Source organism: Microcebus murinus, chromosome 3 (genome assembly GCF_040939455.1).
Source record: "Microcebus murinus isolate Inina chromosome 3, M.murinus_Inina_mat1.0, whole genome shotgun sequence".
NCBI classification, from domain to species: Eukaryota; Metazoa; Chordata; class Mammalia; order Primates; family Cheirogaleidae; genus Microcebus; species Microcebus murinus.
In genome coordinates this window covers 39,934,271-40,006,359 of record NC_134106.1, presented here as the reverse complement: position 1 = coordinate 40,006,359, position 72,089 = coordinate 39,934,271, and the positions used below count along the sequence as shown (strand labels likewise).

The 72,089-nt window shown below is 41.5% G+C and overlaps 1 protein-coding gene across 1 annotated transcript; it reads left to right on the top strand.

Annotated features, from left to right (window-relative positions):
• The first annotated feature begins 17,971 nt into the window (after positions 1 to 17,971).
• Positions 17,972 to 71,823, top strand: LHCGR (luteinizing hormone/choriogonadotropin receptor). Its single transcript, XM_012755381.3, has 11 exons — positions 17,972 to 18,135; positions 35,279 to 35,350; positions 37,340 to 37,414; positions 40,596 to 40,670; positions 43,245 to 43,319; positions 43,408 to 43,485; positions 52,744 to 52,812; positions 58,199 to 58,273; positions 62,386 to 62,571; positions 65,738 to 65,818; positions 70,671 to 71,823. The coding sequence occupies exons 1-11, from the start codon at positions 17,972 to 17,974 to the stop codon at positions 71,821 to 71,823; spliced, it is 2,103 nt and encodes a 700-aa protein (XP_012610835.1).
• Positions 71,824 to 72,089: the final 266 nt, after the last annotated feature.

Below are 72,089 nucleotides of genomic sequence, written 5' to 3'. Positions count from 1 at the left end.
GTGAAGGAGGGGCCATAATAAAGAGCAGGCGAAACCTGAAAGAGATGCTTCTTAAAGATCCCTGAGCCAATGGAACAAGAGCCCAGGGCAGCCCTGAGGTTCCTCCACCAGCACTCAGCTAGTAGAAGCTGGGGCAACTTGTGGAGCATTCTGTAGAATCAAGTAGACCCTGCCCAAGCTACATTTGAATGAGCCCACATTTGGAATAAATGGGGGGAAAAAAGGACATGGCCATCTGCAAACTTGAGAATTGGTTTGCATACACACATTACTTACTAACACAGACAACCCGCTTCAAGAGTCTGTTGGCTCATTCTTATTCTCTGCAATCCCTGATGCCTCTTCTCCAAAGCTCGGGAGACTCTTTACACCCTTAGGTCAGGTAGATGACTCTTTTATTTTTTAATCACAGCTTTATTGAGACATAATTCACATACCATACAATTGGCTCTTTTAAAGTATATAATTTGATGGGTTTTAGCATATTCAAGAGTTATACAACCTTCACCACTATGTAATTTTAGAAAATTTTCATCACCCAAAACAGAAATCCCATACACATTAGTAGTCACTACCCATTTCTCCCTCCTCCACCCCTGGCAACTACTAACCTACTGTCTATCTCTATGGATTTGCTTATTCTGGACATTGCATGTAAATAGAATAATTGAACATATGACCTTTTGTGACTAGCTTCTCTCACTTAGCATGTTTTCAAGGTTCATCTATGCTATAGCATGTATCAGCACTTCATTCCTTTTTATTGCCAAATGATATTCCATCATATGGATGTACCACATTCTGTTTATCCATCCGTCATTGATCGACATTTGGGTTGTTCACACTTTTTAGCTATTATGAATCATGCTGTTGTGAACATTCATGTACAAGATGGTGCCCCACTCTTTTGGCATTTGAATCTCGCTCCTGGCTGTGCTCCCTGCCAGATGCATGGACCTTAGGCTCCCCTAGCACTGCCTTCCCCACTCTGTACCTTTCCAAGAAGACATGTTCACAGTCTTTGCTAGTCTCCCTACCTCCAAGCTCTTTCCAAGTCTAGTTCTCCACACATTTTGACCCAGGTTTGTTTTTCTTGGAGTTGATCTTCATGGTATCAATTCCATGCCCAAGAGCCTTGGCTAAACTCAGAGCAGGGCATCCTCATCCTGCCCCACCAGCTTCACTTCTGTCCATGTTTCCTCCTGGCATCTGGACAGAAGCCCCTGTATCGTCACTCCACTCATTGCTACCTTCATCTAATGTCTGGTCACCAGGAGTTGCCTTGCACATCTCTTTGCCACTCTGTGCCCACTTCTTAATTCATCCAGCAAACAACATCAAATCCCTCTGAAGTCCCCAGGCACAGTGCTGAGCACTGGAGACATCTAGAGATGAACTAGAAATGATCCCTGGCCTTGAGGAGTTCATATCCTGGATCTGTGTGCAGTAAAGGAGAGGGATGGGAGGAGGTGAATTAGACATGTTAACAGAGAGTAAAGAAGCAATGTAGTATCTGCAGAAATGGACTATTGATCCAGTCCTCCCAGTGACTCATTCAGCCATTTTAGAGTCTTTTTCTTAATCCAGATGAAGTTGTTGATAAAACTTCTTTGGCCCAGGATTTTTATAACTGAAATTTTCAGAACTCTTTTTTTTGTATGGAGATTGCAAAAAAGGGTAAACAAACCCCATTTGCCCCAAGCAGGGGCTGAGGCTGGAGAGTGGGAGGCACTCTCAGATCTCCTTGGACAGCCACATCTGCAGGCTGTCAGGATTATCAAAATTGCCATGACAATGACCCAAGGTCTCTTCCTCAGATAAACCCTACAAACACTCAGCTGATTTCAGCCAGACCCAACTGCATGCCCTTGAGGTTTTCATGCTGTAAAAAAAAGAAGGGGGAGGGAGGCGGTAGAATGTGAAGCAAAGGGGAAGAGGCCAGCTGAAGCTGCACAATCTTGGAATAATACTCAGCTGAAATATGAAGAGAATTCCTTTATATCCTAACTTTATCTTTCTTTAAAAACGGTGAGGTAGAGCCATGAGTGGCTCCAGGCCAAAAGGCAGGTGTCTCAAGGTCTCAGAAATCTTCCTCACCCAGAGGAGGGTGGACCCATGAAAGGGAAAGTATGTATGATATAAAGTTTCATTCCATAAAGATTCTTATTTAGACCCTATTTCTAGGGCTTGGCCTCTGCCAAACTGTAGCATCATTACGTTTCATCTTCAGAGTCCTGTCCTCTGCTTCCTTGACCCTCCCAGTTCCACCTTGGGCCCTGATTCAAATCAAAGATCAGTTCTCCTCATTGTAAAGATGGGAGGCCCAGAAGAACATAAAGAGACTAGATATTACTCATCAATCAGGGATGTTGTACATGAAATGCTTTCATCAAAAGAAGATTGGACTAGATGATTCCTAATTTCATTCCAAGACAAATGCTCTACAATTCTAAGCCTTGCCCATATGAACCCAGCTATTCAGAGGCAAAGCCTGGGCCAGAACCCAGGTTTTCCCACTCCCAGTCTGGAAGCCACTGGAGAATGAACCCCAGTTTATCTTTGGTGATGAGCCCATCGATTTGGATTTTCAGCTCAACTCTTAAACATCTGTTAAGCACAATGTAAACATTATCTTCACGATTTCCTTGGGGAGAAAAGGGAGTGGCTGGAAGAGTGCAAGAGGAATAGAGCAAGAAGACATGTAGGACTTTCTTTTGGCAACTGAAATTTTCCTCAAAAGCTGAAAATCCAATCACATTCTACAAACCAAATTCTGCTGTCAAGGGAAAGTTCAACTGCCCTGAAAATGGATTGTACTGGGACTTCTTATAAAGGGGACGATCTTTTTTAAAGTGAATGACCACTCCTTAATGTATTAATGTAGGATATTTAGATGTTTGTGTTTGGTTTTAATTAAAACTCTGCCTATATTCTTGTGATCATTTGACCATAAAACTAAGACAGTAAAACAAAGTTCCAAAAAGGTGTTATGTGTTGTCCTTACACCCTAAAAATAGCTTCACACTATCATAATCAAATCCCTTCCCTATTCACCCAACCTCACAGGCCGGGTCTCTAAGGCACTTGATCTGATCTCTTCACCTTGCCTACATCAGAGCCAAGAACTCCAAGTCAGGCATAACTTAAAAATGTTTAAAGCAAGGCTTTCAAACAACCTTATGCTGGATATTGGCGTGGAAGCAGAGGCCCATGTCCCTGACACATAAAGCCACTCTGAGTTCCCCTAATCCCAGAGCAATTCCCTGCCCGCTGGGTCTTATTGCTTAAAAGGAACATAAGCTCCTCTGACATTGACCTGGACAAGTGCTTAGTATTTGGGAAGACAGGATGAGCACAAAACATCTTTAAACCACATTATCAGCCTGCCTGATTTCCACAGGCTGCTCCAGTGGCTTGACTCCTTCCTCTGGGGGGGGGGGGGGGAGGCCCTTGAGACCACAGGATGGCAAAGCATGGGCTCCTTGGGAAGTGGTGAGCTGCAGGGATAAATTGCTCCTTTTCTCAGAACAATCAGCTCTACAAACTCACCCTTAGTGGAACAAAAGGCATTAAGTTATTGTTGTTTTTCTTTTTTTTCTCCCATTTCCCTTTAATGTTACAGCAACTGAACTCATTGCTTATTGACCGGGCCATTCATGAACCAATTAGGTACATGTGGTGGCTCTTAAATTGTTGTCAGACTCTGATAATTATCTCCTGTAAGGATCTAACTTCCTCCTAGCTATTAGAGTCTTTTCTCTCCAAGTAAGCTATGTGTTCTTAGAAGACAGGCAAGGCCATGTAAGTCTTTGCTTTACCCACAGAGAGTCTTGCTACTATTTAGAATAGAGTTGACACTCAGTAAACTCATTAATCTATGGATGAGAACTTTTTAAATGCTTATAGCCATTATGAATCTCAATCTATAGACTAAAGCATGTAAAAAATCTACTTTATTTTTTTTAATCAAATTAATTTCCATTTTGAGTTCTCATCCTCCTAGACTTGCTTGAATTTCAATGTCATATGCATTACTGGGGTCTCCTTTCTCCTCAGGGTCTCCCTAGAATCCAGGAGGCTTCCACGGTACTCACAGAGTAAGGGTCAGGGCCTTTATCCTCCTGTCCATCATGGCCATTGCTAGCATCCCCATTGTCCCAGCCCATGATAAACCCTTGAAGTCTGGTGTGTCTCTGCTGGAAAAAAAAAAGAAATTTATGCTATTGGGAGCCCAGGGCCCTAAGGTTAGGCCTCCCTATGTACACCATTCACCCTCTCTCTGAAATCTTGCCACCACGTTAGGCAAGGGGCTCTTACATTGCCAAGCCCAGGTCTTCTCACATCCTCCTCTCCAACCCTGGTGTCTTGTTAGACTTCAAAAAACATCACTCTGCATCTTCTCTGAGTGCTCGTAATGACATTCAACAGAGTCTTTTCAATGAGGTCACCAAGACCAGTTAGGTTAGAGCAGTCTCTTACTCGAACCACAGTTAGAAAGTCAATCTGCTTGCTTAAAGAATAAAGCAGTCCTTTCCACTTTAGGGCAATAGAGCAAAGCATAGAAAAGATTATAGTGGGAAAAAAAGTAAAGAGACTGTGTACATCCATCAGGTCTTTTGGTTGTAGGCAACTGAAACTTATTCTGGAGAAATATAGACAAAATAATAATAATAATAATTTATTGGGAGCACAGAACATTGAGCAATGTCCTAGAACTGAAAGAAAAAAAAAATCTGAACAATCAGTCCTCGAGCAGTTCCAAGAATTTCAGTCAGAGTCTCACAGAAGAAAGACTGACTCATTTCCAGCTACATCTGTCTGCAAGTCAGTCCACGGAAGACTAAAGTCCCAGGACAGAATCTGATGGGCATAACCGGGTTATGTGCTCGTCACCTCTTAGATAGGGGGCTTGAAGATTAAGGAGCATTTAGATGGGTAGGTTAACTAACACATCAAAGAGAGGACACAGAGTCCCCTCACATCAAAAAAGAGCAGAGTGTTCTTGTTCTTCATTGTTACCAAACAAAAGGATACTAGACAGGCAAAAAGACTAATGCCCATCACAGACAGAAGAGAGCCTTTCCTGGTAACAAGCTGCCAGAAGCAGAGCAAAACATCTTCAGCAATATTAATTACAACTGATACTAAAAATGAGCTTGGAGCATCTGCAGATGCAAACACTAAGAGCTAACTGCAGAAAAAGAGCACAAGCATTAATAATATAAGGAAATAACCAATCCCACAGCAGACTGTGTGAGAAGAGAAAAGAATAAGCCATATACCATAGGTTCAGGATAACTGGAGGAGAAAACTATGGAACAGATGAAAAGGAGTACTGTTTTCTTCAGAATAAAGATTTTAGCAGTTATCTCGAAAGGAGCAACTTGAGATTTATTCAAGAATCCCACTCCAAAACCATATGTCATCACTGTACAGAAGTAAGTCTACACTAACTATGTAGTAAAATACATATAATTCTCATAAAAATGTGTGATTTCAATTATATTTTACCAATTTTTTTTATGGGCTTCACAAAGCCCCTGGTTAAGGAATCCATCCCGTTACTAAATAAGGAACAGCTAAGTGAGGCAACCCATTCAGGAATCAAAATCATCAAAAGAGTGTCTAATAGAGAATTAAGAACCTAGAAGTCATAACCTTTTGCTCTTAACCACAAGCTTATCTTTCTTTTTCAAGAATAAGTAGTTGAGCAATGACACAAATAAATCTCACAATAATTATGCTGAGTGAAAGAAGCCCCCCCAAAAATATATGCTGTATGATTCCATTTATATAAATTCTAGACTACGCAGACTGATCTGTAGTGAGAGAAAGCAAATTAGGGGTTGGCTGGGGCTGGGGAGCTGCGATGGGGGGGGGCTGGAGAAGGGCTAGATTACAAAAGGGCAGGAGGAATCATTTTAGAGTGATGGATAGGTTCATTTTCTTGATTGTAGTGATGGTTTCACATGTGGAGATGTCAAAACTCATCAAATTATACACTTTAAATATGTACATGTTATTGTATATCAATTATACCTTTATACCTGATAAAGAGTATATAGTTCTTAAATAAAAGAGTATATAGTTCTTAGAACTTTAATCTATAGCAGTTTCTCAACCATGGCACTACTGACACTTGAGGTCAGATAGTTCTTTACTGTGGGGCTGTCCTGTGTGCATTTTAAGATGTTTGGCAGCATCCCTGCATGCCAGTAGCACACTGCCGGCACCAGTGGAGATAACTGAAGATGACTCCAGACACTCCCAAATGTCCCCTGGTCAGAAGGAAAGGGGGAAGAAACACCCCAGTTGAGAACTATGTGCCTGTAGGGATTTAGCAGGTTACAAAGCAGGTAAGGGAAGAGAGTGAACTGAGTCCATGTAGGCCAGGAAATCCATTCAAACCTAACAATTAGTGCCATGGATTGCACAGAGCTATGAGCTAGATGGCAGAGGGAGGGCACTAGAGGGCTGGGTGGCTCCTGACAGGAAAGTTATCAAGTGCCAAAGCTCATGCTGTAGCGGACAGAGGAGGTTGAAACACTGGCAAAGTGAGACAAGGGGAAAGGGAGAAGCATTTAAATAATACCTTGAATTTGTTTATATTTCCCAGTGTACTTTTAGTCATATTATCTTACTGGGTCCTTACAAGGTCCATGTGAGGAGGACAGGGATGAAGATTGCTCTCCTCATTTTTCAGATTGGAAACCAAGACCTACAAGAAGTTTCCATCAGCCTCTGAGTTCTTAGGTCTCTGAGCACATTGTTAGACTGCTGAGTCTCATCAGTAAAGGAGGTTAGACAATCCCTCGCCAAGTTAGAGCTTCCAGATAAAAATCATGAAGAGTTATGATTAAGAATCCTCAATTTCTTAAGATTAAGAATCTTAATTTCTGTTGGCAATCCAACAAAAAACAGGCTGTAACACTGCAAGTGAAGAATTGAGGAAGTTTAGCTTCAAGAAGCATTTCTGGGGTGAGTCTGGTCAGACAAAGAATGTGTGATTGAGGGATGTTGACAAACATCCTCTTCTGGTGCTTAATAATAGGAGGAACTTATGCCACTGGAATGATTGAAAGTTACTGATGAAGGGCAGGAGGATAAATCAGAAGGCCATACCCAGCCCCTTCCAGCCCTGGGATTCTTTGTGGCAATAAAAGGAAGATAGAGGATGTAGAAGTGAAGCACAGAAGATCATCTGAATTGAGAATTGAGATTCAACCTCAGCACACTTAAGAAGGGGCTAGATTTCAGTGTACCCAGCCTCCCCTTTCTGCACCCTCTGTCCTTCACAGATGTTAAAACCCTTCATTTAGAAAGACATAATCATTCACAGATGGTGTGAAGATCATAATGCCTCTCCTTGAACAAAGGAAAGCACTGCTGCCCAGAAAAAGAATCTCAGGCCTGTGAAGCAGGTAGAGAGTTCCAGCAAAGGGGCCTTCATGAACCATGTAGGTGATATTACCTGGTCCATTCCCTCTCTCAGCCCCAAGCAACCTAACTCAGTCCTCATGGCAGGCTGACCACTCACCAAGCAAATCCACAAGAGACTCCAACATTCTAATTGGAACCTAGTTAGTTATCAGAATTTAATGACTGTGTGTGTGCATGTTTATAATGCAATAATATTTTGATGCATTTTGGTGTTCCTTTCTTTTAGAGGAGCTCAAGGAATGTTCCATATGGGCTTTTAAATTTTATACTTATATATTTTAACAACTTTATAGTGAACAATAAACAGAATCATCAAAAAAGAAAAAAACTCAACCCTCCTCACCATAAAACCTAAACTAGTGCCAAGATACAAAGGTTTTCTTTGCCTTAATATCATACAGATATAAATTTTTCAAAATTTCAATAAATGTACATATATTATTTTAAAATTTTACTTAATGTGACATAGTCTATATTTTTTTAATGTCCCTACCTCATTTACATATTTTTAAAAAGCAGTGTGATATTCAAATTCTTAACATACCAGATCATTTAACGAAATGGCCACAGTTTGATCATTCACATTGTTTTTCACTGAAAGAAAAAAGTCTCAATGAAAGTATTACAGTTATCTCCCACTATTTTGCTCATTCGTTCCTTCATTCATTCATGGAGCATGATGGAACAGAAAGATGGAAGGATCTTGAGTCCTTGGCAGGACCTTATTGCCGTTATATTAATGTTGGATTGCCTAGCTCCTAGACCCTTTAGTTATTTATGCCCCACAGCAGTCAATTTTATGCTTCTTGCAGCTAAAAGCCATCCTAGCCGATACACGACTAAGACATCTTTATGTCTACATCTCTCTCCTTCTTTTGCTCATACCTCTGAAGGAGACACAGCACTCCTCCTTTGTGAACTAGCCTCCATTGTGCATCCTTTTGTTAAAAGTTTTTTAATTATATGGATACATAATAGTTGTATATCTTTATGGGGTACACGTGATGTTTTGATACAGGCGTACAATGTAAATTAATCCAATCAGGGTAATTGGGGTGCCCGTCACCTCACATGGGCATTCTTGATCCCATCCCTTCTCCTACCTTCTCTATGGCCTTGTTCTTATAATTTTGTCCTTTCTTATTTGTATCCTCAATTTTTCCCTCCATTCTGGCTCTTTTTTTATATCCACTAATGAAACTGTCAGGATCTCCCTGTTCTGAAAAAGACCCTTTCCTTAGAAATACTGTTTAAAATACCCAGTGCACTCCTAGGTTAACTCTCTCTTCCTCTTCCTCCCTTCACCACAAGACTCCTTGATAGACTTGTCTACACCTACTCACTCCTCCACATCTACTCAGCCTCTTTCAAGCTGGCTTCCATCCCCACAACAGGAGAGACAGCAGTAAGCTCACCAATGACCTTCTAATTAGCAAGTCACACTGGCTTTCTCTGCCTCCATCCTTCCCTGGCTTTCTGCATATTACCCTTCTGATCACCTTTTCCTTCTCTCTCTCTTTTTTTTTTTTAAGTATAAGCAACTTTGGAAGAAAACTATTTTAAATGACAGAAAAATAAACATTGAACTCCAACCATCTATTTCCTTTGCTTTCCTTCCCTAAAAACCACTAAAATATAGTAAAGATTTTTTTAAAAAGAATATACCCTCCCCCACAAAAAAGGAACACACCTGAAGGGACAGAGGGAATTGGAGAAGAGACAATTTGTGGTGGGCATGACATCACTCAGGCTTCCATCTATGGGAGTGTAACTGCCCAAGGATCCCCACTGTTGGACTCTCAAATCCACCCAAAATCCACAGCTGAGTCTGGGCCCAGGCCATGCTTCTCCAGAACTGCTCCCAACTAAAGACTGAGCATGGCAGGGAAACTAAGGCAAGCCCATTCCCAGGACACACAGGCCTCCTCCAAAAGCAAACTTTGGCTCAAATACTCCTACCAGCCTTATTGAACTTTCCTTAGACTGCCCTGTGGTCTAGCACACTTCCACCCAGCATTCCTTCTTTCTCCTTCATTCTCATCTGGGTCTGATGTCTCCAAGCCTTTTCTGGCTCCCTCCCCATTTTCTCAGACCCAGGCAGTTCCCTAATAAAATCATCACGCATTTAATATCATCTTGGCATCTGCCTCTTAGAGTACCCAAACTAATAAACAACTGTAAATGAAAGATTTTAATAAATATTTGGAAGATAAGCAGATGGAGGAGCAGCGGATGTAATAGCGTCACTCTAAAGCCCTACAAAAGGAATCTGTAGGATCCGATGAGCATTGAGCCCGTTTGACCAGCAGATCCAGAAAGTCTAAGGACTTGGAGATGCAAGTTACTGCAGAAAGTGGGGTACAGTGTGGGGCTACAAACAACCCTATTCATTGGATGTCTGTATACAGAAAGGTTAGGCCCCAGCTCTGCCTATCCTCCACCGGCTAAGCTGTGCCCAAACTCCTGACTCTCAGAAACTGTGCAATAATAAATGTGTGTTGTTTCAGGCTGTTGAGCTTGTAGTAATTTGTTACACAGCAATAGATAATTAAAACAGGTAGCAATAAAAGTATGTTATTGAGAAATGAGGCAAATGCTAGGGGAAACAACTAATATAGTTAGGATAATTGCCACTGGGCTGTCGATACAAGAGGAGTAGGATAAAGTATTATATTTTTCAATATTAGCTTTTTAAAGCCATTTGGCTAGTTTTAGCATAAACATTGAGGCAAATTTTTTCAAAGCAAAAAACTTACACACAAGTTTTTCATTATAAGACTGTTGGAGTGGGTTTTGATAGCTGAGATTGTCTGAAACTGGGAGAGCTGGTCAAAGCAGAGTCTTAGGGCAAGGTGAAAGTCAGGAGTGTGAAAGAACAGATGCTAATGTAATGTACAGAGTCAGAAGCAGCTTCCCACACCAGACAAAGAGACAAGAGTCAGAAGGAAGAGTTGGAAACCAAATCACTAAGGGAGCTGGAAAGGCGGAGAGTTAGGATATTTACAGAGCTATCTTGGCCATCTGAGAACCATACAATTGCCAAGAATACCAAGGCTTGCTTTATAGGTTACCAGGTAGACGGTTTATGTACTTAACTGACTTGAAGGCACAAGATTGAGACAGAAAATTACTTCCAATTTTTTTCTCTTCAAAGAAACATGTATTTACATTATTATATTTACCATATAAATATTGCTTTGTGTTCTAAGTTTTTTAGTGTATACAACTTTTTCTATATCTCTAAATTAGCCAAATTATCATTTTTAATTACTACATACTTCATTAAGTGAATCATAATTTCTTTATATCATTTTAATGTTGCTGAATATTCAGGATATTTCAAATTTGTCATATAGATACTGATATAATGAACATTTGCATTCTCATGGCTTATTTATTCTGTTCAATTATTTTCTTTGGAAAATTCTCAGTGCTGGAATTACTGGATTGAGGGATATACACATATGTCTGGCTCTAGATGCGAACTACCATATTGCTTCCCAAAAGGCTTAAGTCATCTTAAATGCATGAATGTATTTGTTTTACAATTATTTCTCTACCATTTGGTGTTTCCTTTAAATGATTCTTCTCTTGGCTAATTTAGAAGTAAATTCATACATAGTGTTTTCTTTAATTTTCATATCTTTAATTTCAAGGTTGAATAAACTTGTCCTTGTTTTTGCCTATCCTTCATATTGTCTCACGGGTAGATAGTCCATGCTTTCAATGTCACTGCACACCCCACTCTCCTTGCACCTCTCTGATGGCCCCTCTATTCCTCCTGCTTCCCAGTGTAGGTACGTGTATTCCCGTGGTGCTGTCCTTAGCCCACTTCTCTTCTCTAGGGGTTTCATCTACCACTCTGGAGAAATGTTTTTCAGAAGGCAGTTTGGGCCCCTTCTTTCCCCACCTGGGATACTTATAAAATGCACATTTCCCAACCCGATGTCAAATGTACAGAAGCAGAATTTCCCAACATGAGTCTTCCCATCTGGTCTCTTAAGGAACTTCTCAAGAGTGACTCTTAAAATTTGACAACCACTGACGTAGGATTCCCAAATGTGTCTCTCCCATGTCACTGTTTCTCTTGGTCTGCATGAGTATAGTTCAGCTACCTCCTTGATCTCTCCAGGTAGATGTCACCTTGACTCTGGACATCCAAATGGCATTCCTGGTCTTAGTCATTCCAATCTCTCTCAGGCACTCTTAGCACTTCTGCAATCAGCTTTCCCTGAATTCCCTTTTGCTGGAAACAGGAGCACCATTCGTCCAGGCTGTGTTGGCCCCATGTGCACAGTTCAGTACTGCCTGCTATTTATAAACTATTCTTTGAAGGAGATGCCCCTTTTGATAAAGGCCTTACTAGCCCTAGGGTAATGACTGGCCTCTCTGTTTTTTTGCATGCCACATGATGTCCAGAAGGCATAATTCAACAGGACAGATATTATCAGGCAGCAGGCTGACAGTGCATCTCTAATAGAGCTGGCACCTGAGCAAGCAGAGTCTCAGTGTGCCTGAGAGCAGACTCTGCATAGACTTAGAGGAGGAAGACAAAAGAAAAGGGCCACTGCATCCACACAAAGCAACCAGGAGAAAAACAGGTTTTCTTCGCTCTCCCTAATCTCTGGGTTCTGAAGGCATCTGAGAGCAAGTTATACATGGGGTCCACTGCTGACATAGCTCTCAGGCGAGGGAGCTTCCTGGTGGACCCTTCCCTTCCCTCCTATGCTCTGCATATCCAGTGTCCTCACGCCACCCCAGGTCTTAAAAAATTATTCTAATTCAGATGAAGCTACAATTGACTCAAAGTGTTCCCACCCTGTGTAATATTTTCGTGTTCAAAAACAAGCCTTGAAAAGGCAATGCCCTCAAGAAATATATTGATCATGTTGGAATTTCTAGACCTTCAGTATCTATTTCAGGGGATGAAGGAGAGAAGAATCATCTATCACCACTGAGTCTGCTATATGGATGCTAAGGTCAACTCAGACTTCCAGCCCAGTGGAGGGGTTCTTTGCCATAAAATCCAGGTACCTGACAATTTGTGAATTAATCCATTTTCTCAAAGTGTATTCCCCAATCAGTACTCTCAAAGTTTCTCAAAGATACAACAGTCTCCTGCATATATTATGGCCCTCTTGGAGATCCAGAATGCGCATTAAAAGTTCTGGGAAACTCTCTAATAAAGAATCTTAATTTTTGGCCGGGCGCGATGGCTCACGCCTGTAATCCTAGCACTCTGGGAGGCCGAGGCGGGCGGATTGCTCAAGGTCAGGAGTTCGAAATCACCCTGAGCAAGAGCGAGACCCCGTCTCTACTATAAATAGAAAGAAATTAATTGGCCAACTAATATATATACAAAAAATTAGCTGGGCATGGTGGCGCATGCCTGTAGTCCCAGCTACACGGGAGGCTGAGGCAGGAGGATTGCTTGAGCCCAGGAGTTTGAGGTTGCTGTGAGCTAGGCTGACGCCATGGCACTCACTCTAGCCTGGGCAACAAAGCGAGACTCTATCTCAAAAAAAAAAAAAAAAAAAAAAAGAATCTTAATTTTTGACCCATTTTACCCCAAATTTCTTGAGTTTTGATAACTTTCCCCTAAATACTGCCAATTTGCATGGCATAGAATAGTTTAATGCTATATCACTTTTTAAAAAAACAAATCCTGTTTCCCTGTTGACTTGTATCATCATTTCAGAAAGTGTTCTCTCTTTCCTTGTTTTGGCTCTAAGTAATATTTTACCTTAAAGTTTAATTTCTAAACCAAGGTCTCAGTTTACTAAGAGGCCTTTCCCAAAATAAAAAGAATGTTTGGTAAATTATTTAGCAAAATGAGGTTTAACTAAAAAGAGGAATAACACAGTTCTATAACACTACCTCTTTGTGTGCTCATTCCCTCATTCATTCATTTGTTCATTCTTTCACTCATTTGACTTGTTTCTTCCCAGAAGCACTGTGATCAATGCTGCTGGTACAAAGGGGAAAAATTCACCACACATATAATGAGTCCTACGGCAGAGATAAGAATAGAAAAGCCCTAATTCTCTCCTAACTGGGAAGGGGTCAGGGGAGTAGGCAGGTTAAATAAAGTTCACAGCAAGGCTGAAAGTGGAGATGAAGAATTTTGGTTGTGAGAGAGACTCAACTCCAACTAGCTTAAGCAAGAGGGGATGTATTACTAGGGAAATCTAGGTATGGAGCTAGCCTCAGGCATGACCAGTTCCATGGAGTTAGAAGACAATACCAAGACTCCGTTTGTTCCCGTCTGTTTCCCCTCTCTTTTCTCTAGTTGCTGCCAGTGCAGATGGGCTTTTTCCATGAGACAAAGAGAACAGCAGCCCCTAATTCCCTCATAGCCATCTAGCAACATGACCAGAAAGGCAAGGCCTCTTCTCCAGCTCTCTCTTCATCAGTCTCAGAGAAGGATTCTCCTGCTCCAGATCTTCACATTCCAATCCCTGACCCAGCCCCAGGGCCAGGACCCAGGCACCTATCAGCCTGCAGCTTTGAGCTCCTCCTAAAGTCCACCAGAAACCGGGGCAGCAGTAGAGGTAGCACAGCTGATTACACCTCTGATTTCACGTTATGTCAACAGTGAAATGGAGATGAAATTTCCAAATAAGCTTACAGAGAGGTTGCATGAAATTTCAAAGCATAACTTTCAGGGCTTGACTTTTTTGTTCTCCTTGTTTTGTTTTTTTACCCCATGTAACAAGGTGAACAGCTCAGAGGTGTAAGGTGTAATTGTATTTTTCTTTTCTTATGCAATTTTTTATTTTTCTGCCCTCATTCACCTTTTTTCCCCAAGGGAAAAGTAAAACCACTGCTCTTAAGAGGGAAGAAATATCAATTATTGTACTAACAGGGTACATGTTCAAAATCAGAAAATCCTGCTTATTTTACATGAGGTTTTAAAAATTATTTTGATAATTTCTTTCAACTCTAATGTCTTAATGTGATTTCTAGAACTACTGATCTGGTGAAGCATAAAGAAAACAGATTCCATGATTTTGTGACATTGTTCATCATAAATAAAACTAAAATAACTAAATTGATTGCTACTTAAAAGACAAAAACCTCAGCAATTAAATTTAAAACGTTTAAACACACATATACACACTAAATACTATGTATATGCATGTGCTTACATACACCCAGGTTTCTTTTAAAATGCATCAAAATTCTTAGGTTTCATTCAAAGTCCCTTTTTTTTTATTTTAGCATATTATGGGGGTACAAATGTTAAGGTTACTTATATTGCCCATGCCCCCCCCTCCAGTGAGAGCTTCAAGCATGTCCATCCCCCAAACGTTGCACATCTTACTCGTTGTGGTTGTATACACCCATCCCCTCCTCCCCCCTCCCACCTTCCCACCTTCCCGACACCTGATAAATGTTACTCCTATATGTCCACTTAGGTGTTGATCCGTTAATACCAATTTGCTGGTGAGTACATGTGGTGCTTGTTTTTCCATTCTTGAGATACTTCACTTAATAGAATGGGTCATTCAAAGTCCTTAATAAGAATTCTGGAGTTTTGTCTTATGGCAAATTTAATTCTAGAAATTTCATTTAGTATCTCTCAAATTGTGCTGTGGGCACCCCATGCATCAGAATTACATGGATAATAAGCTTGTTAAAATGCAGATTTCTAGGGCCCACTCTACATCTATTGAATCAGAATCTCTTGGAAAGAGTTCCAGGAATCTTTGTTTTTAAAGCTCTGTAAATGATATTTCTGTACCCTAAAATATGAGAAGTTCTGTTCTAAAACTTTGGAGAGTTATTAGGATTTTTGAGTTACAGTATCAAATACTATATTTTTCTACCTCTAAGGTAGGATAAACTTCTTATGAATTCTATGAACTTTATTTTGACAATAAAATGTAATTAGCAATCCTTGTGGGTCATGCTGTTTTGGAGTTCTGTAACAAAGTAGCTATAAACATAGTTGCAAGAAACAAAGTCCTTTAGTTTTAAAAATACTCTAAGTAGGTCACACACTAATGAGTAGGATAGGTAATTCCATTGTAACAAACTTGTGATTATAACAAACAAATCGATATGATTTTATTATAATGGGTACATTGCAAGAACTGACTGGTGATAATTACGATCCAAATGAAATTAATTTATACAGTAAAATTTTATAAAAACTCATTATAGGTATGAGCTTTCTCTCAAATGAACTCCCCACTTCATAAACAGGATTTTATTTCTAATCAAAGACAAACTATAAGTCAATATATATAATCCAATTCCTCCCACCAGCAGTACTGCAGGAGCTGCTTACAAAGTCCTTGCCTTATAGAGCTAGAAGAGCCTTAGGGATTGTGAACCCCAACTTTTCCCCCTACAAAAGAAGAAACTGAAGACCAAGTCCCACAGTTGATCATAGAACCAAAAGGAAAATCCAAGTCTCTTGATTGCTAAGTCCTCCTACTGGAGTACAGAATTAAATGATTTTTCCTGGAATATCCATTGTTCTTGAAGATTCAGGGGTGGGTGGGAGCAACCATTCTTTTTATATAACAGATACGTTATGAAATAAAAAAATTTTTAAAAAGCCACATAAAACATGAGACTTGAAATAAATGCCAATCGGCCACCTTGCGTTATTCATTCCTTCTCTCCTGCAAATCAGGCTATGTGGTAGAAACATTTGAAAAGCCTAGTGCTACCTTAACTTTCTTACCAAGATCTGACAAAACTAAAAGAGGAGAGAAAACATGACCCCAAACTAGTCACAGATAATTACTTGACACTTATCCAGACAGATCCAGTGTGGTTGAGAATAAACCAAGCAAGGCTGTTTAGCTCTTCTCAGATAATTTACTGGCCTGGGTTTCATTTATTCAACAGATATATATGGAGCACCTACTGGGAGGTAGAAGTTATAACATACCCTTGTGAAACTAAGATGAATGTTAATTAATTAAACCCATAATTAATGTGTATCATATTACAGGCTATAGAATCAGGTGCTGAGGCCACAACTACTCAACTAGGTTAAGTCTGAGAAGGCTCAAAGTAGAAATGACAGTGGGCTGAGTCTTGAAGGACAACTGGGAGTTTACCTAATGGAATAAATAAAAAAAAAAAAAAGAAGAGAAAATTATTCCAAATAATAAGAACAGCATATGCAGAGGTATTAAAGGGTGAGGAGTCATCAGATAAGCAATGGGAGTCAAGGATCCAGAGAAGACAATATTATAGACATAAGCATTGTTTTTTGTGCCCGTTAGCCCAATGTGGGCAAAGCCAAATGAGTTTTTTAAATAATAATAATCTGCCCTCCTTGAGCAAGAGACTACAGACTGGTGACTAAGAGAGCCTGCCCTTGAGAGGTGGCTTCAGAATGAACAAAATTTGTTCTTAGGCTTCCTGTCTTTAGAGCCTCAGACGCCTTCCCAGCTCTCAAAGTCCACTGCTTCCAGCATGACTGCTAGTCTAAACAGAGTCCTGGTAAGGAGGAAAGGAATTAAAGAGGGAGAAATTATGCATCCCCATGCTTACCATAAAATCTTGTCCTCCTTCCCAAGTCCCTTGGTATGTAGCTCATATAGAAGTTTCTTGCATTGGTGAGAGGTAGTAGGCGATAGCCATAAGTTCAAACAGGGCTCCATGACTTACAAACTGAGATTTCAGGGAAGCCACATATCTCTCAGTACATTATTTTTCTCACAGTAAACACTCTGCTAGCTTGATGTGAAGCTTGGACATGATGTGAGATAGAGCACCTGTCACAGGGTCTAGCCTATACTGGGCCTTCCACCGGGGCAGCTGCTGTATATGTTATAGCAGTTTTGTTTCATTCATTCATGCAACAAATCTTTATTAAGAATTTACCACGTAGAAGCCAGAGGAATTTTACTCTCAAAGAGCTAACAATCTATTGTAGAGATCTAAGACAAACCTCAAAAGGTATACTGTAAGGAAGAAAGCGGTTACTACCAAGAGAAATACAGAGAAATTACTGGGGAAATTGGGAGGAGGAAAATTATTTGTAGTGTGGAGGAACTTGTTAGGGGAGAAAGGGAAGGATGAGGGGTTGGAGATGAAGGAGAGAAGCATCCGAGCTGGGCACTTTAACCCATTCTGACGTGGGTACAGCAAGTATCCATCCGACCCTCTCACAGATGAAATAAGAGAGGTGTCAGGGAGTGCCACAACTCAGTCAACTTCACACTCATGGTTGCCACAGAGCAGGAGAATTCAGAACACCCCACCTGTAACCCAAAGCATTTGCCATTACATCACTACTTCCTATATCCAGGGCACCTGCAAATGTAGAGGACAGAACAGGACAGGGGAAAGAAAGCAGCAGAAAGGAGGGGATGGGGCCACTGTCCCAAGTCAAGGCAGGGCAGAGACTCAGCAGGAGGCGAGTTAAGGCGGAAGGGCAGGGGCGGGCAGGCACTGGGAGGGGGGTGGAGGGCAGGCCAAGGGGCGGGGAGAGGGGTGTGGGCCGCACTCGGGGGCTCCAGGACACCAGTCCTGCCGCAGCAGCCCACGCTCAGGCTCACCAGCCATGGGACGGCCGTCCCTGGAGCTGCGGCCGCTGCTAGCGCTGCTGGTGCTGCTGCCGCCGCCGCTGCCACTGGCGCTGCGCGGGGCGCGCTGCCCCGAGCCCTGCACCTGCGCGCCCGACGGCGCCCTGCGCTGCCCCGGCCCGCGAGCCGGCCTCACTCGACTGTGAGTAGCGGCGCCCCCGCCGCGGCCCCTCCACGCGGGACCCTCACTGGCTCCGAGCCACCCCTCCTCCCTCCTCTTTGGCCCCCTTTGCCTGGAAGCTTGGAGAAAGAAGCTTCGCACTTTCAAACTTCCCCACCTGCTAGAGTGGTGAGAACCCAAAGCTTGGGGGCTGTCTTTGCCATCCCGTGCCCCAGGCAGCCCAAACCCTGGGCTGGGGTCGCAGCGGGGGGCGTAGACGTGCTCAGAAGCCTCAGGAGAAGGCCTCTTTCTGCCAGCGCTGCAAGGAAACATGGATGGGACGCTCCTCAATCAGCAGCAGTCTCTCCTAGGGACGTCCTACCTACGTGGTCTTCGAGCCTTGGGCCAGCCAGGTCGGCGTAGGTTACTGCGGGCTCTGGCACCCTGTGGTCCTCTAGGAATGGCGAGCTCAGCAGAGGCCCTATGACCAGGGATGACCTGATTTGTTAACTGGGACTACTGAGGTGCCCACCTCCCCCAGCCAGGGCCCACCTGCATCTTAGCAAGCATACAAGCCACTGCTCTGCGTTGCCCAGATGTCTCTGCACTTAGCCTAGTTGTATAACCAGTGAAGGGCCTTGTGTCCCGCCGCTGACACACCACCGCCACCTGCACACTCGCTGGCGTGACTGAAGGAATGTGCGCAGCTGCAAGCAGGTGGAGGGAGCTGTTTCCTGCAGTGATGGGGTCAAGGAAAGAGGGCCTTTGGGTACTAGCATATCAGAGTGCCACCAGGTCTCCTTTCTTCGTTTAGATAAAAGTGCCACATATTATATGTTCTATTTATATGAAATGTTTAGAGAGACTGAAAGTAGGCTGGTAGTTGCCAGGGGTTGGGGGGAGTAGCGGGGAAACAGTGGATGACTGCTAATCAGTGGGTGTTGGTTTTGGGGGTGATGAAAACTTTCTGAAGTTAGATTGTGGTGATCTTTGCACATGAGGATACTAAAAACCATTGCTTTGTGCATTTTAAATGGGTGAATTTTATATGATTTACATCTCAATAAATGATCTTTGTGAAAAGAGAAAAGGAAAAAAATGGGGGGGGGGAGTACCACAAAAGTAGTCAAAAGGCACCAGGCTGGTGGAGGTCTTGATGATGTTCTAACCATTAGACATGATGGAATTCTACTGAGGAAGAAAGGAGACCACCCCTCCCCCACTTCCTCTGAGCCCCCAGCAGTCTGACAGGGGCCTGCTTCATAGAGGCCATTCGCCCCCCCTTCCGGGCTGGGCTGGGCTTCTCTCTGTGGAAGAGTTAATGGCCTTCTGGGAATAGTTGTGGTCTAGAGAGACAGTTTAAGGGTGTGTGGGGTTTATATTAATTAGTTTCCATTAATTATCCTGTCAGCTCCATTCCCTGAAGGTGACGGCCATGCTGATAGAATTTGTTTCAATCCATCCACAAACAATGGAACCTGCCTTCCAAGTTCCAGCCCTTGTCCTTCCCTGACAAGCCTCCCGTGTTGCCGCTATGAGTGATGGTGCCGCTAACAGCCTGGCTTGCTCGCCTGTGACTTATCACACAGACTAGAAGGAACTGAGATCCAGACAGATGGAATAACTCGCTCAAGGTCTCACAGCTATTGAGTAGCAATTCAGGACTTTATCTAATAATTATCTTTTTATATTTGCTTGTCTTTGTAAGAAAATTATCTCTTCCTTAATTTAGAGAAAAAAAAATATATTCCCAGCTTCTCTGAAGTTGGTACTGAGTGAAGAACCTCTATTTGAGGAGAGGGGGGTGAATGGGCAGGCCAAGTCCAGTTCTGAGAATTCTCAATGGCTCCTGTTGCTACAATCATGCTGGCTCAGGAGGGGACCTCTTCCCTGGAAAAGGCTGAACAGAAAAACAAAAACAAACACTCTTCTCTTGCTGTTGTCCCACACCATGATTTAGAGAAGCCTAGAACCCCTCAGAAAGATTTTATAGGGCAGACTAGGTTTGGGGGTGGAGGTTCTGAGCATCCACCACCAGGAACATCTTCTCCTCGATATCCAGGCCCCTTGGCCAGGTGTGGTGACCCTTGGCTAGCACAAGGTCATGTTTCTTGAGCACTGGATGATTGAGAGATGACCTTGTCTTTCAGATCAGAGCCCTACAGAGGCGGAGTCTACCTAGGCCAAAACAGGATAACATTTTTGGCACAACACAGCGACACCAACATCCATATGACAAGGGAGGTACATATGAAGCAATAGGAGGGTTGTTACCTTAAGGCAATGTTTATCGAAGTGTAGTCCTGGACCAGCAGCATGAACATAACATAGGTATATTCTCAGGCCCCAGCCCCAACCTACTGAATCAGGAACTCTGGGGGTGGGGTCTGGCAGTCTGCATTTTAACAAGCTCCCCAGTTGATTCTGATACACTCTCAAGTTTGGGAACCAAGGCACTGCTCTTCATGGAGGTATAATTTTGGAGAGCAAATATATTTTAAACTCCCTTGTGCCATATATTTCCATTCCCTATCCCCTCCAACACACATACACAACACCTATTCATCACTGCAAAAAGGCATAAAATTAAAACCCTAAACTCAGAGACAGACAGAAAATAAGCAGGACTCAGAAAAGTTTATTTTTTTCTTCAAAAAGGAAGAGAAGAAGGAATCCATGAAGGATAGACTGAAGATACATGGGATGATGGAGGAATAGTATTTGCTGGAGTAAGATCTCAGTTGGGGTAGGGAGAAGGCATCAGTCTAAGAACATAGGAGAAGGGTTAATTAATCTTAGAGTAAGGATAGTTCTGAGTCCTGAGGGAAGAAGACAGGTGGTAAAGGAATCACTCAATGTTAAGGCAAAGGACAGGAATAGTGGACAGGTTCATGCTGAAATCCTCTTTTCTTAATGATGAATGAATAAAATGGTAAGCAATAATTACAAGATAGAAAAATACTATGAATAACAAGTTATCAGGAGTTCCCAAAAAGAAGAGAGCTTAAATTATGAGATAAGGCTTCCAGGAGAAGTAGTGGTCTTGCACTACCTTATCCACAGTATTTGGCTCTGCAGAGAGAAGGGAGCAACACTGAAATCTTTCCTCCCCTTCCATATTTTATTAAAAATGTAGGCATTTAAAATCTAAAATGTGATACAAAAAATAGCCTCTCACATTTTTATTTGCTTTAATTGGGGGGAAAAAAGGCAAAAAAAATTGATTTAAAAAATTTCCTTTTCTTTCTTATTAGTTTCAGACAACTAGAAGGAGGAAGAGAGGGAAAAAATATCTCACCTTGTCCACGGTTATATAAAGATCTTTGTCTCTATGACAACAAAAAGGTTGATCTGCTTGATATGGAAACAGCTTCCGAAAATCTGTTAGTAAGAAAATGCTAATAATAATCTTGGCAATTTATGTTTTGCATGTCGTACCTACTGAACAGAGACTAAACTTTTAGACTTTATTATAAAGACACAATCCAGAGACTCTGGGAAGGATAAAATGTGTATATCCATTAGTCCAGTGTTACAGGAAGATGTTCGTCTACTGACGTATCTTCTTAGTTTCTTCTTCTTCCTCTCAATTTCAGTGGAAATTAGGGGAGAAAAGTGTTCGGTGTTATAGACAGATACACACGTGGAGGGTGTGGTTCCTGTCCTTGAGGAGTCCAGAAACTAGGTAGAAACACAACTAAGAGACTGGAGTAAGCGTGCAGAAAGGCCACAAGGCTTTAAGGAATTCAGAGAATGAATCAATCACTATGGACTGAAGATGTCTCCAAGGGAAGGCTTCACAGGCCAAGGGTTAGGAAGCCGAACCTTGAAGGAGAGAAGGAAAGAGGAGTCCTGGCAGAAGAACCACAGGTTAAAGTAGACTAGAGATTCCTGCTGAGAAGCAAAGAATAAGGTTGAATGAATTCTTACCTCTTCATGCCTCTTCCAGGCTCTTTGGGGGAAATACTGATTTAAGGGAAGATATAAAATCATCAAAAATCTTTGATTAAATTACCCAGAAGGTTGTGCAAAAAGAATAAAAAATTCCAATATATAGTTCTTGGCTAATAAACTTTCAAAAAAAAAAAAAGCCATGCTTTGATGATTGGTTGCAAAGGCATTAAGTAAAAATCATGATTAGGAGTCACTTCCCCCTGTAGCCTGCTCTGATGCCCATTGGCCCACCCTGCCCATGGCTCCAGCTTCCCCCTCCACACACTGATGTTGATATCCTATATTTACATATATTTTTGCACAGATACCACCATAATGTAACCATTTGTACAATATGTGCCTCTTCTGCTAGAGCAGATTTCTGACCCTCAGTACTACTGACATGTGAGGTGAGATCATTCTTTGTTGTGGAAGCTGTTCTGCACATTGTAGGATGTTTAGCAGCACCCTTGGCCTCTAACCACTAGATTCCAGTAGCTCTGCCCTTCCAAATTGTGACAACCAAAAACATCTCTAGATATTTGTCAAATGCCCCCTAGGGGGCAAAATCTTCCCTCCCCACCTTAGTTTTGAATCATTGTACTAGAGTGGGAACCACTTCAAGAGGTCTTACTCACCTCAGGATTCCCAGAATTTTGTGTGTAGTATGATTAGTGTGTTTATTGAACTACATGGTGATGAAGCTGCATAGATAGCTAAAAAGGAATAAATCAGTACAAAAAGGGAGTATGTACATTAGCTAGAATGTACGACATCTAAATGTCTTTTTAAAAATCTCCATCCTAGAAAATGAGGAGGTGAGAGGGTGCTACAGGTAGTGGAGACAGTTCTTTGTGTATGTCAGCATCCAGGTCCTAGAATTTGCAGGTTCCAAATCTATCCCTTGAATGGGAAATAGCAGACATATCAGCTTCAGAGAATCAAAACCTGACGTTTACCCATGTTAATATATCCCATCAAGATTGTTTTCATTTTTGTTTGTTTTAAGCTCACTCAGGAAGAATCAATCCCCAGCCCAAGATCCATTAAATTAAAAAAAAAAAAAAAAAAAACCCACCAAGGCAGACTGAATTGAGACAGACTGGTTTCTAGTGCAGTATACCAGGTAATAGCCCCCACGGAAGAGTCCACAGACAGAGGGAAGCCTACCAAGCTCTTGCAAGTAGAACAGCTTGGCCCTAACCTCACCTTCCGTGAAGCTGGGCCAGCCAAAAAATCCCAGAATTCAGGGATTTCATGTCTCTTCTCCTTGTCCTACTCCTCAAGCTCCCCAAAACCAAAATCCTAAGATAGAGACTGATCTTGAACCTCAGTTCTGACCCAGCTCTCTCAGCCATGCCTTTGAAGCGATTCTTAAACCTGGCTGTGCTGATAAACAAACTCTTTGAGGGAAGCTTAGGAAGAACCAGATTTTATTAAACAAAAATCATTGTTTTGGAGAAAGTAAATGAGGGCCCCTCGCAGGACACTAACAAAACAAGCCACAGGGTTCCTAAAATCTCAGTGCCAATGTAGAACCAGAAAGGTTCACAACACAGATCCCTTTGGCATTGGACCTCACTCCCTCCTTGGAAAGCAATAACTCCTTGGGTTTTTTTCTTTTTTACCTATTTTTTTAATTTCAAAAGCAGTAAATCAGATTAATTCAGGGCTCCAGTTCTACTCCTTTACCCACCTCTATCTTCTTCCTAAGCCTCTCAATTGGCTTCTTTTCCTGTCTTGAAATGAGGCACCAAAGGTCTCTTTCCAAATTATGATCTCCCAGAGTAGCTGCACCAAATGGTGTGTTGGTCATGTGTAACTCTGATCTTACACATGAGGTTTCAAAGCCAGTTAAGTCGCAGCGGTGGAGAGAAGCCCTGCTGCTCACTTCCAGACCCAAGAGGGCTGGCTCCATGGAAGCATATGTGCTTTGTTCCGGCAGCTCCCCTTGGTTAGAGAAAAATCACATTTAATGCAGATTTTAGCAAATTTCCCACCCAGCTTTTTTTTTTTTTTTTTTTTTGTAAGAAGGGAATTAAAATAATCCCACCCACCAGGCAGGTGGGCTCTCTAACTTGGTGGGCAGCTTCTAGCAGCTTCTCCACAGGGTCCTCATTTACTCCCAGCTTCTGCCTCCGTGGGAAATGACACCCCCTCCCAGGCAGCAAACCACTCACAGCTGCTCTCTCTGTGGCCCTGAACTGTGGCTCTTCAATGCCACCAGAGCCAAATTCTGAAAAGCCCAATTTATAAATAAAACTCAACTTTCAGAATGAAGGTTTGATCCCTTGCTGCGGTTATATTTGTCCTTGACTCTGATGCAATGAGGTTCCTATACTCCTGGGCTCCTAATCCCACCTCGTGAGCAGTGGCAGACAGCACTTCTGAGCCCAGAGGAGTGGGGATGCTCAGGTATGACAGGGGACAGTCCACCACAGCTCCCAAATTATGTGAATTGATCAGTAGGACAAAGACTAAGCAGACCTGGCTTCAGGTACTAGGTTCCCTTCCCCTAATTTACGCTGTACGTTTGGGCTAGAAATCAAACCTCTGTGCTATTTGTAGAAAGGGCATGATGATTCCTGCCACTGAGTGGAGCTAGCCGTGGTGAAGATAAATGAGACAAAAGAGCCAAAAGTACTTGGAAATAAAGGTTTCACAAAACTACAAGGCATTATTGTAACAATCTGATAATGCAGACAAGACTAAAAAAGCCACAGCCCATATATGAGGTTGAGCAGTAAATATCTATCATCCAAGAGGTAAGCCTGATAGAATGGTTTTGTTCCTGGGAGATGTTAATTAGAAAAAGTGACCCATTAGGTCTTCTCAGCCTGGAAGGTGAATAAGTTACAATCTCAAAATAGCAGAGCTCATTATTGCCTGGAGTCTGATATTCTGGCTTTTTCAGCCTAGGCTGAGCTGCCTCTGAAACATGACTCCTAGCACCTGATTATAGGCTGCTTTTGGTCCTCTCTGCCCAGATAGAACATCTAAGCCTATTCCGGGTCCTTTCCTTTCCCCATTCCCCATCCCTAAGTCTCAGACTGGACACATATTAATAGAAAACCTTCAGGTCAGGCTTGCTGACCACTCAAGGACCACATACTGAAATGTACAAGATAACACACAGGATCCAAATAAACCCATCCCTGCACACCAGGAGCTTACAGTCTTCCAAACATAGGAGAAAGAGGACCAGTTCCCAGATGACTGCATGGAATGCAGAAGGTGATAAATGCTAAATGAAGGTTATAAACAAGGTAGGAGTTCAGAGGAAGGAGCCATTCCCTCTAGCCAGAGTAACAAAGTTTTGGTGGAAATGTCATTTGAGTTGTAATTCTTTAATGACTCACTCTCTACAGGGACAGCCAGGCTAACATGTTATCCCATAAGCTCGGTCCTGGCCAGCTTAGAGAGGCCACTGGGGAATCAGTATTCAAAGCCTCTGTCCTCTCACTGACGACCAGCATAGCACATGCCCTGTCTGTGTTATGGACTGTCAGCGGAACAGTAGATTACTTTGCCCTGAAAATCCTGGGTGGGGCTCTGATTAAAGCTTTCCTCATTTGCAAGCACCAGACATCAACTCTGACAAACTTAATCATAAAAGATGAACTTAATAGAAGGATAAGGATGCAGAAGTATGCCAGCAAGATCCAAAGAGAATGTCTGGCATCTTTGCAAAAGATCAGCAAACTTCTCTCTAGATATCCCCTTTACAATGAGTCAGTTCCAAACATCCCTCCTCTCTGTCCCTCTATTTTAAGTTTCAAATTCTTAAGAGAAAGAATCTGATTGGCTGATTGGCTGAGGCACCCTTCAGTGTAGACTCCACCTACTCACTCAACAAGATTCTTCCACTATGATGCAAGCAGCAATGAGATGTTTCCAGAGAAGGGGGCATTTTTGGTCCAGGCAACCACACAAATTGGTGTCTACCAGAGTACATGAGTTAGTGAAAAGTCAAGGCATACATGCCAATAATTTAAGGCACTTAAAACCCATCCTCAGATTAATTAAAAGTGTGTGGTATATAACTGCAACCTAACTTTTACATTCTCACACACACATACACACAAAAAAAGTTTTTAAGTGTCAGGAAAGAGAACCTTATAATGAAAAAGATTCCTGAAGCATATCTACAATGTCACTGCCCTGACAACATAATATTCTCTGCTTCTGAAAAATATTTTTGAGAAATCATTACAGATGATGCAGACATTCCCTGGGGAGAATTCAACATGTAGTTTTATTTACCAGAGTTATTCTTGTCATGTTATATTATTGCTAGAAGAATTTTAGTTTAGGAGGTAGAGATTGGGTTATTTTGCTTTGTTTCTTTAGAAAACTTTAAATGGGTTTTGAGTGAGGGCTTAGATAATATGTTTACCATTTCCCTCTGAGGCTTTATATTTTTAATTTAGTTGTTGCACAAATGACTTTGAACATCTATTACCCAAGGAATCTTCTTCACATCTTGGTTCACATGATAAGTCATAAACTCCTCACAGCTTATTGGGTGTTCTGGAATGGCTGTCTTGGAGGACAGTCGCTCAAATTGCACTTTCCAATGGGACAGTTCCAACTGACTGAATTTTTTAAAATCAATGCTCAAATGAAAACTCTGCAGAGTGGCTTCCTAGAGTTGAAATATTTAATAGAAGGGTTTTTGTTTTTTTATCATTGCTTTAAAAGTCTATCAGGTGAGGACTATAAGAGGTGAAGCTCAAAAGAAAGGTACCAAGTGGGAATGTTTAGTGTTTACCCTCCCATTCAGGCCTACGTATAATCAGCAAAGAGTCAAGAGTCAGGGCCAAGTCCTATGACAAGCCTATGCACGTTACAGACTTAAGGGTGACCCACGGCAAACAGAAGAATCAATTCCAAAGTAATGAACTATCCCTACCCCCTACCCACTGCCAAGGAAGTATAGTTGTCATTAGGCATAGCACAGGTAGCCTAAAGGTTTCACAGTGAGCAGCTGTGAATTAAAACTACTTACTGAGTTCTTTTCTTGTGCTAGGCTAGTATTATGGAAACATTTTCATATTTAATATAAAAAAACTATAGGTTTTATAGATTACACACATTTTATAGGTGTGGACTGAGACCTTGATTCGAACCCAGGCAGTCTGGCTCTGTAATCTGCACTCTTAACTACCACACTTCAAGAGAGAAAGCAAGTGTAACTGGCGATGAAGACAAGATCTATAAAGTATGTAGTACATAAGATGGACCTTTCGCCAAGGGTAGAATTTGACCAACAGAGAAGGGTAGAGATGTACCAGATGGTAGAAACAGTGAGTGAAGGCAGGAAAGTATGAGGCAAGTGCAGGAAGCACAAATAGTCTGGTTTGTCTAGGGAGGTGCTATTCAGTGGAAATGAGTCACGTGAGTGATTTTAAATTTAATGTAGCCACATTTAAAAAGTATATTAAAAGTGAAATTAACTTTAATAAAATATTTCATTTAATGGAATATGTACAAATATTATCACTTCAACATGTAATCAATACAAAAATTATTAATGAGCTATTGTACATTCTTTTTTTGTTACCAAGTCTTAAACCTGATATGAATTTTACACTTAGAGTTCAACTCAACTAAGACTGGACTCATTTCAATGGCTCAGTGACCACATGTGGCCAACAGCTGCCACTTGGGACAGTGCAAGTCTAGTGTACTGGAAGAGTGGGTGCTATGACTGGCGGATGAAGACTGAGGCTTGAATGTAAGGCTGAGACATTGGTAGATAGTTGGATTGGCCAAGGGGAAGCCCGGAAGATATTTGAGTGACATAGTGAAAGTTCTCAAGAAGAGTAATTTAGACTGGGCAAGGGAAAGCCAGGATGGAATAAGGGGAAACTAAATAGGGGACTCTGGAATAGTCAAAAGTGGAGAAAAGAATGGCAATGGGTAAGGAATAAAGAGGTAGGAAGCCAGACATAGCGTGAAAACAGAATCCACCAGAGATTGGCTGTTCAATGGTAGAACAGAGGAAATGGTCATACAGGCCACCTGGTAAATTCTCAAATAATAGTGAAGGAAAAAAATAGTGTAGTCATTAAGTGCAGAGGAGGACAGAGGAAACAGAGAAAAACCACTCTGGTAGGCTCCAAAGCTTCAAGGAGGAACAGGAATTTGAACTGTGTCCTGATTGAAGACTGAGCACATGCCTTCGAGAAGGTGAACAGACCTTCTCTGAACAGACGGGTCTGTTCAGAGACTAAGTTTTCACATGAAAAGGAGAGGGTCATGCAGTAGGGTGAGCCTATAAACCCCCAAATAAACAGTACTAATGTGATTCGGTTGGTACAGGACACAGCACTAGAGAAGAAATGAAGTGAGTTACATTTTAGTCCAGATCTGCCTCTGAATTGCCATGTGGATTCAGGGAAGTCATCTCACCTTTCCTGACTTAAGAGTCTTCTCCCATAAAGTGAGGGGTTGCACCAAACAACTTATAAGCAGCCCTTTCATTCTTACTCCTTGAGTCTAATACAGTAAGTGCAGGGAGTAGTCAAATAATATCAACCACTTGGATATATTTTTAAGGAGCATTCCAAAATTTTCTGATGTAAAGCCTAACAATTTTGGATGTCCATCTATAACGGACTTGATATTTCAGTTAACACTGAAGCCTCAGCTCCCTCTAGGTAAATGCTGAAGACAATAGGCCAATAAATGAAGATATTCCCTGTAATGAAGTTGCCACATAGATCTATGCCTTTGAAAGTTCAAAGATTTGAAATCACTTGAAAAGAAAAAGGCTATTTTTATTTTATTCCAAGATGAAAGCAAGTTTATTATAATTACCGAGCAGCTTTCAAAAGAACACAAAAATTCTTAAGTCTCTGTTAAATGTAGAACAAGATCTTAATTGATAAATAAAAAAAAATTAACATTCTTTTGAATTTAAATAATTAAATAACCCCCCTCCCATTTCAACAAGTTCATCAGGCAAAAAAGCTTTGACCATGTCTGATTTCTCTTTCCCTTTCCTCTGATTTTGTAGCATTTTAAAATTCAGGGTGTAGCTCCAGCAATAAACTAATCATCTGTGCAAAATGGATGGATGTTTGTAGCTTTCCTAAATCGATAATATAGATGACTTTTTTAAAACAATTAGAAGGTAGTGAATATTTCACTTCTGCCATGTGTTGGACAGAAGGAAAGGGAAAAGCTTTAGCAGTGTGACCAAAGACGCTACCCAGGCTTGGGAGACTCCAGACTGGTGCTGGATATCTTCTCTAGCTCTCCTCTCCCTGTGGCCCTGCTCAGCCTGTGGCCTCAGAAGGCAGCCCTGCCCTAGGAATCATCTTGCACTCAAGCTCTGAAAAACCAAGGGAAGGTAAAGAACCTACAGTTATAACTTGCTTTATGCAACACTTGTCTTTTAAAAAAGAGTCAATTACATTATATTTTCCATTCACCTAGAGAGTTTTACTATTTATGTATGTATGCATGTATGTATGTACTTATTTGAGACAGCATCTTGCTCTGTTGCCCCAGCTAGAGTGCAGTGGGGTCATCGTAGCTTACAGCAACCTCAAACTCTTGGGCTCAAGTGATCCTCCTACCTCAGCCTTTCAAGTAGCTGGGACTACAGGCATGCGCCACCACACCTGGCTAATTTTTCTATTAGGAGAAAGGGTCTCGCTCTTACTCAGGCTGGTCTAGAACTCCTGGCCTCAAGCCTTCCAGAGTGTTAGGATTACAGGCAGGCGTGAGCCACCTCTCTCCTCAGCCAGAGAGTTTGCAATTTAAAAGAACTCCCCAATAAACCTTCTATAGAACAAAAAATGTTTTGATAATACAGATGTCTCCCAATTGATAGGTTTTTATAAGCAAGGATTCCCAAATCTTCAATTTCCTTGAAAGACACACTAGAGCCCTCCTGACTGAAGCTCTCCAGCTAACATTACTTGAAGAGTTAGTTAACAAGGCAAGGAACTGAACAAACTGGCTCCTTCCAAGGTCATCTGTGTTATTAAATTGAAAAGAAAAAAAAGGAGGGGCCCAAGTCCCATCTCTGAGTACTCAAGAGACATTAGAAACAATGAGGAAGGACATAATAAAGTGACATTATCCTCTTTAGGTAACTGGATTTATCTGAATGTTCTTCACTTCTCTGTAAATTTTTCCCTGTTGCTGCACATTGGGAGCTTGGCAATTGGAACTGGCTGGGAAGGGGATCAAGTCAGGGGCCCAGGTAAAAGAGTTAATAGGAAGGAGCTCTAGAGATAGGATGGTCCTTCTGAGTAGGCCCATCTTGAAGCAAGGGGGCTAGGCCCTTATTCTATGCATAGTCCAATCACTGGAAGAGGGCTGTCCAGGAGAAAGGACATAATCTTGGGTGAAATAGCAATCTTAGTCTGATAGCGTAATTCCAGAAGAGAAAGTCAGCTGAGAGCTTCAGCTACCCACTCTCCCAGCAGCCTTAGTCCTAAAGGTGATTTTGGTGACCCACACAGCATCCACTATAGGAACGAACCCAACTGCACAGAGTAATCCTGGCACAGAGTCCCCATCTGTGCCAGGGAGCCCAGTCTGAAGGTCAGAACCCAGCAGTAAGAGACACTAGGTTGATCCTAACCAGATAGCAACCAGGAATTATTCTGGGGCAGCAGTGTCCCCTGAGGAGTAGAGATGCAGGATCAAGATCTGGTGACTTAGAAGAAGGGAAGGCAGGAACTAGGAGGGCTTCACTCCTAGACAGACCCTCGGGAGGCCAAACAGGCCACAGGATAAGAAACTGAGGCAAAAACAACCAACATGGCATGTGGGTAGGCAGTACAGGTGCACCAGACAATGCACAAGGCTTTGCCAGAGTCATGCCCAATCACAAGATTTCCAGACAAGGGTGAGTGACTTAACTCCAATCCTAATGGGTAAAGAGACTGCTTTTATTTCAACTTTAAGCCACAACTGGAAGGTCTGAGGATCTGCAAATGGGATTTGTGAGTAGATGGATGTTCCAGAGCTGATGAACCTAAGGCAGCCTTTGTCATCCAATCTAAGTATTTTTTCCAACCTCTGTGGCAAAGGCACTTGGGCAAGGTAGGGTTTGGCTATAATTCAGGTACCACCTGTGTTGCATCACTGATTTATTTTAAAATCAAAGTTTAAACCATGTAAAGGACTGGGAAAGTGTAACAAATATAAGTAGCTGCCTGGTTCCACAGCCATATTCTTCCACAGCCATCTCCCTTTTCCCTTTTCAAGAGAGAACTCTCCACCCTGCAAGTTCAACCTCATGTTTGCCCAGGAGCCCTACTTATTTACCACTCACCTGAGGTGCCTGGTTTGGGAGTGTCATCCTCTTTCGCTGACACAGAAAGGGCTCTATCCTTTCTTTACTTTTCTTTGGTTTATGCATAGCTTTCATTCCCTTTTCTTGGACACTAGACAGCAGAGCTGTTGCACTGTCCTTGCCTTAGATCTCTTTTTTCCCCGTTGTCCTTGGCTTCTGCTCTATTGCAAATCATACTGACTAGACCTTTCCACAAGAGTTCCTGAAGTTCACAATATTCTTGCAATACATGTATGTCTTACTTCAAAAAAACCAAGGGGGCAGCTAGATGTGATGGCTCATGCCTACAATCCTAGCACTCTAGGAAGCCGAGGCAGGCAGATTGTTTTGAGTTCAAGAGTTTGAGACCAGCCTGAGCAAGAGCGAGACCCCTGTCTCTACTAAAAATAGAAAGAAGTTAGCTGGACAACTAAAATTATATAGAAAAAATTAGCCGGGCATGGTGGTACATGCCTGTAGTCCCAGCTACTCGGGAGGCTGAGGCAGGAGGATTGCTTGAGCCCAGGAGTTTGAGGTTGCTGTGAGCTAGGCTGACGCCACAGCACTCACTCTAGCCTGGGCAACAGAGTGAGACTCTGTCTCAAAAAAAAAAAAAAAAAAAAAGCAAGGAGGAAGAAAGGAAGGAAGGAAGGAAGTTAGTCAAAACATCACAATAAAACATTCTTCTTTTCCATTTCTCTCTCTGGTACAAAAGATTAAATTGATCATATTTCTTCATTCAAGTATTATCATCATTGGTCCATTCAAAGTCCCCCTCTGTTTTTATTATTTATTTTATCCCCTTCTCCCATTTCTTTTCCTCTCAATTCACCTTAGATAACAATTCTAATGTATGCTCATGTATTTTCTTTTAAAATGTCTCATGTTTGGTGTGCATGTATTTTAATTCTGCAAGTACTATTTTATATATCTCAGTAATTTCTGACTTGTTTATCTCCATTCCATGACTCTAAAATCTACCCATGCTACTCTGTATGCCTTCACACTGTTGCTTCTACCTGCTCACCTATTCCATTAGGTGTGTCCTATGCATATTTTATATACTCCCTCACCCAGTAATGGACACTCAGGTTACCTCCAACCCCCTAATGACACAATGCTGTGAAGAAAATTTTTGTACAGTTTCCCTTAAGTATCGGTTTGAGTAATTTTTCTCCCACATATATAGGAGTGGAATTGCAGGGTTATCTAGACAACTACTCACATTGCTAAATGTTTCTGGCATCATGGAAAGAATCACAGACGCATCCATCAGAGAAGGGAACACCTTCAAAGGGAGTACTTTCAAATGGTTACTAACAAATCACAGACCACGTGAACAAATTTAAATCTGCAAGGTAGACACTTGAATTCTTATCAACTGCTGCCAATTGGAAAAGAATCAGAAATGAAGATGTGACATCTCTGAAATAAAAAATGTAAGTCAGTGGGGAAAATGGTTTGGGATCCACAGAATGACATTCTCCGTGTTGCTTTATTAAAGCACATCTGTTGTGAAAAGCACAGTGCCCCTGACTCACCCTACTTCGCTCCCCATTCTCTGTCCCTCCCCCTCCACTTCCTTGACCCAGCTGCATCCACAAAGTCACCTGCTATTCTCTCCGTGTCTCTTTTAGAGTGGGAACTCTGTTTTTACTCTCGTTACTGCTGCCTTTCCTGCTCTGCAGCATCAACGTCAACTCTGCAAAATTTCATCTTGGACGAGGGCTCTTCCATAGTCACTGGGGACTGCCAGTGCATGATGTACAGCTTCTCGCGCTTCTGTCAGACCTTTGCTCCTCATCCCTCCTTCCTCCATCAATCAAAAGCTCAGGCAACCTCCCTAGTCAAAGCTGAACCACACTGCTCCTCTGGGAGCCACACCATGCTCCCTTTGGAGGAGAAGGCTGCCTGCTGAGAGGTTCCAGCTTCCGGGCTCCATTTGCATGAATAAACAGCTCTGAAGGGTTCAGTTGAAGCTTTTATGTAAACACTCTCCAAAATATGTTCTGCACTGCATTATCCCCAGCAATAAAGATTCCAGAATCAGAGTTTGGCTGTCAGTTTTATTGATGCTGCATGGGGTACGGTGGAATACAGCTTTCTCTTCTGGAAATTTATTGGCTTGGCAGTGCAGAGAGCAATAAAGCTGTGTTTTTAATCAGGAAGCCAAGCAGACATGATTCCAGAAGAAATATAGGAAGCAACCATGCCATGGCAAGAAGATTTCTCCCCTCACTGTCCCGGTTCTTCTTGGATCCTCTGTTAAATGAGTTTGGGTGCTGAAGGATGTGCTTGGTGGGACGGTCTTCAGGAATAGAATCAGAGGACCAAGTTTGCATTACTTCCTCTGTGTTGCATCACTTCTAAGAGACTGCTGAATGAAAGCATTTTTGTGAAATGAATTTTCTGAAATTCCTCTGCTTGGCTCCTGGGGAGGAACTGCTGGTCAACTGTTTTGCAGGAGGATTAGAGAGAATGCAGCATGATTCCTCTCAAGAGAAGCAGGGTTACAACACCTGTCCCTTCACCTTGCTCTCCAAGAGAGAATGGATGAGGAATCACATGCTTTAGCCAGTATCCCACAGTGGAGAGAGTATTGGGAGTCAGTCTTCTTAGTTGTCACGTTGTTCAGGTTACTTAATCTCTTTGTGACCCAATTTCTTCTGCTATCTAAGGGAAATATTCACCTCACACCATTGTCAAGTGGATAAAATAAGGTTATGGGGGTGTACATAATTCATACAGTAGTTTACATCAGTAGCAATTCCCTTCTGGGATTGTAAGACATCTCGCTGATTGAAATCTGCTCATCATGGAGGTGTTCTTTCCTAGTAGCTAAGGCAATTTCTGCTGCATAGATGTGGATAACAAGGCAGCATCTCCCAGGAATCTCTCGTATTCCTGATATTCACTTCCCACGTGAAATGCCCTGGTCCATTCCCTTCCTCTCTGCCAGACCTTAGACCAAAACCTTTAACCACTGTAGATGCTCAATAAATGGTTGAACATTCCTTGCCTTGCAGATGCTTTCTCCTGAACCATCTTAACCCAAGGTTCCTTTAGCATTCATACATCATCCTGTACTGGTTTTGCTATTGCTGAGTGTCACTCTTTTCTCAACTTTTAAATCCTCCATAGCTTTTATCTCAATTTTAAAAATACTTAGATTGTTCCTGTGGGTATGAGTGCCTGAAGGAAATGCTGTCATGGATATTCCCCCAAAATGACATGAGATACCATATGAGTTAACCACAGGATCAAAATATCTGTCTGGGATAATACTGAAATAGGCTACCTGGGAAGATAGTATAGGTCAAGACAGAGGCATGTTCTCAGTGAATCTCCTTTCTCCTGCCTGCATGGTTTCCAATTGTATTTTCATCACTCATTTCTCCACTCTACTCTAGCTTCTTGTCCATCCTCCCGACCAAGCCTATAAGACTACTCTAGAACTATTTATATATAATAATATATAAATATAAAATTATATATTTACTTGGTGTCAAGCCCTGTCCTTTACATGGGTTATCTTGATTAATCACAACAACCCTGTGAAATAGGAATTATTCCAATACTATAAACAAAGAAACTGAAACAGAGAACTTAAATAACATGCTCAGGGGCACATAGCTAGATAGTAGGACAGTGGGTATTTGATTCCAGGTGTATCTGATCCCAACATTCATGGTCTTAACTACGAAATTACACACTCTGTGATAGAGACCAAGTATGACATATATTTTCACTGATGTAAGTTAAATTCTCAAAATGAATCCAGTTGTTGGGAACTCTGTAGAGTCAGTCTCTCTCTCTTTCTCTCTCTCTCACTCTCTCCCTCCCTCCCTCCCTCCCTCCCTCTCTCCTTCTCTCAAATATACACGCACACATTTTATTCATGAATTTAAAATATACTCAATTTTAAACTCTTGGCTTTCCTTTTTTCTTTTCTAGATCACTCACCTATCTTCCTGTCAAAGTAATCCCATCTCAAGCTTTCAGAGGACTTAATGAGGTCGTAAAAATGTAAGTAAGTTACTGCATATCAAAAGACATTTGTAATTGGAATAATGAATTTTTTCTAACAGGAAACACAGTTGAAGGGGGATAATTTTTCTAGGAGATAAATTATGTTTAGAAAATCCTAGTATTTTTATCTTTAGAATACTAAAAATATCTAGGGACCTTTGAAGAAAAGGTAGGATTTTGAAGAGTCATTAAAATCCAGATAATTAACGTTGCTTCAAAGAACTGAATGCATTTTGATAAGTGATGAAATACTTTTTAAGTAGAAAAGTAGATAGATTCCAATCATAAAAATTCTCCTTCTGCTAGAGCAGCTATTCCCTTGTGTTTCATTTTTAGATAACACCCACATCGAAGAAAGTGTGTTGGAAGTTTATTGTGCATCAGAAGAAAATCTTTGTATCTAAAATATAATAAGTGTATGACAAAAACACAGTTTTCGTAGCTGTATTGATGAAAGGCATTTTATCAAAAACATAAAGCAACCTGATAATGTAGTGTGATCTCGCGTTTGTCAGATACAACTTGAATCATTTGTCCCTGGGTTTCTGCTTCTAGATCCCATAAGAAGAGAGAGAACACTGTCCAGAAGCCAATATTCCAGCATCCTTCTTAATGTTAGCCTCAGTCAAAGGACCTCAAGACCATTTAGTCCCCACAGGGCATCTCTTAAAAATCCACTGGACTTCTGAAGCATATTTGCATCTCCACAGAAGATACTCTACCATCACTCTTAGCTCCTTAGAGAACCAGAGAACCCCTACCGCTATGTTATCAAGCAATGAGAATATTAAAAATTCCTCAAGAATTCGTGAATATTATAGGAAAATCACTGCAGGTTACAGACATGTAACCTTTGCTTGAACCTAATCCATATTCTTCTGCTCTCAAGTTTGAATGTTGAGTTTTGATAACTTTTAATGCACTACGACCTCCTACTGAGAAAAGCAGCCACAGTTAAATAAGCAAACCATTAGGTAGAAATAAGATGGATCAGCCCAAGAATAATCCATTATTGTGTTGTTCAGCAAAGACATTAACTGCCTGAGGCTCTGCCTTTCTGTGGGCTAATGCTCTCATCAAGTGTGAAGTCTTCAGTGAGTGCTAACCTTAGAGACACGCAAATGGACAATTTGTGAATTTGAGATTTTTTTCTCAGATAGCAGGAAATGGTAGCTCATGTTGAAATTTTAGGGTAACACTGACATTACCTGAATACTTGGGAATAGTATATGACAAAGGGGGTTCCTTTATTTTTGTGTCTTTTTAAAAGATCAATTTATTCATTAGTTCATTGACTCATTCATTCATTCATTTGTACTCTAACTTTGTGCCAAGCAACATGAGGCTGCCAGGGATTCAGAAGCGAATGGAATATACTCCTTCTCCTCAAATTTGTTCACAGAATGAGAAAAACAGTCAAGGAATTAGATAATTACAATCCATGATGGTCACCATGTACAGGAGTTGATTACCTTGCAATAGCCTCAGAACAGGATTCTGGGAGAAGTGTTAAGAGTTATGAACCAATTCAACCTAAATTAAAGCCTCACTAGAGTGATGGAACTGGGACCCCAGAGATCCTGATCCTAGTTTTGAAACGTCTTATAAATATTATTTGCCTCTCCTCTTGGGGCCTCAATTTCCAGAGCTGTAAAACAAGGGAATCTGACTAGGTTTTCTCAAAGAGCCTATCTACTTCTAACAATCTGTCCCTCTGAGTCACAGATAAACAAAAGAAAAACCTTTCATATAAACAGGGGTTACTGAAACTTGCATTTCAACTGCACGTCGGTTGTAGACACCCATCAGTGCTTCTAAAGGGAGATGTTAGCACTTTATGATGTGAAGAATCTTGCACGTCCCTGTTCTTTTTCAGAGGGACACAGTGGAGCCCTCAGTTGTTGGGTCACAGACATAACTCATTATCATGCAGGTGCAGTCATTTCTTTCATGTTTCTTTCTTTTTTCCCCCCCTTTCTCCCCTAGTGAAATCTCTCAGAGTGATTCCCTGGAAAGGATAGAAGCTAATGCCTTTGACAACCTCCTCAATTTGTCTGAAATGTAAGCATCAGCTAATAGATAGTTTATTGCTATACACTATTACTCTCGCTGGCTGGAGCCCACTTGGTACTTGTATTCAAGCATCCACTGCTAGGAATCCAAGAGGAAAAGACTACAGCAATTACTAGGTCTGGGCAGGCACTAATTTTTCTCACTGCAGTGGCCTAAAGGTTGCCATGGTGACAACAGCTTCTCCGTGGGAGTTGTATAAACTCTGAAACATCACAACACAAAGTTGGAAATTAAAATTGACATAGTGAAGTCCTGCCAAGTAACTCTTGCTTTATAGAAAGGAGGGTATGGGGTACTTGGGGTAGTGAAAAAATTCAGAAAAGAGCTTAGAGATCATGAATTGGTTCGTTGGAGGTGATTTTGGCATATTCGTCCATTCAGTAAGTGCTTCTTGAGTACCTATCATGTAAAAAAAGTCCTGTATTGGGCATATGTATACTGGGTTCATTGTGTTTTATTGTTGTTAATGTGATGTTTTACAATTAACTTTTGGAAAGGATCCTTGCCAAATTATTATACTCCCCCAGTTCACAAAATGGATGGGAAAAGACTGACTTAATTCAGTTTTCAAATGATGAACCTTTCACCCAAAGAGGTTAACTGACTTGAGTGCCATCACACAGTCAGTAGTGCCAGAGCTGGAACTAGAAATCAGGTTGTATGACTTCCACACCAAGCCTTACTGCTGCCTTGTGTGGTCCAAACCTGAGTTCCTAAAGGAGTACTCAAACTTCACATGCTTAGGAGTTTCAAAAGTAAGGGAAGGAGGAAAGGATTAGTATCAAATATTTTTTGAGCTCTGGTGCTTGGCATTTCCTCTGTGTTTTGTTATTTAATCCTCATAACTACCCTGCAGAGTGGGGTAATTATTCCTTTCATCGGTGGTGGGGGAAGGAATGGAGGCTTGGAGGGGTGCAATAACTTAACCAAAGTGACACTTCAAACACAGCAAGGCTGGGATTCAACCCCAGGCCATCTTTCTTCCAAACTCCTGCATATTCCACAGGGCCTCTCTATAAATAGTCCAGTGAATAATTATCTAAAGAGAATAACTGATTGATAAGTATATGAGTACCTGCCACGTGCGCAGTACAGGGCCAAGTGCTCCTGGAATACAGAGGAGGTAAAATATAAATGTCCACCAGGAGATGACAGTGTAGCTAGGGAAGTGAGACTAACTCACCAAACAATTATGGAGAAATCTAAAAACAGCGGGTATTTAAGTGCACTAAACTTGTATATTTATAGCCTGGACTTGGCCAAGAAGCAGAATCACATGTGGGGTTCATTACAATTGTAGATAACAGTCCTATCCCAGACCTGGAAATCTGCAGTTGAACAGACTTCCTAGGTAATGCTAAAGCACAGCTTATATTGGGAACCACCAGGACAGCCAATGATAAATAAAGCTTCCTGTGATGCAAAGCAACATTTATCAACAGAAAGAAAACTAAAGCATTCTAAGGGAAAGTTTATGGATTTCCAAAGAAGGCCTGAGACTAGGCTGCTAGCTCCATGCAGGCTCTTCTTGCTTTGTTCACAGCTATATCTTCAGCACCTACAACAGTGCTTGTCACATGTAGGCGCTCAATAAACGTTTGTTGGATGGATTAATGAATGAGTCGTCAAAGGTCAGACCCCATAATATTTTGTTTTAATTTGTATTTTTGTAAAGACAGTGTCTCACTATGTTGCCCAGGCTAAACTCGAATTCCTGGGCTCAAGCAATTCTCCCACCTCAGCCTCCTGAGTAGCTGGGACTATAGGCATGTGCCACCACACCTGGCCCAACAGATCTTTAAGAGATCTTCCCTCTCACCCACATAATGCCCTATGTGGCCTATGACTGCTTGACTAAGTTATAAAAACATTTATCACAAAATATCACTCATATCTGAAGAATCAAAAGGACATAAAAGATGGAAACAGGCATCAGTGGTGGGTAACTATAGTCCAGTAGAACAAACCCTGAACTTGGAGTCCGAAAAACCAGGTCACATCCACTACTTCTCAGCCATGCGACCAGGGACAAATCATTCAACTTCCCAATTTCAGCAACTGTCATAAATTATTGTTAACACAGTAATAATAATTAGCCCAATATGAAAAGGTTAAGGCCTTACTGTGAACCAGACACATTTGTTACATGATATTTACTCCTCAAAAACCACCCTCTGAGGAAACTGAGACACAGAGAACTTTAAGTGATATATCCAAGTTCATAGGATTAGTAAAATCAGAATGAAAAACCAAGCTGACTCCAGAGCTCATGTTCCTAATCAATATACTATGTTTTCTCTATAGAACAAGTAATTATCATTTCCTCAAGTGTTTGTTGCCCGGTAAGAAAGCCAAAAGCATTTACTGTCCATTTATTGAATCCAAAGTAGACAAGGCTCAGCAATTTTGGCCACTTCCTAAAGGGTCACAGTCATGGGGGCAGTGGGAGGGCAGTAACGCCACTGTGGTATATGGCTGTACCTTCATATTTGCAAAACCCTGGTTTGTATCATCTCTAGTCTGTTACTCAACACCTACTAACCTGTAAGACAGGAACAATATGTAATATCGTTATACCATTTTACAGACAAGACACTAGCTCAGGGAAGTTAGGAGGCTAGGCATCACCACCCAGCAAATTATCTATTGAATGGGCATAAAATTCCCCAATCCAAGCCCCTGGCCTCTGCCCTCCTGGGTGCCCATCTGGATAATTGGTCAGTGTGGTTGCCAGCCTAATTTGAAGAGGACCAGTTTGCCTACAGGGGAGAACAGTTAATTTGCTCATCTCTGCTGAGATTGGACTCTCATCACACCCAGTGAGCAGACTCCACAGTGGGCAGGATCAATTTGGCCAGGATCCCTGGATGCTGGTGCCTTTTTGGGGGAGGCAGGGGGTGGGGGTGTGCAGAGACAGACCCCCAGCTATGAATCTTATACCTGCCTCTTCAGAAGGTTGAGAGCAGAGCTTCCTGGAAATAGCCAACTGGCTCTCACCAAGCTATTTCTATCCCCAAAGTCTAGGAGCTCCTCTCAAGCATGTATATGAAAGTCACTTGCTTTTGTTGATGCCATTTTCAGCCAGCAACCTCTGGTGCCCATGGTCTCACGCATTCCAAACAATACACATTTATTAAACTGCTGCCTGTTTTTCCCTCTCTCCTTACAGACTCATCCAGAACACCAAAAACCTGGTATACATTGAGCCTGGAGCATTTACGAATCTTCCCCGGCTAAAATATCTGTAAGGAATTTGGCTTTTTAAGCAATTGGGGAGGGGAAAATGGGCATCTGATGAAAATTAAAGCAATAAAAATGTTGGGATGATTTTTTTTTTTAATAACATACATAGCACTATTTGCATGTTCCTCCTCAGCCTTCCAATTTAAATTTAATCAGCAGTTCTTGTCAGCTAGCATGCTGGGTGCTTTCACATGTATGTCAATGATTCCCAGCATTTTCTCTGTCCCAAACACCTGAGAAGAACATCACCCTTTGCAGTGATTTTCAAAGTTGATGGCAGGAACGGGGGAGCGGGGGAGGGGGGGCACAACACTTTAAAAAGGATAAATCAGAATCTCTACAGTGAGCAGAGAGTAGGTGAAAGTGAAAAAGACAATTCTGATTTGACCCCCACCACTGGTTGAAAATTACCAATCTCAGTTATCTCATTTGTTCATTCATTCATTATATAAAAATTTTTTTAAGTATTGCCTTGATGTAGACCACTGTACCATATAAACTTAATAATTATTTTCTATTTCCCTTTAACTTACTAAGTCTACCAGTTGGTATTATAAATTGAGAACCACTGCAGCCCAACAGAGTCATTGCCTTGCTGGCAATACCAAAACTGGTAAAGTTTGATCCAATCTATAAATTTGTTACTATGGATCTTCTCATATATTAAGTCATCCCTATTCACACAGAAAAATCTAAATCCCTCTAACACAGATATCCTCTCTCTTCTTTCTGATAAATTAAATTTCATAAACTCCCCAGGGAATGTAAAGTTTATCCCCCACCACCACACTGAAAAAGAAAAACAGAGCAAAAGGGAAGGACGCCTTCTCTTTGGTGTTCCATGTCATCAGTTTTGCTCCAAGGCCTCCTACAGGTACTGCTACTGGAGGTGATATAGCTCCTTTGGCAACTCTAACCCTGGACAATTCCAAATTCAGATGTTTTGCTTTTACAAACCTCCAAGGAATCTACAGGATATACTGCAGCATCAACAACTTTGGTAAAACATAAGAAAATTCCAAAACCAAATTTGACCACTGCATCCCTATATTATCTAAGAATCACTGTCTTTATTAAATGACATTTTTATCCAAAACTGTGATATTCACCCAACCCAAGTGTTACTACCCAACTAGGTTCATTGCCCACTGCTCAAGGGGAAGCCAATACATTTAAGACAGCAGGGTTTATACAGAGGAAAGATTTAATATTACAGCCACCATGTGAGGAGATGAGAGGAATTTATCAAATCCATCTCCATGAAAATTTGGAAAAAGGGTTTTTAAAGACAGTTTGGCATAGGCAATTGGATCTGCTAATTGGCTGGGTTTGGGGAACCACAGGGGTGTAGAAATTGTCTTCTTTGCTGGGTTGCAATACCAATTGAGTCTGTTCCTCGGTATGGGCCACTGGTCTGTTACACCGGAATGCAGGGCCTGGAAAACATCTCAAAAAACTAGCCTTAAGTTTCACAAGGGTGATGTTACATATAGGAAAAGTTAAGAATCTTTATCACTATCAGCTATGTGACTCATGAGTAGCAATTATAGGAAAGCAAACAAGAGGACAGTGGCTGGTCATTATCATTATTTTTAGCTATGGCTGTGCCTTTGCAGAGTTTTAGGCCCTTACCACAGTTCTCACCTTGCACCCCATTATTAATCTGTAAAGAGCAGTTTCACAAGTACACACTGCAGTCCCAGCCTACACTGCTATTCCTAGCCATAGACAAGGCACAGATTCAGTGTAATCTGGGGGTGCAGGAAAAGAAGAGAAACGGAGAGCTAGAAGAGAAACTGGCTTTGTTTCATTGTTGCCAAGGTAACAGGCAGCTCATATCAGTGGTTCAGAGCCCATGACTCGTAAATTTAAAACTCAGTTGGGGGAACTCCAGATGTCCAGACTCTGAAGGAACTCCATTCTTGTAATAAAATATTCTTCAATTTCACCTATCATTTAAGCCTCTCTTCTCTTTGGAGGTTAAATAAAATGTGGAAGGAAAAGAAGAGGAACCTTGAGTAGCTCCAAACTCCAAAAGAATGTTTAATAATTTCAATGAGATACAAAGAACTTTCTGAGTTGCAATGTAACTAAATAAAGGAAGATTTTTAATAATGAGGGATATGGATTTCTCAGATAAGATTCATCTTCCTGAAGTGTCTAAGTTAAAACCTGCTCCAAAATAAAGGGATGCTTTCTAGATCTCTCAAAAGCATGGAAAAAACAAATTACCAAAAAGAAAGGAAATGCAATACAATAGGAAAATGCAATTGATTTAATAGGAAAAGACAGGTTGGAAATATAAATTTAAAAAACCTGAAAGTTTGGTCGCAGCCCCCAGATCTCTAAATAAGAGTCATTAGAGCAACATCCCCGATAACATTAGGGGCTTTTAAATTCCAACAATCTTCATCAGCTTAAAGTGTTACAAATAAAGCTAAATTCAGTGTTTTTTGATTTAATGTGAAAATAGAATTTTCAAAGTGCCTTTCTACTCCCTTTTTATCTTTACACCTTAATGACAATCACTTTTACCCACTCTCTGCCCACATCACTACCATGGCCCAAATCACAGAAGCATCTGTAACACAGGCATCCGAAAGCTTCCAGATGTTACGAAGATCTTCTCCTCTGAATTTAATTTCATTCTGTAAGTACCAGGCTGATTGCTATGCATAACAGTTTCCTATTTGCAGCTAAAATTTGGAAAGTAAATATTTCTCATTTCTTTCCTCAAGGGAAATTTGTGATAACTTACACATAACCACCATACCAGGAAATGCTTTTCAAGGGATGAATAACGAATCCATAACACTGTGAGTAAGCTCCCAGAATCACATCCTACCATGCAGCCTCCTGCTATTCCCACTTCTAGCTTGAGGTGAGCTCTTTCTCATGTTTTACCACATTCCCACTCACCAGTGACATTCTTCTCGACCTAAAATGCCAAGGGTGGGAGGACTTGTGTGGGATCACAGCTGGGCCATAGGTTTACAGAATAACCAACCAACCAGTGCAATTTAAAATTAATCAAATGAGCCCTAAGGATTTTCAATGACCGAATTTCAAACTAATGAAATTGTTCACTGCATTTATGGCATGCTCTGAGCTTGGGAAGACACAATCTGTAGGGGAATGGTTGCCCTAGTTAAAAGAGAGCACAGAAATTTCAAGATTTCAACTGAGAAGAGTTTGGAAGGATATACTCCAAATAGGTAGAGTAGTTGATCAATGGACCTTGCTCTCTCCCTCTGATTTTTCACCATCCCTTGGGACCCTCTCGCTTTCTTTCTGAAGCAATACCATCTATGCCCATTCTCCTCCCATCCCTTAATACTGCAAAATAGTGTCTCTTTATGTAACAGTCACTCTCAGGCTACCAGGCTCACAAGCCCCATATCTTTCATAGTGTTTCCTAAAACTATTCAAAGTATGGTCCGTGGACCAACACCTTCAGCATCTTTGGAGAGCTGATTAGAAATGCAAAGTCTCAGGCCTACCTGAGACCTACTGGCTCAGAATATGCATTTTCACAAGATCCAAGTGATTCACGTGTACACTAAGGTTTAAATGGCACTGTACTAAAATATAAAATAATCCATTCTCTTTACGGTACACTTGCCTGACTTCCTTCACTGCCATCTACCTTCACATGGGGGCACCCTCCTTTGCCCCTCCATTCAGAAGCAATGTCCTGTCTCATTTCTTTACACCTGAAGCCCAGTGGCCCTTATTCAATTCTGTTCCCCACATCCATATCCCTCTTGCTCTTTCTGCTTTGGTTACAGCCCAGGGCAAAATTGTGATGAGACAATAAATGAGCTCACCCTTAGAGAAAAAAAAGAGAATAGATTGGAATGACTCTGAAATGAACAGATAGATGTGAAACAAGAGAAGAGACAATCTCAGAGGACTCTCTTTTATATCAATGAATTCTAAAAATTGGTATCAACTGTACACTGCATTTGTATAGTACTTTTACTTTTTGTAGGTATAATTGTAAATGTGTAATCGTCATGTTAGAAAGCTGTGATCATGTAGCCCCAGCTCAGGGTATTGCAATCAAAAGAATACAGAGAAGCAACTAAAAATAATTTCAAAATAACTCAAATTCTTTACTTGCAACTTTTGAATGCTGGTAAGGAGACTGTTGATCCTAGAACTACTTCTCAACAGTCTCTATTCCTGCTTCCTCCACACACCATGGCTCTGCCAGCTGTTTATGAAGGGATTTCAACCCACAATTACAGAATGGATCTGGACTCACTCATCATGCCCCCTGTCAGAAACAGGAAACAAACTCTGAGCGAAGAGGTACTACATGCCTTAGGATTTGGGGTCTTCCCATGTCTATACTGAGACTACAAAAGACATCTATGATAAGATTCAGATCCTTAAGAAGCTCATAATCTCATTGAGGTGAAAAACATGAAATAATGAAAGAATAATTCAAGCCAGTAGATATTCACTATGAAAGTGTGTGGTACAGAGAAATAAGATCCCAGAGAAGTCCTCTTGGGCTGGAGAAGTCAGAGAAGGCTGCACAGTGGAGCTGAAACTTGGACCTCATAGAATCAGTAACATTGATATGGGTAAATGTGATAATAGCAGCTAATATTAATACAGCACTTATTAAATGCCTATGATGTTTTCAGTACATTTAAAAACTCATTTAAGTCTCATTAGAAACCTCATAAGATAGGGACTGTCAGCCACACTGTTAGATAAGAACAGCAAGGCACTGAGAGGTTAAGTATCCATCCAAGCCCGAGATGTGGACCCAGTCATTCTTGCTCCAGAGGCAGGTTCTTAACCATCAGGTGTGGTACCACACACAGAGACAAGGGGAGCAAGTAATCCAACTGAGGAGACAGCAGGAACGAAAGTGTGGCCATGGACAGGAGAATAAGCTTAATACTAGGGAGAAACATTCTGTTTATGGACGTTTAGATAACTGCTGGGGTGGAGGGGACACTGTATTACAGGGCCTCAAGTGCCAGGATAAGGGGATAAGCTTGGAGATAACTATGAAAAATGTAATAAGAAGAAACCACCCAATAGTGTATCTTTATTCAAAGATCACAAATATCCAAGACTCCCTTTGATTTTGCCCTAAATTTAAAAATAATCTGGGACCAATCAGTTCTCCTCCCAGGCAAATGTACAGTGAAAGGAATACCATAAAGTAGGTATGAAAAGGCAGAAGACATGTAGCCTCGAGGATCAAGAAGAAAACAAATGTTGGAATAACCCAAAGGGAACTAGGAGTTCACAAGACTAGGCCAGCCCCACCCCCAGACTCAAGGAGTGACCGAGACGCCTTTTCGCATATCACATCTCAGCGTGTGTGCACAGAACTGCACGGTATTCTTCCAACAGGGCCACTGACTTTTAAGAGGAATAGTGCATGCCAGCCGGGTGTAATTGCCCCCCCTCAAGTTCATGAGGACTGCAGACCTGGCTCTCCCAGAGAGCCTGTGGGGCACTGTGCTTCCATCCCCTTCCTCACTCTTGGCCCTTCATCAGGAAGGGGAATGATTAGTCATTTGCGTGGCACTTGTTCTCAGCTGAATGGACCCTTCTGTAAGCGAAGGATCATGTAGAGCACCCCGCTGGAAAAAGGGTATTACACTTAAAGAGGAAAGCCTTATTTTCTCAGCTATAAAGTTCAACTCCCTAATTAGAAAATAATGAAAGCAAGCCTTCTCTTTTCATTATTAGTGGTATTTGAGATTTTGCTTTTTGTGGAACCTGTCTAGCCCTCCCCCTACCCAAATCTTTACCAACTGTGAGCTCATTTAATGAAAACCAAACACTTCACTTGATGCTGGAAAAGCTCAGTGGGGCTAATGCTAAAACTATGCATTATACTCTTATGTCCCTTTAGAGTCACTTTGGCTTTTCATTAAAGCTCAAGAGGTCACCTTGAAATGTTCCTCTGAATGAGCAGGATTTAGCTGCACCACTTTGAAAATATTCTAGATGACTGGTCATACCAGTCTCAAAAAGGAGACAGCCTTGGTTCACATCTGAACTCTACAAAGAGAAGGAAAGGTCATGGCAATTAATTTTCTAAGACTCTACAGAGAAGGGATATGTGGCAAAGCATGACAAGATTCCAGGCTGCACCCAGATAAGCCACAGTAGAGACCTGCTGGGCACTGAAGTAGAAAGCCTGGCTTTTCGTCCTGGCTCTGCATCTAACCCGCCGGGCAGCCTTAGTCAAGTCAGGCCTCCTCAACATGCCTCCATTTCTGTCCATTCAATGAGATTATTAATACCTCCTTGCATGAATCCAATCACATTGTGTTAACTATGTAATTACCACAATTACAATTAATCACAGTTAAAAGCTAATATTTAGCAACCCAGAGCAAGCCAGTTATCTTAGACCATCTTGAAGACATCGCATTTTATCATCTCCCTTGAAAATTTTTTATTTTGACATTTTTAACTGATAAGTGGAGTCATTTCCATTTATCTTTTCTCTGACAAATGGAAAGAACAGTGTGACAAACACCCTTATACACATTACCTAGATTCACGAACTATTAACAGCTTGCCATACCCACACCACCTCTATATATGTGAGTACATAGAACATACTGCCCTTTTGCCAAACCACCCAAAAGAAGTTTATAGACATCATGACATTTCATCCCTAAATCTCCCCAAAACAGGAACATTCTACATAACTACAACACAATTACCCCTAAGAAAACCAACATGAATTTAATGGCATCATCTAACCTACAGTCCATAATCAAATAAAAATGACTTTTATAGATTTTTTTAAACTAAGAATGTGATCAAAGTTTAGTCCCTTAGTCCTCCCAATCTCACCTCCCACACTTCCCCCGATCCTTCAAATTGTCCCCCTTCCTTCCTCTGTTCTGTATAATACTGAATCCTCTGAGGAACCCAAACCAGTTGTTTGGATTCATCCAACTGTATTGCCTGACTAGATTCAGGTCAAATATTTCTACAAGAATACTGCAAAGGGGATGTACCTCTCCCACTGTATTAAACCAGGCAATACATTATGTCTCACCATCCTACAACTTGGCTGCTTGGTTAAGGTGTCGACTGCCAGACCTCTTTGTTGTAAGAGCACATTTTTCCATTTGTCATTAATAAGTGAACAATGGTAGGATACTTTGAGTTTGTGTGATTATTTAGTTGGCCAACAACCTTTCATCCAGTGGTTTTAGCCTCCATGGATTATTCAGTTATTACAAAGGGAGTTACAAAATAGTTTTCACATACAATCATCCCTCTACATTTATTAGCCAACACTCTTCTGTAAAGAAAAGGCTAACTTTTTTCCCTTTTCCTCTCTCTCTCTCTCTTACTCTATTTCTTTAAGTATCATGATGGAATGTGGATCTTTTCAAAAATTGTATTTAATACATTAGAATCCATTACTGTCATTCTTTTTGATGCCTACACCCTTTTCACTACTTCATATGGTAAAGTCATATAAGTTGACATGAACTTAGTTGAGGTGGAGGGAAACATGAAAACTCAGTGCTGCTGAAAGACAGTAGGCACAGACATATTAGGGAAAGGGATCCCTTGCTGCGGAGACTGTGAGTCCCTGCAAATGGGGAGGACTCTGATGTACATTCCAAACTAGGATTACGGCGGCACATAGTAGTAACCAGGAGAGTTATCCATACAACCACTGCCAGAGCATCCAATGGAGAAGCATCTTCATACATGAGGAATTATTCAGATATAAAAGGACTTCAGCAAAGTGCCACACAGGGAAGAAAGTGTTGAATTTAGGATGCCTTTCTTTAGGATATTGTTGGTATAGTCATTGGATCAAAATTTGCTCACAGATACACTACCAAAGCACTTATTTCAAAAACAGTATTCTTTGCCTGTTAGCAATGGAGCCATTTTTTGAGACCCTGAGGATCTGTAAACATAAATTAAGCTCTCTTCTTTGAAATCATCCAGAAATCAAGTGATCCAAGAAAGAACTATGGCAGAATGTCTAATACTGTTAATCTGCCCCCAGACATGCTTTTAGAGCCCCAGGAATATTTGGAGGTCATTATAAGGTAACATTCAGAATTAGAGTATCATCTATGATTAGTAACCAAAGCCCAAGTCTTACTTTGAACAGAAATGTGCCATTCTCTCTGTTTGATTCACAATTACTGACATTTGAGTAGAGAACCTAGACGATGCTTTAAAGTTAGGTACAGCTATTATAATAGAGAAGGAGGGGGAATCTTCATTTCTGTGCCCATGATAGAATTCTCAAAGCAAAGCAAATGAAGCCTTCCTCATTTAATTCTGACACCACAATGATTTGGGGAAAAAAGTTATCTGAAGTGACTCTCCAGATGTTTTTAAAGGGCATGAAAAGCACTGTGCAGGCCTGACAGCATGAGGCCTCCCACTCACATTTGTAATTTCTCCAAAGTAAGAAAGCCACTCTTTTAATCAAAACAGAGCAGCACACTCTATTGTGTGTGACTGGTAAAAACAGAGACAAGAGCAACTGAAACAGTGAGCTGTGTTCTTTGGAAAGTTGTGACAACGGGACTGAGGCTATTCAAAAAAAAAAAAAAAAGGTATGAATAATGTTTATATGCAAAAATGTCCATGAAGCTAGCACAGACCAAAGGTAGTTGAGAGCCATCAAAGAGTGAGTACATTGGGGGCAGCCCAGACCACTGACCTGCTCTGCCCAGGAACAGAAAGACCCCCACCCTAGTAGAAGAGGATGACAATTCAATTAAATAAGATGCTTGTCTTTAATAGAAATCCTGTCCAGAGCATGGAAAGGGATATCCTTTTCCTCTGTTCTAAAGGTCAGAAGGCTGGAGGCTACTGAAAAACATACCAATATAGTAAGCATTTATTATATTCCAGAACCTATTTATATGTGCTTAACATATGTCTACTCTTTTAATCCTCATAATAGCTTCATAAGGTCAATATTATTATTTTATTTTCAGATTAGGAATCTGAGGCACAGATAGGTTAAGTAAGTTGCCCAGAATAATTCAGGTTGTAAGTAGCAAAGCTGAAATTCAAGCCCAGGCAGCTGGGCTCAATGCCTGCAGACTTAACCATGAGGCTGCACTTACAGCAATGGCATTGTGAGCCCAAGAAAAAGTATAATATCCTAACCTGTATCAAAACAAGGATCAGGGCAGCACATAGCTGTGATGGGTAATGGGTATCTAGACAACTGCCGGCAGCTTTGCTTTGCTAAAAGCAGAGGAGTGGCTTTCTTGATCCATTGCACATACAGTTCCATCACTTAGAAGGTAGAGAAGCAATAAGAGGACTAGACTCTGGACTCAATTCTGAGCAACGGAACATCTGATGTACTTCGGAAATGATGAGAGCTGCACCAATCCATGAGACACCCTAGGGGACAAGGGTTCCCAAACTGGCATGTCCGAGGCTCACTGAGAGAATTAACAAACTCTCACATATTCCTGGATACCACCACTAGTTTCTGACTCAGTTGGTCTGCAGTGCACCTAGTCAGTAGTTCTGAGTTTGCATTTTTGACAAGCAACTCCAGATGATTCTGACTCAGTGGATAGATGAGAATGCTTTGACAAATACTGGCCTAGAACTCTAAGAAATTAAATTTAAGGAAGGTTAGAGAAAAGAAGGGTGTGATTCCTTCATCTAAAAGATATTGCTATAAAGGAATTCAACCCCTAAAGTGGCAGGAGACTGCCAAAGAATAATATTCTAGGTGTAAAACAAAAAAGACTTCCAGTGGGATTGAGCTGCTAAGGAGGCAACAAAGCTATGTATAATTATGCAAGACAACAGGTATAAACCATGTACCTATCTATGCTCTCAGATTCTACAATATAAAAGGGTAAGAAAAATTATTGAAAAATGGCATCCAATAATCCAATACGAAACATAGTTAAGAGCTAGTGTATGAAGCTATAAACTCTGAAGAATTCCAGAAGACAGAATGTGAGACCAGAGAAGCCAAGGAAGCCTCTTGCTTCCATGGAAGGGCAGAGCTACTGCTTCACCCGGACTATGGCTGAGCTCCTGCTAGGGTAGCAGGCATTCTGCGAGGCCTCAGGGGTTTTAAGAAATAAGTATCTTCTCTGTTCTCTTTGAACTGAATTTAATTTGAGGATACTTTAAGAATTATTTCATAATCTCTAATTTATATTTTCTAAATTTCAGAGTTCAAATATACTTCAACATGAATCCCACCTTTACTTATTTATATGGTGGTTTATCTCAGGTGTGCTCTGGATTGATGGAAAGAGACCACACACACACACACATTCATATATACTGTAGATATTACACGCATACTCACACATCACAAGATAAAGTTCCATGCTCGTTTTATTGAACAAAAGCTAGAGAAACCCTGCAAACAACAGCCAACTAGAGCAGGAAAAGGTGAAGCATGTGTCTGAACTGTTTCTCAAGTCACAACCTCCATCCTGTGCCTGGCCATGCAGCTGCCGGCAACCCTGTAAAAGGAAGCTAGGGTCTTGGCAGGTACAAGGAGACTAATTTTGCATCACCCCACAGCCCTTTTTCACTTGAGTCTTACATCATTGTTCATGAAGAACTTACACCAATATTTCCACTTAAGACAGTGGCTTTCAAACTTGTTTGGCTACTACTTATAGTAAGATATTCATCTTACATAGACACATTTGGTCGTCCAGTTCTTTTAACATACAATAACATGCAATACAATACATACAATAACATACAATAACTGTGATACTCCCAGGTGCCAGGCACTGTTCTAGATGTAGGGGTTCTACAATAAACAAAACAGTTTACAATCCTTGTGCCCATGATGCTCATGTTCTCCTGCAAGATGTAGACAATAAACAAGAGAAACATAATTGTGGGTAAGATGGTGATAAAGCAATGGCAAAAACAAACCAGGAAGGACAATAGGAATGTTGGGGGATGGGAGATTGACATTTTGAATAGGGTAGCCAGGAACAGCCACACGGAGAACATGACATGGAGCACAGCCCTGCAGGAAGTGGGCGGGTGGGCCAGGAGGATATCAAGAGGAAGAAAAGTAAAAACAACCAGCAAAACTGATGTGCTAGAAGAGCCCCAGGTAAAATGTATTCTGGTCCCATTCTGCCAATTGTGGGCTTTAGACAAGTCACTTTCTCTCTCTCTGAGCCTATTTCCTTCTTTGCAAAATGAAGGGGTGCTGCTTAATCCTCCCTAGGCTCTTTTTTGGCTCTAACATTACCCAATATCTGTTTATAAGGAGGCTCTTATGTCCTATTCTACGTAGAAGTATATATGTGTTGTGTTTATGTATATATGTACATATATATACATATACATATGTATTTATATATATCATATAAAAATAGTAAGACAAATTTTCATAAAAATTAATACCCTAATTACTTGCAACATATCTAATACTTTCCTTTTGTTCTATTCTGCTCTATTTCATTTTTAAAAATGCTGGTTGCATCCAACTAAATTGATTTTGCTATCCGCAGACACTAAAATCTTCTTGCTTTTAGAGCCAAATTTGGCATCAGCAAAACCACACATTCATCCAAGAATAAATAAAAGCTAACTCAGTACTTGAGACTCCCTTTGCCCTCAGCTTTCAACATGCCAGAAAGCCCACACAGGCCTGCAGAGCCCAGGACAGGCTTACGTGGTAGACAGCTCTGGCCTCCACTCCCAGCTATGCCACTGCTTTGACCTTAAGCAAGCTACAGAACAACACTGAGGCTTTGGTTTCTTGTTAGTATAATGGAAATGGTTAGGAGGATTAAATCATAAAATACACATGGGATGGCTGGTGAAGTGTCTGGCATTCAATAAACACTTAATAAATTGGTGGTGGTGGTAATGGTGGAGGTGGAGGTAGACTAGGGTAAAAAGAACAGCTTCATTCACTCAGGCCCTCAGAATCTAAAATGTTAAAGAAACAGCTAGATACCATGAATGCCAGTAATGATCTTAGCAATGAATGTCCCAAGAGGAAGAATGTATGCTTCCAAACTGCATTTCTTTCAGTTCCTTCCCATTCCTAAAACCCTCTTTCCTCTCTCGTTTAGCAAACTATATGGAAATGGATTTAAAGAAGTACAAAGTCACGCGTTCAATGGGACGACGCTGATTTCACTGTAAGTATTTGCTTATTTCCCTAGCTCATGAATAAAAATGAAATATTGCTCTGGCTACCAAATCACATTCAATCTTCAGCAACTAACTCAGGGCAAAAACAAACTTTCAAGTGGCTAGTTCTCAGGGTTTCATGCACGTTACTAGGCAACTGGCTGGCTAGAAACCCCAGAGCACCCTGATTTCAAAGACAGATGTAGCCTCAATACATTGAAGTTGACAGTTTGCTGAAATATTCAACACCCTACTTTATGCCTCCTCCATCTCACAGCATCCTGCTCTAGCCGCCTCATTCAGGTTGACGGTGTGTTGGAGGCAGCACAATTTCAGAAAGAAATTCTTCCCCCAGCCCCACTACAGAGAAATTGGGTAACATCATTCATCAGCCGAAGCAGCCACAATGGACCCACTCAGAGAGTCCCATCTTCCTGATGCTAGTGGGGAAGGAAACCCATTTTCCACAAGGTGAGGGAGCTATGTGCTTTCACCACACCCTACCCTAGGCCCCCGTGTTAACAGCCTTTAACTCAAGGGGAAGGTCCCTGCTGTTTCCTTCATTGTTCTGAATCCCTCTTTCTTTCTATGCTCCTCTTCTAAAAGAGTGACATATTCACAAAGCTTGCGAGGCTGGAGATGTTCCAAAAATAACAAGTACAGGGTAAAGTAAAAATCACCCTAAAGTTGTGCATAGTAAAAACTAAGAGCACATGGAAAGTTCACCTAATGCCAAAAGCAAGAAAAATAAACAAACAAAAAGGCTGTTAAGATAAGTATGTTGTATAAATCATGATCTACGCCAATACTTCTCAAACTTTAACACACATAAGAAGAACCTGAAGATTGCTAAAACTCAGATTCCCGGGCCTCTCCCCCAGAGGTTTTGATTCAATGGGTCTAGGCAGGGCCTGAGAATTTGCGATTTTAACAAGTTTCAGGAGATGCTGATGCTGCCAGTCTGCAGTTGAGTAGCACCATTCTGTGTGATATGCTATCTATTTTTAACTATAGATATTTAATCAAAGACCCTATTACACTGATACCATGCTACGTAATTTGGTAGCTAAGAGAACTAAGAGTCACTGGAACTCAAACTCCAAACCTAGTATTTATTAGCTTGTATGACCTTGAGCAAGTTACTTAACCTTTCTAAGATCCTCATTTTTAAACTGGAGCTACAAATAGGCTTGTTTTGAAGATACCCTCACCAAAATGAAAAGATATGTTTTGTATCCTTGAGTATTATACTTAACAGAGTGTCGGGCACATAGTAGGTATTGATTATATCATATAATTATTTATGAATAAATGAATAATTAAAATTGTATTTTTATGTGCTCAGCTCAGGGTCTGGCATATACCAAGTGCTCAAGAAATGAGCACTTTTAAAAGCTGTCCTTCCTATTGTGGAGTGAATTTACTCTCATTTTCTTATTGACTTGATGACTTAATGAAAGGTTCATTAGCAAGAACCCTTGAGTTAATGGAGGGTTCACTCTGGCCAATTGACTCTGTTTCTGCCAAACTTAAATCAGAGGCTTTATGTCCTCTCCTGGCACAGTACTCCCAGACACCTCATTCCATTATTCACTCAGCAAGTGTTTCCCAAGCATCAGCTGTGTTTGAAGGAACGCACTATATTTTGAGGGGAAATGAAGACAAATAAGCCCTGTTGCTTGCCCCACAGGAGCTTACAGCCTAGGAAGAGGCATCTCCAAATGGTATGCACACGGTACATAAAGTAGTAACTAAAACAGAAGGCAAAGCACGATGCCTGCCCCGAGAAAGATGAAGTCCTCTGTGATTTCAAAGGCAGGAGGAAAGGAAGTTAGAGAAAACCCCTGAGAGAGGTGGACTTTGAGCTGGGCATAACTAGGACAAAGATAGAAGAAAAATGCCTTCCAGGCAGAGGAAGCAAGACGAATGGTCCAGAGGATGAAGCATGAGATGTGTTCACAGAGCAGCAAATAGTACTTTTTAGAAAGTTCTAGAGATGAATTAGGGACAAAGCAGGAAGGACCTTAAATGCCATAGAAAATAATTTGGACTCTCTTCTGTAGAAAATGAGAAGCCATTGAACGTTCCAGGATGGGAAGGATGAGATGAGTACTTAAAGAAGGTTCATATGTTAGCAGGAAGAATGGAAGGCTGGAAGAGGCAAAGCCAGGGCTAGAGACACACATGCCAGGGGCATCTGAACAGAAGGGGCTAAAGTCCTTTGTGGTTCAGGTCACCTGGGATAAGGGGGGGAAAATAAGAGAACTGAATATAAAATTGGAGGAAAACAAGAGATGAGGAAGAGAAGCCAGAGCAAAATCAAACAGAGGTGGGAGGAAAACCAATGCAGAACATCTTCCCTGGGAGGTCAGGGAAAACAGAACTTCTGGTGGGAGGATTTCAGGTGGTCAGCAGTGTTTCAGCCAAACCAAAACAAATGTGGACAATAAAAAGTCCACTTAGTCAACAATCTGTATCTCACTGTTGCAAGAAAGAGGAAACCAAGAACATAAGTCAGTTTGCCAAGAACACAAGTCAATTTCATTTATGTATTCATTCAACAAACATGTTTTAAGCACCACTGATATATTAGGCACTGTGTCAGGTACTGGGTCTGCAATAGTAATGGTAAGTGGGCACAGTGTCTGCCCTTATGAAGTTTTGGTTCTAGCAGAAAAGACAAACTAAAAAGCAAGTAAATAGATACATAAAATTATTCCAAGTAGTGATATATATACAATGAAGGATAACCCATTACTGAGATCTGAGAGAGGAGAGGAGGTGACGACTCAGGCGAGGTGCTCAGGGATGGCCCCACCAAGGACATGATTTTTAGTCTGAGCCAAGTGAATGACAAGGAGTCCACCTTGGCAATTGTGGGGGGAAGCTCATTACAGAAAGAGGGAGCAGCATGTGCAAAGGTCCTGAGCCGGGAAAGAAAAGAAGTTGGTAAGTTCCAGGAATTGGGAGGAGGCCAGTGTGGCTGGAGAGTCTTCAGCGAGGGGAAGATGGAGACAAAGCTGGAGATGTAGCAGGCGCAAGCCATGCAGGGCTGAGGGCGTGGGAGGAGAATGCATCTCTTCTGAGGGCAGCTCGCCTACCGTACAGTGTAAGCAGGGAGGGAGGAGGAGCTTTCAAAACCATCAAGCAAGCCGGGCGTGGTGGCTCACGCCTCTAATCCTAGCACTCTGGGAGGCTGAGGCGGGCGGATTGCTCGAGGTCAGGAGTTCGAAACCACCCTGAGCGAGACCCTGTCTCTACTAAAAAATAGAAAGAAATTAATTGACCAACTAAAAATATATATACAAAAAAAAAAAATTAGCTGGGTATGGTGGCACATGCCTGTAGTCCCAGCTACTTGGGAGGCAGAGGCAGGAGGATCACTTGAGCCCAGGAGTTTGAGGTTGCTGTGAGCTAGGCTGACGCCATGGCACTCACTCGAGCCTGGGCAACAGAGTGAGACTCTGTCTCAAAAAAAAAAAAAAAAAAAACATCAAGCAGGATTTTCAAACTACACACTCAGCTCTTCCTCATAGATAGGCTTGTCCAAAGCTGCTCAGAATACAACACTGAAGCCCTGCAAAGTTCTTAAAGACTCTACCTACTAAGGACAGGGAAGAGTGGAGCAGCACCAGGTCACCCTCAGAAACCCCAGGAGTCAGTCCCTACCATTCCCACAATGCCCCAGTTAGGAAAACCTTGGTTAACTTTGTGGGTTCTCCCCCGTGCTCACACCTGCCTTTTCATGTCATTGGGAGAATTCTCAAAAGTGACCCCCTAGGAAAATGTGGGAAATTGATTGATTTATCTTTTGTTGACCAAGTTACATAATGCAATGTTATCAGAATACAGAAAGCAGTGAGTTTTAATAAAATGTGAAATGCTGTCATGAAATTTGAACAATTAATCTGACCTACCTGACATGAGGAATATTTGTTCATGGAGCCCAGTTTGAATGATTTATATCCATGACTGAACATAATTAAAACAAACCGAATCAGGAAGAAGAGCCATTAAGGTTTAGGAAAGAAATTTTCTTTTGATTTAGATTTTAAACAGCAATTGACTCTGACAACCTCATCTCTTTGAAAATGGGAATACACCCAGAAATGGGAAAAGGTGAGATTGACAGGTACAATCTGATGAAAGGGCTGCGTGTTTCCAAGGAGAACGCTTAGTAGAAACATGGAAAGCAGCCACCCAGAGAGTGAGATGCAGGGGCTTTTGCAGTTTTTAAATGTCAGGCATGATGTGGAGATAAGCAGAAAAGCAATGAAGAATACGCAAAGCTGAGACAAGAGGGCAGGTAATTACCTAGTTATCCTGCAGAGGTGTGGGGAGTTGGTGTTGGCATGTTTATTTTGCTGTGTAACACTGACTGTAACAGTGGAACAGAATCATGTTCCCATGCCTGAAATCATCACACCAACAATGGATGCACACTGCGTCCACAATCTGGGGTTTTCCAGAAAGTTCTGTGAGTCATCACCCTTCTCTTATAGGAAGAAAGTACTCAAAAGAAGGCTGGAAGGCTTGAACCCAGGGACTGCTCTTCTAGCTCTCTTATCTGCCCAGAGAAGGGCGTGTGCTTGGAGAGCAGTGGCAGGGCCCAGACAGGATGCTGCTCAGCAGGGCCAGGCTGAGCTGCTACCCAGGAAGTTTAGCCTGAGCTGCTTTGAGCTAAAGGCAACAGAGTCCTCAAGGAGCTACTGCCATAATAGCTTTTGGCTTCTTCCACTGCCTTGAGGGTAGTGACTCCCAACACTTTCATTCCACAACACACACACCAGGCAATAATCATGTATGCTGCCCAGCCCCCAGGGGCACCCAGGGCATTCTACACAGACTGAATTCCTCTCCTTTCCCACCCACTGAGAAATGCGGATCTGAAAGAAAAAAGTGAAAATTACATTACAAAAGGGATAACTTGGAAAGATTTTACTTTTTCTCTTTAAGCATTTGCAAACTGCAATATTTTACTATTAGCAGACTCTGAGCCCGCCAACGTCACAGTGGCTGGGAGTCCAGTACACAGCAGGCCACACTGTAGCCACTCAGCCTCGGCCACCTGGAGTAGTGTTTTCATCCTTACCCAGCTGTCTGGTAGCAAACTGTCATACCTCTAGGACAGGAGAGGGTGAGTACTCTAAGTTGTAGGACAAAGGGTTCCACCAAGTCGGGGAAATTGCAAAAAAAAATAGGTGGGGCCAAACACACATACAGCAATCTCACAATTTCATCCAGAATGTCTTTTTTCCACCTTCCTACAGTTGCCCCCTTTTCTCCCCTAACCCTACACACCACACACACAGGTTGATCCCAACGTGAATACACAGCTGTGAATGTTTATACGTGAGGTGCGAACTCCACTGAGGAAAATGTCCTTCCCCACAGGGAGCTCAAGGAAAATGTACACCTGGAGAAGATGCACAATGGAGCCTTCCAGGGGGCCACAGGGCCTAGCATCTTGTGAGTAGAGCGGGCTGCCTCCCCTCCCACCCAGTGCACCCCAGCAGGCTGCTTAGGGTGCCAGCCACATCGTCCCAGGCTGCTGTGGGGCATTAGCCTCTGTATGTGAAGAGGCTGCTGTTGGAAACACCAAACATATCGGGGCTGCCATAAAAAAGTATGGCAGTGAATGGACTGGCTTAAACAACAGAAGTTTTATCTCACAGTCCTAGAGGCTAGAAGTACAAATTCAAGGTGTCAGCAGGGTTGAGTCCTTCTGAGGGCTGTGAGGGAAGGATCTGTTTCAGGGCTCTCTCTTTGCTCCTGCTAGTTCTTTCTGGTTGTGGCAGCACAACTCCAGTCTTCACGTGGCATTCTAAGTGTGTGTGTGTCTATCTCCAAATTGCCCCTTTTTATAAGGACACCAGTCCTGTTGGATTAGGGCCCACCCAAATGACCTCAATTTCATTTGATTACCTCTGTAAAGACGCCATCTCCAAATAAGGTCACATTCTGAGGTACTGGGGTTTAGACTTCAAGATGTGAATTTCGGAGGGGACACAATTTAACCCACAATAGCAAATATGGAGGGTGGCCTCATGTGCTGGCCACCCATGTGGAATCCACTCATGAGAATACAAGGCCAGAGATCTGACGTGCTCCGGCACTTGGCTGGACAGGGCTGAGCTGCTATGTGTTAGACTCTCTGAGGGTGCAAGGGTTGGAGCCAGGCTCCCTCAGTTAATGGGGTTTTATTGTAAGGACATATGGAAAAATTAGGAGGAACAGGATATTGAATGAGTTGTCTCCTGACAAAGCCTTGAGAAGACTCAAACATCCTACAGAGAAGGCGTACAGCAGCAATCAGGCTTCAGGGAGAAGGGCACCAGGGTTCCAGGGGCTCTGCAACTCTAACCCGGGTGACCATGCTATCTATGCCTTCCCCAAGGGGACAGTCTATTACCTCCTGCTCCAGCACGGTGCTACTCATTCATTCAAGACTGATGGAACCTGTCGTATTTATACGGCACCATGCCAAAGAGACAGTGGTGAGCAAACTAGCCCTTGTCCTCGCCCTTCTGGAGATTATAGTCACATAGGGGAGACATTAAACAGGCAAAGTAATGAACAGACATGTCATTTTAAAATGAAAAAAGTGCTAAAAAGATAGCGAGCAGGGTAACCCAGTTCATTTGTTTGTTTATTCATTCATTTATTCAGTAACTCTTTTATGAGCCCGGACTATGTGGCAGTCACTGGATTAGGCATCAGGGAAACAGCAGAGAGCTAGACAAGACAAATACCTCTGCCTTCATAGAACAGGGAAGACAGACAAGGATTGAATAAGTAAATAAAATATGGAGTGGGCCAAATGGTATCAGTGGCTTGGGGAGGAGTTCTAGAGAGGGGGAGTTACCGTTTTAAAGAGGACAGCCAGGGAAGACAATCCTGAAAAAGTGCCATCTGAGCAAACACCTGAAAGAAGGGAGCACGTCATGTGGATATCTGCAGGACAAGCATTCCAAGAGAAGGAACAGCAAAAGCAAAGGCCCTGAGGTCAGATTTTGCCTTGTGTATCTGAAAAACAGCAAGGAGGCCAGTACGGCAAAGTGAGCAAAGAAGAGAGTCATAGAACATAAGGACAGAGAGGTGGCAGAGAGCCAGGTCCTAGAAGGCCCCATGGCCATTACACAGACTTTGCCTTTCTCTGAGATGGGGGGCTGTAGGGCTTTTGCCAGGGAAGGACATGCATGAACGGTCCCATTTATTATTTTCTTTTATTTTCTTTCTTTTTTTTTTTTTTTTTTGAGACAGAGTCTCACTCTGTTGCCTGGGCTAGAGTGCCATGGCGTCAGTCTAGCTCACAGCAACCTTACACTCCTGGGCTCAAGCAATCCTTCTGCCTCAGCCTCCCAAGTAGCTGGGACTACAGGCATGCGCCACCATGCCCGGCTAATTTTTTCTATATATTTTTAGTTGGCCAATTAATTTCTATTTATAGTAGAGATGAGGGTCTCACTCTTTCTCAGGTGTTATTCTTTATATACTAGATCCTACCAGTATCAATTCATCATAACTGTCTTCTTTCTATTTCCAACCATTATTAACCCTAAACTATACTTCCTAGCTCCTGCCCCTATCAACTCCTATCTACTTCCTAACTCCTACCTGCTATCAACTCTTAACTCTAATTCCTACCCCTGCCACTATTGAGCCCTATGTCTAGTTCCTAGCTCCCACCGCTATCAACCCCTGACTACAATATTTCCTAGCTCCTGCCATTATCCATTCTGATTAGACTTCTGAACTCCTGCCACTATCAACCTCTGACTCTAATTCCTAACTCCCACTACTAAAATTCCAGAACTTTTCTACTTCCTAACTTCTGCTGCTACCAATCCTAACTCACTCCACTCAGCCTAATGACTTCTGCTTACCTGTGGCTTCCATGACCTTATGGCTCTTGCTCATTGCCTTTTCTGCTGTCTCTCTGATTCCAGCCACCTTTTCCTAGGGGTCTTTTTATTCAAAGTATACCAGACTCATATTCAAAGTATACCAGACTCAGAATCTTGTGGGTTGGCTGAATACTCTCAAGTCTAGCACACCCTGTGGGCAGAGCTCTTGCAGAAAGCTGGCCACCTACTCTGCCACTGGACAAAGAGAGCTGCCTCTGGCTCAGACATGGAACGTGACTTAGTGTGGTACCAAGACCCCTAACTGCATCTTTGCTTGAAGAACTGCCTGGTCAACTGCTTAGAAATGACTGTGAGCACTGCAGACAACTATACTGTCATGTTCAGAACAGTGGGACAAGACCTAGGTCTCTTCCTTCCCAAGTGGTTCTTCTCATTACATCCCTAGGATTTGACCAGTGTCTAGAAACATCCACTCCACCCACACCCCCAAAAATATTTCCCCCACTTCTGTGTCACTGAGACTGAAAATCCACTATCAGAGACTCATTCTTTGTGATGAGGCCTTGCCATTTCTAAGATCCTAATTTTAAATGGATCCTAATTTTAAATTTTAAAAACCCATTCAAAAAACACAAACATATACAACACCAAGTCTGCAGAGTCCTGTGCTCAATCCCTAACACGCAGAGGATTATAACTCTATAAAGCAGGATGAGAACACCCGTTATCTAAATCAACAAGGCCACAAAAGCAAGAAAGTCTGAAGTCCCTGGGGCAAGTCCTGCTGCCTTAGTTGTTGCTCCAAGGGCCTACACCAGATTCCATGTTGTCAAGTTCCTCTTCCATCCATCACCCGCGGATCCCCTCCCATGTGCCGGGCACTAAGCACTGGGGCAGGCTGCTGACGGGAGCTGTGCTGCCAGAAAAGCTTCGTGGGGCATCAGCCGCAGCCACTCGGAAGATGAGCAGAATTTTTAAATTCCCACCGATTCCTCCTCCTCCTGACAGTTAATGTGTTTGGAATTTTCTTGGACGTTGCTTCAAGTCTAGTAAAACCCAGGAGTTCAGGACCTTGTTTACAAAGCCCAAGCTTTCCACACAGTTCTGCTTGCATGGCTGAGTGTTTGCTTGCTTTGAACAGATGAATCCAGTTTGCCATTAGCGAGCACATTCTGCTTCCCGGGCAGATGATGGCTAATGCCACACAGCAGCCCCTAACAGGGTAAGCAGCCTCTGCTTCCTGAAAACCTCTCCTGCAGGGCTGGATCAATCAAGGACGGAGGCATCTGAAGCCCTGAATATTTCCCCCTGGGGTCGAACACAAAAGCTGATGTCACTGCATGTGCCTGCTGTCTCACAAAGCAAGTAGTTATTTCACTTATGCTAAGTAGAGAGAAGCAGACGGAGAGAAAGAGTGGGGAAAAGGAATCAGGAGAGGGGAGCGAGAGAGAGTCTAATAAATGTATGGCAGGTACAAGGACTTATACTCAACCTTGAAAAGAATAATGAGGTGCATGAGGAAAAAAACCCACAAAATAGGCTTTTTGAATTCGTATCTTAATGAGAGTAACTGAAATGGAAAATTAGGGGGGAAGCAAGATGAAGAAAAGATTCCTCAGAACCCAGAATGATACTGTTTGTTGAGAGGAGGTTTCATTCTCAGAATAAAATGTATGAAATAAATAAAAAGCCTTTCTTCCCTTTATTGTTCAGGGATATTTCTTCTACCAAATTGCAGGCCCTGCCGAGCTATGGGCTGGAGTCCATTCAGACACTAATTGCCACGTCATCTTATTCTCTAAAAAAATTGCCATCAAGAGAAAAATTTACCAATCTCCTGGATGCCATGTTGACTTACCCCAGCCACTGCTGTGCTTTTAGAAACTTGCCAACAAAAGAGTAAGTAAAAAATAAAAGGTGGGAAAGGCTGCCAAGCTGTGGCAGAAACTCAGATTTCAAAATGGTCACCTGGTAGACAGCCCCCTGCTCCTTTACTCCCAGCCCTCTAGGCCAGCTCCATAGCCATGGGGTCACTTTCAGACAGTCAAGAAAAAAATAAAATGTCCTGTTCCCTTCTGCAAATTGTTGCCAAATAGTTGTTTTACCCTGCAGCTTAAAGACCTTTGTAGCCAATTCTGGGTAAACTGAATCCTAGCCTACTTTAGCAATTGCAAAATGGAATACAAAACTGGCATCTCAGAGATCAATTAGTTCTAATCCTTACCAGAGAGCATTATTTTTAATGAGGTAGGGGGAAGTAGACCCAGGAGGGTAAAACTTACCTAATATCTTAATCTTGAATTTAAAAAATGGACACAAAATACTATAGAAGGTTTTTTAAAGCTATTTCTCACCCAGTAGAAGAGCATTTTCTATTTCAGAACAGAATTCCAGCCTCTTAAGTATTAGCTCAGTGTGGGAACAGAAATGGCATGAACTCATGGCTGGTTCATGTCCAGTAGAAGGCATCTTACTGATTCACTTCAATCCAGGATGGGTGGCAGGGTGGCAGAATTTCATTCTTTACATAGAGCAATGTTTCCCAGACATTGTGACTGAGATGCATAGTAAGAAATACCTTCTTTACATCCCAACCCAGTAACCATGTCACATATGTAACTGAAATAAAACAACACTTAACGTTTTATATATGTGATATACTCGGATATTTTCTTGTCTATTTTATGTTTGCCTGTTATTGCCAATTTTGATACACTCTATTATTTTCATGACCCACTAAGGGGCCATAACTCACGGTTAGAAAAACATTGCCCTGAAGGGTTATGATTGCAGCCTAAGGAGATATTCTTAATCAGTTAATTAGATGAGATACTGAGTGACACTAGGATGCTGCTTTGTTTGGAATCGACCAAAATTAATTATTTGTAATTAATCAACGGGCATGTATTATTTGTGCCTTGTATAGAAGGTTAGGTTCTACCTGAAGCCTTTGAGGTACTGATAAGACAAAATGCTTGCTGTGTTCAAAGAGTCATACACCATTAAATGAGCTTCAAAGAACATTAGTTGAGCACTTAGTATATTCCAAACACCATGAAAAGGTCTGAAGATACAACGATAAGTCACAGACAGCTGTGTGGAGGCAACACATGAGAGAACCAATATTTAAGCAAATGTTATGACAGACTGAGAACAGAATAGAGTGCTCTGGGAGCAAGAGGAAGAAAGAGCTTCTAAAAAGCAGCAGGGCTTATGGAAGGCTTCCTGAGGAAGGTGACTTATGCTGAAGCTGAGTCTTGATGAACAGGTAGCAGCTGCCTAGATAAGTGTAAAGAAAAGCATGCGAAGAAGACAGAATGGCTCACGTGAAAACACAAAGGCAAGAGACAGCAGATGAAAGTTGCTCAGAAAAACTGGAACAAGACAACTTATGGATACATAGAGGAAAATGAGTCAGGAGAGAAAATCAGGGAGATGTGGGCCGTGATGGCTTCTGAGTGGCAGACCAAGTTATTTAGAGGATGGGGACCCATGAAGAATTTAAAGCAAGATTACTCAAATTTGCTTCTACAAAATATCACTCTGGCAGCAGGGCAGAGGATGGGTTAGAAGTTGGCAAAGCTGGCAAGAGACCAATGAGGAGAATGATATAGATTCTGGCTAATGATAAAGCTGGCTCTAGACACCTACACTTTCACATCCCTCCTGAAATTACTAGCATGTAAAAGCTTCAGTTCAGGAATTTTTATTCCAGTTGATGAAAGAGACTGACTAACTCTGGGTAGAAAAGAATTAAAGGACTATGCAATTATAAGCCAGTATCAGGATGAGATGGGAATGTAGGTACATGGAGGTTGTCTTGATTGGAATTACAAGCGTTAACTGACTCCCTCTGCAACCCTAAAGCTTGAAGCCTTAAATACCAGTGAGGACGGAGAACCTAAAGTTGGGCCTATGGAATATTTGTGAAAACTGTAAGTCACTCCTTTGTGTGGATAATGCACACAGCTGCCTGGGCAGGTGGCCCTCAAGACCTCCTTGGTATCTAGGTTAAAATTTCAAAAAAGAGTAGACAACACCCAGTTCTATTATCTAAATGCCAAGAATACCTACATTTCCTGTTAATTGTGAATGTGTTGACACACAATATCTCTAAGTGTCAAACACACAAAGCCAGCAACACACACACATACTATTTGATCCAAGTTTAAGAATTTACAATCCTGATCCAAATAACAAGTTGATTAATTTGTGAGAGTAAGTCCAGAAAGTCAAATAATTCTGACATATTCCCCACCTTCCTGCTTTTGTACGAAGTTATTCCTACAAGGAATTGTCTCGTTAGTATTGGAGAAGAAGAAAACATAGAAATGACCAGTTTGAATGGCCTCATTTCTCTTCCTCCTCAGTAGAGGCTGAAGCTCTTACAACCTGCCCTCTTTCCCCATGTCTCTATTCATTTGTACCTCCCTTAGGTTTCATCCCTGCCTAAGTACTTCCCTAGGTAAGTACAGGTCTTCTTTTGTTTTCCTGGCATTTCTCCTCTTTCCATAGGCTAAACTTCTTAGAGTGAATGGAGGAGCAGGGAGCCTCCCACCCCATGTACGTTTCTGAACATAAGAAAAAGAGCCTAAACTTCACAAGCAAAATATCAAGCCCAATATCTTCAAATCCTTACAAAAGAGATGCCCACTTACAATTCAAAGCCATGAACTCCGAATGATTATCTGTTAATCAAGGCTGATGTGGAAAGGAGAGTGGTAAGGAATGAACCTCAATACATCATAAAATTAGCTGTTAGTAAGCACTGAAAAAACTCCATGATTCAATATGACAAACTTAAGGTTTTTTCATCTGTAGAGCACACACAAAACACTTAGTATTCAGAAGCATTTTATCTAAGCTGGAAGTACTCTAATGACAATTCGGGAGCCTTTCCTCTCTCCTCTCTCCTCGGGAAGCGTTTCAGTTAGGACAATGGTGCAGAGCATGACACTGGGGTAACAGGTAAAGCATTTGGATGAACAAAGCATAAATAGACACACGATCAGGCTTAAAGACCAAAGCTCAACTGCTTTTTTTTTTTTAACCTTTTCTCTTTCAGACAGAATTTTTCATTTTCCATTTTTGAAAACATTTCCAAACAATGTGAAAGCACAGTAAGGAAATCAAATAATGAAACGCTGTAAGTATTTGCATGCAAAGAAACTCAGGAAGTCATATTTTGTTCTGCGCACACCCTATTGTCAATGCCAATGATTTTCTTTTGATGTAAGTCTTGGTTGGTGGGATGTTTGCAAAGTATTTTTTAATAGTTTAAAAATGGGAATTTTTTTCTTTACAATTGGCATCTTGTTGATTAAAAATCCTTTCAAAAATGTACCTAAATGTTTATTCTATATTAAATTATCCTCAAAAATTAAAATTTTAATTGCAGGTATTTTGATGTTACTAAAGGCCAGTATAAATGATAATTTCATTTGCAGAAATTTTTACTAGTCACATGGTCGGCATTCCACAAAGATTAACTAATTGCAAACACACGCAGCTTCTAGACGTAGCCACCACTTCCCTTCAAAGAGACTTAGGCCACCTTAACCACTATGCTCCTGAGCTTAAAATTAGTCTTGATGATATCACTAACATACACTGGATGGGAACTACATTTCTATTCTACTAATTTTTAACATTTGTCTGCTACATATGCTGGCTTCCTTGGCATTTCACTTAACTTGAAATGTAAAAGATAATCCCATTGTCCCTACGCCACATTTACTGAGATTTAGTAATTTTATTATTTCCCCCATGTGTCCTTCAGACTACAAAACCAGATGCCACTCTAAGATACTTTGCCAATCTCTTTATTTTCTCTTCTTTTCTCTTCTCATCAATCTCCAAGTTAGATAGAAGCAGCAAAGTGGCATGGCGGAAGGACCTGGACTTTGGGGTTTCTCGAAGTTGGATATGAATCCTTGGCAGTAGTGTTCATGTAACACTATCAGTGGACAAAACACCCCTTTTGAGCCTTTTTTCCTCATCTATAAGGAACAGCAGAAATATCATTTGGCTTTCAGAACCATGAGAGTGAAAGGCATTGTTAAAGAATGTGACAGCACCAAGGGTAGATAAGTATTATTCTCTGTCTCCTTTTCCTTTTCTTTCATTAAGGTCTGACACCATCTACCCTCCAGTGTTCATTTTTCATCACCCTTCCTACTATTCTCTCAGTATTCTCTCAGTCACCTTCTAAATAACTCTTACAACCACATGGTTTTATTCTCATCAATAGGAAACCATTTCTGGATACAGTCAAGGGATGATTGTAGGGAGGGGAGACTTTAACCCACCTTGATAATTCTCACCAGCCTCCACCCTAAGCCTTCTCAAATGAACACACAACCTTGAGTCTGCTATGCTAACAAAGCTTGAAGACAAGTCCCCTAATCTCTAGCACCCCCCAAACTAACTGAAATTAATAATCTAAGTAAAAAAAAAGTGTTCTCCATGTGAAAACGTTTTTATGATAAATATTCTACCTCCTACTTCCCACCAGATAGCCATTCCTGAGTTCCTGGAGTTTAGAAATTCTAGAGCTAGCCACTAAGCCTTACCTATTCTCCAAAAGATAATTTGTCTTCACTGCTATGGCCGGCACCACTGGTCTCCTAAAATTCCCATATTTTCTTCTTTCTTCTTTTCTTTCTTGTGGCCAGAGCAGTGATGCTATGGCTCTGCTTCCTCTAACTCAATATTATTAAGTCCACGTGAGTCCATTCACACTCCCTGTCACAGCCTACAATGCTAAAGACAGCTCCATGCTGGGCTTTGTCAATAAGCATCATGCTGCCCTCAGGAGCCAACCCAGGACACAAATGTTAAGTAGCAGCAAGCAGGTATTTGGTCAGAAGACAAGTTACTTAGGAAAAAAACTGCTAGACATATGCCTCGTAGGGCAAAAATAAAAGGCAGGGGTGGGGCAAAGGACAAAGGGAGGCAACATGTTTAACCATGTTGATGGAAATTTATTCAGAAATCATGGTAGAATTTTTAGAAGTTTTAAATGAGTGCTTTTAACAGCTAAAGCAGTTTTGATAAGGGGACAGGAGTAAAGGAAATCAGAAATAGTAGGAAAGTTTCCACTGATTTAATAAAGGCAATTATTTTATATGAATCTTGCAGAGAACTTGATTAAAATGCAGATTCCTGGGCTGTCCCTAGAGATCTGGATTCAGGGTTTGGTGTAAAGCCAGGGTGTTGTTAACACCCTGGTGATTCTGACAGAGGTGGTCCAAGGACACTTTGAAAAGCACTGAGACAGAATGAAGGAATGAAAGGCCTCTGGACTACAGATAAGGAGACCTTGTGCGTCCACCGTCCCCCTGAGGGACCTTGACAAAGCCACATCCTTTAATCTTGGCTTCCTCACCAACAAAATGAGGAGATTTAATGAGATGGTGTTTAAAATCCTTCCTAATGTTAAGAAACGAATGATTCATTTTCTTTAATAGTTCTTTATAACCATCTTTTCTTTAAAGATTAAAAAATAGGTAATTATATCGATGTGAGGATAAACAAATGTGCTGCGTACAAAGATATTTAATACTAAAACAGAAGAGGTTCCCCTACAGTCTTTTATACATAGCAGCAGCCCTTTTCTAGTTCCAAATTGGTCTCAACAGTATTATAACACATTTTTGGAGTCCCGGGTCACAGATTTTCTTCTTCTAAATCTGTATCCCTTCCCTTAAGTATCGTATTCCTCAAATATATTATTTCATCCACTCAGTGAATTAGGTATACACTTTCTAATACAGAATATGAGAAGTTAGGTTTTGAGACTAGAGGAAAAATACTCCTTTAACATGTTAGTAACCATAAGTTTCTTATGTGTTACATAAATATGTATTACAAATATATTTGAAATGGCCTCAATAGAAAAATTATGCCTATTTCTCCCGCTCCCAAGATTGTATTAGCAGAGAGTGGGCAAAGAGAAAATTAAGTGAGCCTACATACATCATACTATATATGCTCATTGTCCCTGTATCCTCTCAATCTCTTTCAGAACCTGGATTATCCTGGTTTAGATTTAGTCACTCCACAAACATTTCTTGAATGAACACTTGAGCCAAAACTGTGCTAGCCACTGGGACTTCAAACATAAATGAGACCTAGTCCCCTGTCTTCGAGAAGCTAATAGACAGTTAAAGAAGACAGACATGCATCATCACTTAATTCCAATCTGTTTTGATAACTGCAGTAGTCCTAAGTGCAGCCCTGGCAGGAGGAAGACTACTACTTAGGGAGTAAAATCAAGAAAGGCTTCATAGAAGAGCTTGTTTTTGTGGATGAGAGGAATGAAATTCCAATCAGAAGAAACAGCACAAAGGCAGAGGAATGAAAACAGAACTTATTCAGAGAGCTATAAGTCATTTTATGAAGATTGCACAGGGGATTTTCAAGAGATAATTATAAAATCCCTAATATTTATTGTGTCAAGAATTATTCTAAGCCGGGCGCGGTGGCTCACGCCTGTAATCCTAGCACTCTGGGAGGCTGAGGCGGGCGGATTGCTCGAGGTCAGGAGTTCGAAACCAGCCTGAGCAAGAGCGAGACCCCGTCTCTACTATAAATAGAAAGAAATTAATTGGCCAACTAATGTATATATATATAAAATTAGCCAGGCATGGTGGTGCATGCCTGTAGTCCCAGCTACTCGGGAGGCTGGGGCAGCAGGATTGCTTGAGCCCAGGAGTTTGAGGTTGCTGTGAGCTAGGCTGACGCCACGGCACTCACTCTAGCCTGGGCAACAAGCAAGACTCTGTCTCAAAAAAAAAAAAAAAAAAAAAAGAATTATTCTAAACATTCTACACATATTAAGGTACCTAATCTTTAGCATAACTCTAAGGAAGGTATGATTATTTTCCCCACTTGGCAAATGAAGAACTTGAGGCACAGAGATGTTGATTAACTCTCCCAGGTTTGCACAACACATAAGAGCTGTGCTAGGACTGGGTCCCGGCAGTCTAACTCTAGAGCTCCTGCTCTGGATTGCACAGCACTACTGCTTCTGAGAGAGAAGACTGGAAAGGTGGGCAGAACCCAGACCAGGGACAGCAGTGGAGGTCATCACAAGGAGTCTGGATTTTGTCCCATGACCAATGAGAACCTAGGGAAGGTTTGAGTTGTGGAAGTGAGGATCAATACATTTGTGTTTAGGAAAGGCCATTCCAGGAGGACCATACAGGATGGAGTGGGCAGAGGGCTAAAACTGGAATAAAGATTAAGGAAAAAAAACTAATGTAATTGCCCCATAAGAAAGGATGAAAATCTGAATTCAGGAAGTAACAGTGGGGTTGGGAGTGGCAGAGGAAAGACTGTTTCTTCACTAGGGACAGAGGACCTCTTAAATCTACCCTTGTCTTTGATTTATACCTCTAAGAAATATCTATTTTCACTATTTCTTCCTATTGTCCACAATTATATTCTTCGTGTTTCTAAATTTCTAATAATCTATCCTTTGTTTCTATTTCTCAATTGGGCTATCTGATTAGCCAGGGACTTAAGTGCAAACAAGTCCACCAGGAGCTGGCGGTTTTCAACAATATGAGCCTTCCAATTCCATTTGTGTTCTCCTACAAACAGCTTGGTAGCAGTCTTGCTAGCAATTAAATGAGATAAATAGCTAAGAAAATGCCAAGCAACGATTCTTTCAGATTTAGCAAGCATATATTGTGTCTCTAAATTTGTTTCTAAAGAAAATCACCCTCTGTAAACAGCTTCATCAAATCTTTGCATCTATATGTTTTATATATATATGTAAGGGCAAATGGCTTTTCATTCCCTTAAGGAACTCCTATATCAAATCAGAGTTCTCTGATAATTTAACAAGTAAATGTAAGGCTGAGTCTACTGTGCCTTTGTTTCCTTTGTTTCTTAGGCTATAAAAAACATGAAGGATAATTCTTGAATATTTTTAATACTCAGAATCATAGAAATTCTCTTACATTTACATCAAGCCAATATTCTTCTTACAGTTATTCTGCCATCTTTACTGAGAGTGAACTGAGTGGCTGGGATTATGATTATGGTTTCTGCTCATCCAAGACACCCCGATGTGCTCCTGAACCAGATGCTTTTAATCCCTGTGAAGATATTATGGGCTATGATTTCCTTAGGGTCCTGATTTGGCTGATTAATATCCTAGCCATTATGGGAAACATGACCGTCCTCTTTGTTCTCCTGACCAGTCGTTATAAACTTACAGTGCCCCGTTTTCTCATGTGCAACCTCTCCTTTGCAGACTTTTGCATGGGGCTGTATCTGCTGCTCATTGCCTCGGTTGATTCCCAAACCAAAGGCCAGTATTATAACCATGCTATAGATTGGCAGACAGGGAGTGGGTGCAGTGCTGCTGGCTTTTTCACTGTATTTGCAAGTGAACTCTCTGTCTACACCCTCACCGTCATCACTCTAGAAAGATGGCACACCATCACCTATGCTATCCAGCTGGACCAAAAGTTGAGATTGAGACATGCCATTCCGATTATGCTTGGAGGATGGCTCTTTTCTACTCTAATTGCTATGCTGCCCCTTGTGGGTGTCAGCAACTACATGAAGGTCAGTATTTGCCTCCCCATGGATGTGGAAACCACTCTCTCACAAGTCTACATATTAACCATCCTGATACTCAATGTAGTGGCCTTCATCATCATTTGTGCTTGCTACATTAAAATTTATTTTGCAGTTCAAAATCCAGAGCTGATGGCTGCCAACAAAGACACAAAGATTGCTAAGAAAATGGCAATCCTCATCTTCACCGATTTCACCTGCATGGCACCTATCTCTTTTTTTGCCATTTCAGCTGCCTTCAAAGTGCCACTTATCACAGTAACCAATTCTAAAGTTTTACTGGTTCTTTTTTATCCCGTCAATTCTTGTGCCAATCCATTTCTGTATGCAATTTTCACAAAGACATTCCGAAGAGATTTCTTTCAGTTGCTGAGTAAATTTGGCTGCTGTAAACGTCGAGCTGAACTTTATAGAAGGAAGGATTTTTCAGGTTATACCTCCAACTGCAAAAATGGCTTCATTGGATCAAATAAGTCTTCCCAGTCCACCTTTAAGTTGTCCACACTACACTGTCAAGGTACAGCTGTCCTAGATAAGACTTGCTACAAAGAGTGTTAACTATTATATCAGTAATGTATTATTGAATTGTTCTTAAATCTGTTTAAAAAAATTATCTATACTAGTAATTTTAACATAAAGTGTCGGTTTTAGGAAATTATTCTTAGGCACACTGGGCAAGAGACCTCTCCTTAGCTCAAAGTGTGGTCCATGACCATTGCCAATCTAAAAACTATTTGTCATTGGTACATGACATAAAATACAGAAGTTGAGAGTGTTTAGAAATTTTTATAGCAATATTCATATAGTAATTTTGTCTGTTGAAT

Excerpts from the sequence above, each read along its gene's own strand:
- LHCGR (XM_012755381.3), top strand. The coding sequence starts at position 17,972 with ATGGGACGGCCGTCCCTGGAGCTGCGGCCGCTGCTAGCGCTGCTGGTG. Across the intron at positions 37,415-40,595 it reads CTCCTCAATTTGTCTGAAAT|ACTCATCCAGAACACCAAAA; the intron begins GTAAGCATCAGC and ends CTCTCCTTACAG. Across the intron at positions 43,320-43,407 it reads TCTGAATTTAATTTCATTCT|GGAAATTTGTGATAACTTAC; the intron begins GTAAGTACCAGG and ends TCTTTCCTCAAG.